This window comes from Hyla sarda, chromosome 11 (genome assembly GCF_029499605.1).
Source record: "Hyla sarda isolate aHylSar1 chromosome 11, aHylSar1.hap1, whole genome shotgun sequence".
NCBI lineage: Eukaryota > Metazoa > Chordata > Amphibia > Anura > Hylidae > Hyla > Hyla sarda.
The window spans coordinates 91,970,763-92,038,845 of record NC_079199.1 but is presented as its reverse complement, the minus strand read 5'-3'; the positions used below and the strand labels follow the sequence as shown (position 1 = coordinate 92,038,845).

Sequence of the window (68,083 nt, the reverse complement as noted above, 5' to 3'; positions counted from 1 at the left end):
TGGGGGGGGGGGGGTTAAACTGTTCTAAAAAGACAAAATAAAATGTTTAGATACCTGGAATTTATAACTGAACACACAGCCATTATTGTCTAAACCTTTGTTGCAAAAGTGAGTACACCACTAAGTGGAAATGTCCAAATCGTCCCAATTCGCCAATTTCCTCCCAGGTATCATGTTACTCATTAGTGTTACAAGGTCTTAGGTGTGAATGGGGAACAGGGGTCTTTAATTTAGCATTATCACCCCTACCCTCTCTAATACTGGACACTAGAAGTTCAGCATGGCACCTCATGGCAAAGAAATCTCTGAGGAACTGAAAAAAGGAATTGTTGCTCTACATAAAAATGGCCAAGGCTATAAGAAGATTGCCAAGACCCTGAAACTTAGTTGCAGCATCGTGGGGAATAGGGATGAGCGATTCGAATCTGACGAATCCAAATTCGTTACTAGTGTTGAGCGGCATAGGCCATATTCGAATTCGCGAATATTCGCGAATATATGGATGAATATTCGTCATATATTCGCGAATATTCGCATATTCGTTATATCCTCGTTTTAATTTCGCATATGCGAAAATACGCGTATGCGAAAATTATCATATGTGAAAATTAGCATATACAAAATTCGTATATGCGAATATTCGCATATGCGAAAATTAGCATATGCAAATTTTCGCATACGCGAATTTTCGCACGCCAGTCTCACACAGTAGTATTAGAGCCTTCTTTACACCACACAAGCTGGAAGCAGAGAGGGGTGATCACTGTGATGTGTACTGTGAAAAAAAAAATAAAAAAAAATACGAATATTCGTAATTACGAATATATAGCGCTATATTCGCGAATTCGCGAATATGCGATATTCGCGAATAATATTGGAATTGCGAATATTCGCGAACAACACTATTCATTACGATGATTCGATGAAACAAATCGCTTCATTAAACTCAATTTAGTGCAGTTCAGGCTCCAGGGCATCTAAAATGGCGGATCCACGTGTGAGGACATGGGGCAAGGAACTCTGGGGAGGTGGGATGACCCTGAATCACATGCAGCCTATCAGCAGACAGCCAGCCCTGTGATGTCACAGCCCTATATAATCTGCAGCCATGTTGCAGCCAGCCATTCCAGCGTTTTATGTCAGAGAGAGCAGTGTGTGTGTTGCACAGAAAAACATCTTCACAGCAGCAATTCACCATAAGTCCAAATCACTACAGAAAAGCACTGACAGGGAAGGGAGAGAGAAAAAGTATACTTTTGGGTGTACTACACAGCGACTCTGTACTGCTGCAGAGGGGTGTACAACAACTCTAAAGCTTATAGGGGCCAGTTAGGCTGAGCACTAAAAGCCATTGTCACCTGCTATTAGTGCAAAATAATACTGTACTGGGCTGTACTACACAGCGACTCTGTGCTGCATAACTAGTGTGTACTACAACTCTAAATCTAACAGGCCAGTAAGGGTGAGCATGAAAAGCCATAGTCACCTGATTTCAGTGCTTAATACAGGTTGCGTAACGTATTGTCCTCTCATCAGTGTAACCTGTGCTTACATAGATGGTGTACATTTTTTTTCCTGTCAAACTAATTTGGGCCTACTTACTGTGAAAGGCCAGCCAAAGCTACACACTTGTTTCTGTAGTCTAATACAGTTTGTAGCGGAGTGTATAGCCCTCCTCTAATAAGTGTAAACTGTACGTACACATACGTTGTGTCCTTTATATATTTTCCTGTTAAACTCATTTGGGCCTAGTTACTGTGAACGGCCAGCCAAAGCTACACACTTGTTTCTGTAGTCTAATATAGTTTTAAGCGTAGTGGAGCGCATAGTCCTCCTCTCATGAGTGTAAACTGTACGTACACCTACGTGGTGTCCTTCATATTTTTCCTGTTAAAATAATTTGGGCCTAGTTACTGTGAAAGGCCAGCCAAAGCGACATACTTGTTTCTGTAGTCTAATACAGTTTTAAGCGTAGTGGAGCGTATTTTCCTTCTCTCATAAGTGTATACTGTACGTACACCTACGTGGTGTATGATTTTGTTCCTGTTAAAGTCATAAGGGCCTAGTTACTCTGAAAGGCTTCATCATCATCAGGAGAAGAGGGTTGCAGATTGCCCATGAGGCAGCAGCTGAGACAGCAGTGTGGTAGCATGGTTGACAGTTAGAATGGTGGCAGAAGTGGGAAGTCTGGAGCCAAATGTCCCCAGGGCAGACCACCTGCTTTGCTCAGCCTACCTTCCCGGGAGCAGTGGGACAGGGGTTCACTGGAGATGGTGGCAGTACCAGTCAATCACTGCGGACTGTTGGGTGAAAATCAGCTACTCGGCCGTGTGGCAGTTTTTCATCAAGCATCCAGAGGATGTTAACCTGGCCCCAAGCAAGATGTGTCGGCAGAAGGTGAAGCGTGGTCAGGGTCCCAATGTTAGCACCACAGCCCTGCGTCAACACATGCAGCGTCCCCATAAAGCGGCCTGGGAGAACCGCGGCTCCGATGCGGTGTCCAGTCTGCTGCATCACCCAGTGGCACGCCGCTCCCTGTTTCGGCCAGCCAAGGATCCACCACCTCAGCCGAAGGGAGCTGTCTGTCATACCCATCTTCTGTTGCACCAGATGATCTTGCTCCTCCTACTTCGAGTCAGTCATTCCACCAGCAATCCATCAGCGAAGCCATGTCCAAGAGACAACAGTATGCATCCACTCATCCAATGGCACAGAAGTTGAATGTGCTCCTGTCCAAGTTGCTGGTGCTGCAGTCCCTCCCTTTTCAAGTTGTGTACTCTGCTCCTTTCAGAGAACTGAGTCTTGTGCCGAGCCGAGGTGGAGAGTCCCAAGTCGTCATTTCTTTGCGAAAAGGGAAGTACCAGCCCTGCACAATTTTGGGGAACAAACAGTGGCCAGTCCTTGAGCCTGTCGGTGTGTACCAAAGTGCATGGCAGTGCCGACGTGTGGAGCTGTAACTACAGTCAGGGACCATACATGTCCTTTACTGCCCACTGGGTGAATGTGGTTCCTGCACAGCAAAAACAGCAACTTGGACAGGTCCCGCCGCTTCAGCCTCCACTGCACGGACAAATCTCAGTGCCCCTTCAGCATACCATGCGTGCAGGGCACGGCGGTGACACGCTGTTCTTCACATGGTTTGCCTTGGCGAAAGGAGTCACACAGAGGAGAAACTGCTAAGAGTCATTCATCAAGAAATCGAATCATGGCTTACTCCACGAAAACTGGAAATGGGAACCATGGTGACCGACATCGTGAAGAACATCTTGTCTTCGCTGCGTCAAGGAAGCCTGAGCCATGAGCCCTGCATGGCACACATGTTAAATCTGGTTGTCAAGCAGTTCCTGAAGTGTTCCCCCCATCTGCAAGACATCTTAACAATGGGAAACAAACTTTGCATGCACTTCAGCCACTCGTGCATCGCAAAGCACACCGTCCTTGAGCTGCAGCGTCAGAACGGTATCCCCCAACATAGTCTGATTTGCGAAATTTCCACATGTTGGAAATTCCACCCTCCGTATGTTGGACCGACTGTACGAACAGAGAAAAGCCATCATCGATTTGTTGATGATCCAAGCGGATAGGGGTAATCTCATGTGTAACTTCAATGTGAATTAAATCATAGGATTCTACGGAGGTCAATTACCACGGATAAGGCGTAGAATAGAGATACAAGTTTACCTTCTGCTGTAATCATGTCCCTAAATGAACCTGAAATAAGCCATATGCTCGAAGTCATAGTGTGAAACTATTGCCAAACATGACACCAGCATTAGTGTTGCTCGCGAATATTCGCAATTCGAATATTATTCGCGAATATCGCATATTCGCGAATTTCGCGAATATAGCGCTATATATTCGTAATTACGAATATTCGTTTTTTTGTTTTTTTTTCACAGTACACATCACAGTGATCAGCCCTCTCTGCTTCCAGCTTGTGTGGTGTAAAGAAGGCTGTAATACTACTGTGTGAGACTGGGGTGCGAAAATTCGCATATGCTAATTTTCGCGTATGCAAATTTTTGCATATGCTAATTTTGTATATGTCAATATTCACATATGTTAATTTTCGCATACGCGAATATTCGCATATGCGAAAATAAAACCAGAATATAACGAATATGCGAATATTCGCGAATATATGACGTATATTCGTCCATATATTCGCGAATATTCACGAATTCGAATATGGCCTATGCCGCTCAACACTAACCAGCATCTGTGATCTCACTGCACAGTTCATGACATTTATTCACACAACTGACACTGAACAAGTAAAATAAAAATGTATACTGCTCCTGTGACCAGAGAAAGGCATTAATAAATATATAAAGCTGGCAGGTGGAGCAGCACTCAGAATCAAGTAGGGGGTGCAGGCTGTGGTTGAACCCTGGTCCTAGGCCCCTCTGGATACAGCAAAGACGAAACACAGCAGCACTCTGGAAGTAATGGTGAATGGTGGCTTTATTATGACCAAAGAACGTACAGCGACTTTTCGGCCACCTCACGTGGCCTTCGCTGTACATTCTTTGGCGATAATAAAGCTACCATTCATCATTACTTCCGGAGTGCTGCTGTGTTTCGTCTTTGCTATATATATATATATATATATATATATATATATATATTTATATATATGAGTCAGATTACGAACTTGCCTGCCAACTCCATATTGGTAACAATGGATGTAGAATCTCTGTATAGTAACATCCCACACAGAGATGGAATTGAGGCCTGCTCACTGTCCCTCTCCTCCCAGACCCACAACCAGAAATACAGCCCTCAGATCATCACCAAACTTATAGAATTCATACCTACAGATGATGGGAACTGCTATGGGGACCAAGATGGCACCACAATATGCCAATCTGTTCATGGCTGACCTTGAAGAGCGATTCCTGAATACCCAAATTCACAAACCCTACAGATACTACAGATACATTGATGATATTTTCATTGTTTGGAGTGAAGGAGAGGATAAACTCAAACAATTTCATGATGCCTTCAACACATTTAATCCATCCATCAAACTCAAAATGGACTTCTCTACAGAAAGTGTAAACTTTCTGGACACCACTGTAACTATAAACAAGGACACAATACAGACATCTGTATACAGAAAACCCACAGACCGATCCAGCTATCTACACAATTCAAGTTCCCATCCGTCGCACACCAAAAAAGGCATCATATACAGCCAAGCCATCAGGTACCACCGCATCTGCTCCAACCCTGATGACAGAGACACACATCTACAAACACTGGCTGAGAAATTTAAACAAAAAGGTTACAAACCAAGGACCATCCATAAGAAAATCCACTCTGCTCTTCAAACACCACGTGAACACCTGCTGCAATACAGAGAGAAACAAACCTCATCACGCATACCACTGGTAACCACATACAATCCCACCCTTGAGGAAATATGCAAAATCATCAAGGACCTGCAGCCAATACTAGCAGAAAATGAGGAGTTAAAGCAAATCTTTCCTGACCCACCCATCTTGGCCTTCAGACAACCACCCAACTTAAAACAAAAGCTGGTCAATAGGAAACTACCCACAGACACATCAGATACAGACAATGGGACCAAACCCTGCACCAAACCGCGCTGTAAACTCTGTCAACACATCTGCACAAATTCTGAGGCCTCCCACAACAACAAGACATACAACATCAAGGGACAATACTCCTGCACCACAGAGAGTGTAGTCTACATGATACAATGCACCAAGTGTGACCTGGGAGGTTACATTGGTGAGACCAGTCAGCCACTCAATAAAAGGATGAACCTCCACAGATCGTTCATCAACAACCATAGAGAAAAGGACTATTGCACCCCAGTTGGACACCATTTCACCCAAACAGGTCACTCCCTACAGGACCTCAAAATCAAGATCCTGAAAGGAAACTTCAAGAACACCCAGGAAAGAAAGACATTTGAAGCCAAAATGATAGTTCTTTATGACTCCAAGAACAGAGGACTTAATGTGGATTTAAGCTTCTTATCCCATTATCAAAATTTCCTATAACCTTTGCTAAACTGTCTTCCCTCTCCCTGCTCTAACACCATTACACCCCTGCTCCCCCTCCCCTGTCTAAGTCTTATCTTCAGTCTATGGTTCTGTAGTAAAATTGTCCTTTCTCCTCTGTCCAGCATAATCACCATTCTCACCTCTTCTCTCCAGCCCCCCCCCATCCTTATCTGTATCTATCGTCCTATAGCTATACAATTATATTTTGTGAGATATAATGTGTGTTTTCCCCTTGTGAGCCCAGAAATGCTTATGACTTGATAAAGGGAGGAATCCTGAAAGCTTGTCTCTACTTGTTAGTCCAATAAAAAAGGTATTACAAGATACTGCAACTACAGATGATTTAGCATTTTGCATCACTGGACTAATACGGCTACTCCTAACTACTCTCTCTCTCTCTCTTTATATATATATATATATATATATATATATATATATAAAGATAAGTTGGCTAGCACTACTGATACCAAAACTACTGCATGGAACTGGCATATAGGTGCACGCACGTCCATGCAGTAGTTTTGGTATCAGTAGTGCTGGCCAACTTATCTTTGTTTGTGTTATACATATGGGGGAGTGGCTCCTGCACCCGTCCCACCTCTATTAGGTGTGTATAAGGTGCTGGACGTCTCAGACCTTGCAATGCCTGTTAAACTGATTTCACAGAGGCATATTCACAGTGTAGGGTCCTTCCCAATGAGGTCACCTTACCGTGGTGGGATGGTCCAAACTATTTGGCCGCCAAATTGTGAGCTAAGTACCTCACTTTTTAATTTTTAATTTTTTGCACTATAGCTGTATAACATTTTATGTTTTATCTGTATCTTTGTGCTAGCAGTGTGCTGCTGTATTCTCCTGTTTATATACTATTACAAGAAATAATTTTAAAATATACTCACAATAAAAAAAAAACTGCAATATTAAGACATAAAAAAAAGTCAACCAACATAAGGTACATTTTCTAATATTTTTCTACCCCATAAATTCACCCCCGATACCCAACCAGTTTAGGGAGCAAAAAAAAAAAACTCTATCCTCATATTATATTGACCATTTACACCATCATTTGGAATAATTATGTAGCCCCTTTTTAAACAGCTGAGTTAAAAAAAAAAAACTCATATTTCTGAATTTTCTCGACCAAATCAATCCAACCACTAATATTTGGCTTCTTATCTTAAAGGCAAATGACCATTTATGGCCATGACTGTATATATTATCTTTAGATATAGATATATATACATAAATATATATTTATAGATAGATAGTATATATAGATGTAGCCAGCAGCACCAGAAAAGGATTAAAAAAAAATCTGGATTCTCTCGACAACTGCTCCACAATTTCCTCCAGTGTCCCTGCTTTTTTATCTTATGCTGCTTTCCTACATGACATCCTGAGCCAGGCGCAGAGGGTCCCACCCAGTGAAGGTAGGCAAGAAATGTATAAAGTATTGCTCTCTTAATCCTGATAGAAGGAACAGACTCACCAGGCTGAGCACAGGATAGGGGATATCATGTCTATTCGCAGGGGACCCCCGCGATCTTGGCTGCGGCACCCCAGTCATCCGCTGCACAGAGCGACCTCCACTCCGTTCCTGATGACTGGCAACTACAGCCGTCGCAACTCCTCCATTCATGTCTATGGGAGGAGGAGTGATGGCGACATGAATGGAGGGGGTGTGGCGTAACATTACGAACAAGGAAGCTCCACCCTTCAATATTCCGGGCCAGAGGGGGCCCCCAGCGGCAGGACCCCTGTAATAAGACATGTTTTCTGGCAGAGTACCCCTTTAAATCATTCTAGGTATATTTTTAATAAGACTATTAACATCTTTTTCCTAATGGGATTCCAGGAAATATCTCGGGGAAGATACTCTAGCGGAAAATGTTTTATTCGATAATCATTAAGTGACACCAACACATTGTAAATCCCAAATGGCTGAATCCCGGTGATGATTGTTACAGTCATTATATATAAGTATTGTAGAATTCCATTCTGCATTATTTCTGCACATCTGTAAGTGACTTCTTACCTGTCACACGTTCCGTTCACCTCAGCCATACACACATTAAGACTTTATTTTTTCATTATATCCAGGTTCATGTTCCGTCACGTTGGATCTCTACCAATATCTTAGGAATGTGAAATAATAACATACAATGTTTTCTTTCATCTCATTTCTTTCATCACGTTCCCACTCTCTCGGGCTTTTACATACATTCCTGGTTAGTATTTGGAAGCATTGTTTCTAATTTTGGGTCATGCGTTTTGGGCCTTTCCCCAAGATTCTTATAATGAGTTGCTGGAATTTTGACACATTTCTTCACCTTTGCCCATGGAGTCTTTGTCAGGGCGGAAGTCCGGCAGGAATGTGTGGGAATTGAGTTCCTGCACTTTTTCCACAGCAGGAACACTGTTCCCATTAAAGAGTCCTGCAGGACCTGCCCTTGAGTTCCAACGCTTTTTTTCCCCAGGACTTGACCCCTGGTCTTTGTGATGGCCTCTGCATTACCTACTTTGTTGTCCTTTGGCTCTTCTGCACATACTTTGTAAGTATGCTTGGGGTCATAGTTCATTAGGAAGATCCACTTGTGTGGTGTCCCAGCACCAAAGGCTGTCCTGTGGGTGGTAGTTTTCCTCGGTCATGCCTGCGGCACAAGTGTTGGGCCCACCGAGAGACTGTCTGCTGTATGCCAAATGTGCAAGCACTTTATTATGTGTTTTATTATGTCTCTCATATACACTGTAAAATGTTGTTTATGTGTGTTTATACCTTTAAGAGCAGAGGAGCAGTTGTAAGCCGTGTGACCCTGCCTGTGTGTACAACAACAATAGCAGTTGGCAAAGAGAAAAAATAAGGGAGGATTGGGTGGTTACAGGCAGAAAACCAAATATGGGGGGCACAATGGCTTCCTCACTTGCACTTAAAGGGGTATTCCGGGCAAAAATATTTTATCCCCTATCCGAAGGATAGGGGATAAGATGTCTGATCACAGGGGGGTCTGCTGCTGAGACCCCCGCAATCTCCCTGTAGCACCCGCATTCTATCCGGGTGCTGAATCTCCAGTTTCGGAAACCTCCAGGTTTCCGGGACTGGGGACGTGATGTCACGCCACGCCCCCTCTATTCATGTCTATAGGAGAGGGCGTGGCGTGACGTGACGTGACATAGAATGCGGGTGCTGCTGGGAGATCGCGGGCGGTCTCAGCAGCGGGTCCCCCGCGATCAGACATCTTATCCCCTATCCTTTGGATAGGGGATAAAATGTTTTTGCCCGGAATACCCCTTTAAGATTTAACTAAATGGATGAAATCTTAAGATGGTTTCCTTATAATTTTCCTTCCTCTCAATGCCATTTATTTTGTGAAGTGCACCAGCCCCTCTTATAGCAAAGCCCCCCATCCATCCCCAACAACCATGATGCTTCCACCCTAAAGTTTCAAGGTTGGCTGATAAGCATCTTCCTCTCTCCTCCATACATAACCATGGGCAGAAGCAAACAGCAACCCAACTTTTTCATGCCAGGTTGGGAGCAGGGGCTTTTTTTCCATGCTAAGGGGCTCATGGCGACAGAAGATGTCTCCTTCTTGAACCGTATGGTGAGTGGTCCTATGGTCCTATTTAGACTTGCGTATGATCAAAATAGACTTTAGGAGGGCCACTGATTTCCTTTTCCCATGATGTCAATAAAAGAGGTTAATAGGCCATAAAACCTGCAACCTCCAATAACCTTACATGATGTTAGTGAGTGTATCAGGAGACTTTAAACCCAGAAATGTTAACCCCGGGGGTTTTCCATTTTTTTTCTCCTTACCTTTAAAAAATCATAACCCTTTAAATTTTGCACCTAAAAATCCATATGATGGCTTATTTTTTTGTGCCACCAATTCTACTTTGTAATGATGTCAGTCAATTTACCCAAAAATCTACGGCGAAACGAAAAAAAAAAAATCATTGTGAGACAAAGTTGAAAAAAACCCCCGCCATTTTGTACCTTTTGGGGGCTTCCGTTTCTACACAGTAAATTTTTTGGTAAAAATGACACCTTTTCTTTATTCTGTTGGTCCAATTTTTATTTACACATTTTTTTTTAAATGGGAAAAGGGGGGGGGGGGTTCAAACTTTTATTAGGGAAGGGGTTAAATGATCTTTATTCACTTTTTTTTTCCACTTTTTTTTGCAGTGTTATAGCTCCCCACACTGATCTTTTACATTGATCAATGATTTCTCATAGGAAACCATTGATCAATGATTCTACCGCTTGACTGCCCATGTCTGAATCTCAGGCAATGAGCAGTCATATGGCGATCGGACACCAGGAGGCAAGGTAAGGGACCCTCCTGCTGTGTCACAGCTGTTCGGGATGCCGCAATTTCGCCGCAAACATCCCGAACAGCCCCCTGAGCTAACCAGCAATGATTTACTTTCACTTTAGATGCGGCGTTCAACTTTGAATGCCGCGTCTAAACGGTTAATAGCGCGCAGCACCGCGATCAGTGCCGCGCGTTATTAGCCACGGGTCCCGGCCTCTTACGACCGCTATGACGACCCGCTATGACGCGTTATAGAATGGGAGCGGACTCATGACGTACCGGTGCGTCATGGGTCCTTAACAGGTTAAAACGGGCACTGTCAGGATCAAAAACTTTTGATATGCTATACATTTTGGCAAAACATTAACCTTTCTAATATACTTCATAAAATGTATCTGCTTTAAAAAACAAAAAACAAAAAAAAACACTAGGGGTCCCCATACCATCCAGAACATCTTGTTCAGCTGTAGCATTACCTTTGTACCAGCTAGAGCACATGCTGGGACAAAGTCCAGTAAGTGAGGGTGTGGCTAGAACTCCTCTGTGCTCACTCCTGTCCTATCAGACTGCAGCATGAACACAGAAATGAGGGGGTTACAGAGCAGCCTGCAGTGATTGGATGAAGAGCAGAGTCAGCAGACTCAGGGAGGAAGTAAATACATGGTGAGTGAGGGCGGGCTCAGTGCTTGCTTTGGACACACCCCTTCATGAGTAGTGGATATCAGAATGAGTGAGCAGCAGAACAGAGGGATTTGCGAGCCAAATACAGAATCTAGACACATTAAAAAAGACATAAAGCATCTGCATGACCTAGTAAGTAACATATAGAAGCATTATTCTTTTCTGTGGTATGACAGATACGCTTTAAGATATTTTAGGGCTCAGTCAATTAGGTTATATTCATTTCTGATCCACTGGAATTGTGATCTAGTGAACTATTAATGAAAGGATCTGTTTGTAAACATTTGCTGGAAAAATTCCTTTTTTTCGGCATGTACAATTTAGATCTCCTGAACAGTTGGCTACAACTATAGTTTGTTAACATGGAATTTTGGGAGCGGAGAAATATGAGTTTTACAGACTTAAACGTGAATGCATTTATGAATATGAATTTATATATATATTGAATATCATATAATGAAAAATGTAAAATGCTCTCTATTTTTCTTTTGTAACCTCTGTGTATATATATATATATATATATATAAAAAAATCCCCAAATAAGCAGCACATCAAGGTAATAGAAGATATGTAGGTAGGGTGCACGCATGCTGGAGCCGCGGTCCACTGGTTCCTTAATAATAGTCGTAGTAATATGCAGCACACCAAAATCCAGTGCAAGGTGCTTTTATTATTCCATGAAGTACAAAGCGACGTTTCGCCGGCCTCACGCCAGCATTGAGAATGCTGGCGTGAGGCCGGCGAAACGTCGCTTTGTACTTCATGGAATAATAAAAGCACCTTGCACTGGATTTTGGTGTGCTGCATATTACTACGACTATATATATATATATATATATATATATATATATATATATATATATGTGTGTGTGTATATATATGAATGATTATATATAATTTTTTTTTTTTTAAGGGGTACTACGCTGAAAACATTTTATTCCCTATCCAAAGGATAGGGGTTTAGATGTTAGATTGCGGGGGTCCCGTTGCTGGGGACCCCCGCGATCTACAGGCTGGCAGTGACGGAACACAGAAGCTTGCAGCTTCCGGGTTTGTGACATCACACCACGCCCCCTCCATGTCTATGGGAAGGGGCGAGACGGCTAGTACATAGACGTCACGCCTCCGCCCATAGACGGCGTTAGGAACAATAGCAAAAAGTTTCCCCTTTAGGTGCAAAAGTTCTCCAGATGGAATCAGGCAGGAGGATAAGTTTAAGTAAATATTTTATTTAAACCAATGACGAATTTCAGGTATACACCCTTCCTCAGATTGGCATGGCCGGAGGAAGCACACTTAGTGGGCGAAATAGGAGCTCGGTCGCATATCACTATCCCCCCACCACCCTCTCCCTTTGTCATATTTATGTGAGTATGCTTCAATAAAGAAGAACATACCAGCTGAAATGGTGAGTTGCCGATTTCTTTCTCTTCTCTTGGAATATCGGTTTAAATAAAATATTTACTTAAACTTATTATCCTGCCTGATTCCATCTGGAGAACTTTTGCACCTAAAGGGGAAACTTGTTGCTACTCTTCCTAACTGGCTCTATTGTGGACGGACGCCAGCCCGAAACCACCAACCCACGGCTTTTGCAACCCCTCCAGGATTTATTGCACCCATTTTATTTGGGCTACATGCGCTTATCATTTGCGCTCCAGGTGAGCACAACACTATTCGTTTATTTTATTTTAATATCTGGGATAATTCACTAAGCGCCTCGTGTGGTCTTTTTTTCTTCTCTTCTCATCCTCCATAGACGTGAAGGGAGGGGTGTGGTGGCTGGCATCGCCAGTCATCCGGCACGGAGCTGAGTTTGCTCCGTGCACCGAATGACAGGGGTGCCACAGCGGAAATCGCGGTGTCCCCAGCAACAGGTCCCCCGTAATCTAATATCTTATTCCCCTGAAGGGGGCGTGGCTCGACATAACGAGGGGGTTTGGCTGTGACATCACGAATAGTGCCACAGGAACTCAGCGTTTGTTTAGAACCCCGGGTGCTGCAGGAAATCGGGGAGGCCCCAGCAGCGGGTCCACTGTGATCAGGCATCTTATCCCTTATACTTTGGATAGGGGATAAGATGTTAAGCAGCAGAGTACCCCGTTAATGACCAAGCCCCATGTAGCGTTTTTTGTGAAAAACTTTTGTGAGTCGAGCTGTACTTTTTATTGGTACCTTTTTTTGCCATACATGCTACCTTTTTATCATTTCTATTCTACTTTTTGGACCAAAATTTGTTTTAGGTTTTGGATTTTTTTTTGTGATACTATAGGGCTGGCTTTATTGGCAAAGGGAAATTAATACATTTTTTTAGACTTTATTTATTGAAAAACATTTTTATTTTTATACTTTTTCCTTTTTATCTGTTAGGCTAGGTTCAGACTATGGAATCTCCGGGCAGAAAATTTCCGCCCGGAGATTCCGAGTGCGGCCAGCGCGGACTGAATCAGTCGGCGCTAGGACCGTGCAGACACTGCAGTCTCCAATAGACTGCAACGTGTTCCGCGAGTATTTCGTCTGAAGAATGAGCAACTCCATTCTTTAGGTAGAAATTTCCAAGTGGATTTTCCGTTCACAAATTCCGCTTCACAAATTCCAAAGTGTGAATTTGTGAACGGAAACCCATTCACTACACTATACATTTTAGCAAGTGGAATTTCTGCCTTCAATTTCAAAGCGGAATTGCAGGCGGAAATCCGTAGTGTGAACCCAGCCTTAGGGTATGTTAACACAGAATTTCTGTGCATGGAATTGCGCTTGGAAATTATGCTGTGTGAACCTTAAAACTGGTGTGAATGGGTCTTCGGCAAACCCATTCACACTACGGAATTTCAGCAGTGGAGAATTCTGCCGCTGAAATAGGTCTGCAGGAAGAATGAAACTGTTCATTCTTTCGATGGAATTATGCGAATGCTGCATTGCTGTCAAAGGTGATGCAGCATTTGCTGGACTCCTGCAGCCACGACCACCATCGGGACCCTGAGGTCACAAAACAGAGTTGTCAATGGCGGACAGGGGTAGCCCCTCCCCCATGAATACTATAAAGGCCGTGGTCAATAGTGACTAGGCATCTATGGGGTTAACACTGCAGCTGGATCCCGACTGCAACCCAAAAAAGGAGACATGCCAGAAATCCAATTGGGGGAACATACCTGTAGATAGGATGTATGTATACTTTCTATAGTGGGAAGGGGTTAAAGGGGTACTCCAGTGGAAAACATTTTATTGTAGGTCTTATAAGTCAACTGGTGCCAGAAAGTTAAACAGATTTGTAAATTACTTCTATTATTTCTAAATTACTTCTATTAGTAAATCTTTACCCTTCCAGTACTTTTTAGCAGCTGTATGCTACCGCGGAAATTCTGTTTTTTTAGATTTTTTTTTTGGCTTGTCCACAGTGCTCTCTACTGACACCTCTGTCCGTGTCAGGAACTGTCTAGAGCAGCATAGGTTTGCTATGGGGATTTTCTCCTGCTCTAGACAGTTCCTGATACGGACATCAGGTGTCAGCAGAGAGCAGTGTGGACAAGACAAAAAAGAAATTTAAAAAGAAAAGAATTTCCTCTGTAGCATACAGCTGCTAAAAAGTGCTGGAAGGGTAAATATTTTTTAGTAGAAGTAATTTACAAATCTAAAAAAATTGGGGTATGTGCAGCTCACAGTATAAATTAATCGAGGCTAAATGGAAAGTATTTACACCAAAAAAATACTAGTACAAAATAATATATGAGGAAAAAGAGGGGGGGTACCAAATGCCTCTAGACTAATACCATAAAATGGTACATGATGATGGAATTACAGAAAAATAATAAATCGGACTGTGCTTCACTTTAAATGATGTACAAATTTAATAAAAAATACAAATAAGACATAAAATAAATAATGCAAATCTAATACATAAATGCCTCCTACCACAGGGCCCTTGTGGGGAGGTATGATATTTGAATACAAAGCATATATTAAAAATTTTTAAAAATATAGCATGTGAATTACGTTCTACCGCTATCCCAATATATTGCAAACCGACATAGTGTACTTTTGTGCGGTACACTCCGTTCTCATGTGATTTAGAACAGTTCACAAAGTGATATAGTTACCAACTCCTAAGGGTGGTTTTGGCTGGACGTCCGAGAGATGGATATATGAGGGCTGTGTCCAGCGCTAGCGTGCGCTTACGGTGACGGGCCCGGATGCCACAGGCCAAAAAGGTCACCAGTCACGGAGTAATTGCAGGCTCGATGGCAGATGTAGTGGAGGCTGTGTCCAGCGCTGGCATGCGCTTGCGGTGACGGGCCCGGTTGCCGCAGGCCGAAGAGAAGTCACCGGTCACGGAGTGGCTCCGGAGATGGAGATATACTCGGAGATAGATGGATCTTGCTCCGGAAACAAGGAAAGGAAAGCCTCGTGGAAGATCTCTCGGCGTCTGGTGGAATGGCGGATGAATTACAGCCAGGTGTAAAATCAGCAGATGATGGAGTTGTGTCGGAGGTAAATGATGGCGGTTTGTGGATTGCGGTAGTCATGCGATAAATATTTCTTTCTCTAGACGCGTTTCAGGGTACTTTATATATGACCCTTTCCTCAGTAGAGATATCTTTAACAGTGAAGCTCAAAGTCCTTTTATACATGTTGCCTGTCTAATTGTTACAGGTGTGTTTCTGTTTAGATCTTCCGCAAATAGCGGAATGGAATGGGAAACATAGGGTTGTTTCATCTTGATAAAGCAGTGTTCACATTTAGAATCAGTATGTATGCGTTCTTATTTAAATATAGTATTATATATATTATAAACATTGGAATGGTACATATAGCATACAGTAAGATGTACAGATAAAGTGTATAATACTAAGATAGAGATATTGACAAAAATGAAAATAAATAAAAATAATAATAATAATAAATGTAAAAATAAAAAATAAAAAATAAATAAATAAATAAAGAATAATAAATGTAAAAATAAGGATGATAATATAAAAAATATAATATAGAAGTAGAAATAAATGAAAATCAAAATAAGATTAGAAATAAAATAGAAAAATACAAAAAATGGGGTAATAAATAAAAGGATATAAAATAAATATAAAATAGGTGCATAAGTAAAATAAAATGCTATAGATTTACATGGAAATAATTAATATACAAGAAGGTTGAAGGATGGCCAGTCACGCAGAACAACCTTCTTGTATATTAATTATTTCCATGTAAATCTATAGCATTTTATTTTACTTATGCACCTATTTTATATTTATTTTATATCCTTTTATTTATTACCCCATTTTTTGTATTTTTCTATTTTATTTCTAATCTTATTTTGATTTTCATTTATTTCTACTTCTATATTATATTTTTTATATTATCATCCTTATTTTTACATTTATTATTCTTTATTTATTTATTTATTTTTTATTTTTTATTTTTACATTTATTATTATTATTATTTTTATTTATTTTCATTTTTGTCAATATCTCTATCTTAGTATTATACACTTTATCTGTACATCTTACTGTATGCTATATGTACCATTCCAATGTTTATAATATATATAATACTATATTTAAATAAGAACGCATACATACTGATTCTAAATGTGAACACTGCTTTATCAAGATGAAACAACCCTATGTTTCCCATTCCATTCCGCTATTTGCGGAAGATCTAAACAGAAACACACCTGTAACAATTAGACATGCAACATGTATAAAAGGACTTTGAGCTTCACTGTTAAAGATATCTCTACTGAGGAAAGGGTCATATATAAAGTACCCTGAAACGCGTCTAGAGAAAGAAATATTTATCGCATGACTACCGCAATCCACAAACCGCCATCATTTACCTCCGACACAACTCCATCATCTGCTGATTTTACACCTGGCTGTAATTCATCCGCCATTCCACCAGACGCCGAGAGATCTTCCACGAGGCTTTCCTTTCCTTGTTTCCGGAGCAAGATCCATCTATCTCCGAGTATATCTCCATCTCCGGAGCCACTCCGTGACCGGTGACTTCTCTTCGGCCTGCGGCAACCGGGCCCGTCACCGCAAGCGCATGCCAGCGCTGGACACAGCCTCCACTACATCTGCCATCGAGCCTGCAATTACTCCGTGACCGGTGACCTTTTTGGCCTGTGGCATCCGGGCCCGTCACCGTAAGCGCACGCTAGCGCTGGACACAGCCCTCATATATCCATCTCTCGGACGTCCAGCCAAAACCACCCTTAGGAGTTGGTAACTATATCACTTTGTGAACTGTTCTAAATCACATGAGAATGGAGTGTACCGCACAAAAGTACACTATGTCGGTTTGCAATATATTGGGATAGCGGTAGAACGTAATTCACATGCTATATTTTTAAAAATTTTTAATATATGCTTTGTATTCAAATATCATACCTCCCCACAAGGGCCCTGTGGTAGGAGGCATTTATGTATTAGATTTGCATTATTTATTTTATGTCTTATTTGTATTTTTTATTAAATTTGTACATCATTTAAAGTGAAGCACAGTCCGATTTATTATTTTTTCTGTAATTCCATCATCATGTACCATTTTATGGTATTAGTCTAGAGGCATTTGGTACCCCCCCTCTTTTTCCTTAATTTACAAATCTGTTTAACTTTCTGGCACCAGTTCATAAAAAATAAATAAAAAAAAGTTTTCCACCGGAGTTCCCCTTTAACCTCTTAAGGACCAATGACGTCCTGTGACGTCATGGAACCCTGGGCCTTAAGGACCAATGACGTCCCAGGACGTCAAGGCATTTTCCGGTCCCTGCCGCTCGCCGGGCAGAGATCAGAACCGGATGCCTGCTGAAATCCTTCAGCAGGCATCCAGGGCAAACGCCGAGGAGGGCCATGTAGGCCCCCCATGTCGGCGATCGCCCTTGCGATTTGCGGCGATACCGGGCTGATCGGGTCTCTGGGACCCGACCGCCCGGTAATTTTGCATGATCCCGGCTGTCACAGACAGCCAGGACCATGCTAACGTAAAGGAGCGAGGTGGCAAGCCTGCCACCTCCTCCGATCCCCTGCGATTCTTCGGTTAGTTAACCGACCAATCGCAGGGGGGGGGGGGTTACTTCCTCCCGCCCTGCCCGGCCCCTGGAAGTCCGGAGAGGATGGGAGGAAGACCGGAGGACACGGCGGGGGACGGGGGAGTGCTGGGGCCCGGCCCAGGTACTTACCTCGTCCCTGAAGACCCGTATCCCGGCGATGAAGACGGCAGCGGCGGCGACAGGTGAGTGGATCTTCAGCCGTGGTCGGGCCCTTTACAGCAATGCACGTCGCCGTAAAGCGACATGCATTGCTGTATTGTGACCCTGTATACTACAACTCCCAGCATGCCCAGACAGCCCTTGGCGTCTGGGCATGCTGGGAGTTGTAGTTTTGCAACATCTGGAGGTCCACAGTTTGGAGACCACTGTGCCCTTCCAGATGTTGCAAAACTACACATCCTCAGCATGCCCTTACTGTCCAGGCATGCTGGGAGTTGTAGTTCTGTAACATCTGGCCCTTCAGATGTTGCAGAACTACAACTCCCAGCATGCCTGGACAGTTTTGGCATACTGGGAGTTGTAGTTTTGCAACATCTGGAAGGGCACAAATTGGGAACCACTGTATTAGTGGTCTGCAAACTGTAGTCCTCCAGATGTTGCAAAACTACAACTCCAAGCATGATGGGTGTTGTAGTTCGGCAACATCTGGCTCTAAAGATGTTGCCGAACTACTACTTCCAGCATGTCTGAGAATGTTTGGGAGTTGTGGTTTTGCAACAACTGGAGGCACATTTGTTGGGAAACATTGTCTGTTTCCTAACTGTGTTTCCCAACCCATATGCCTCCAGCTGTTGCAAAACTATAACTACCAGCATGCACTGATAGACTGTGCATGCTGGGAGTTGTAGTTTTGCAACAGCTGGAGGTTCCCCCCCCCCCTGTGAATGTACAGGGTACATTCACATGGACAGGGGGCTTACAGTGAGTATCAGGCTGCAAGTTTGCAATGCAGCAAATTTTGCCCGGCAGGTCAAACTCGCAGCGGGAAACTCGCTGTAATCCCCCGCCTGTGTGACTGTACCCTAAAAACACTACACTACACTAACACAAAATAAAATAAAAAGTAAAAAACACTACATATACACATACCCCTACATAGCCCCCCTCCCCTCCCCAATAAAAATGAAAAACGTCTGGTACGCCACTGTTTTCAAAATGGAGCCTCCAGCTGTTGCAAAACAACAACTCCCACTATTGCCGGACAGCCGTTGACTGTCCAGGCATGCTGGGAGTTTTGCAACAGCTGGAGGCACCCTGTTTGGGAATCACTGGCGTAGAATACCCCTAAGCAAATTCCTAATTCAGGCCTCAAATGCACATGGCGCTCTCACTTCGGAGCCCTGTCGTATTTCAAGGCAACAGTTTAGGGTCACATATGGGGTATCGCCGTACTCTGGAGAAATTGCCTAACAAATTTTGTGGGGCTTTTTCTCCTTTAACCCCTTATGAAAAGGTGAATTTGAGGTCTACACCAGCATGTTAATGTTGTAAAATAATTTTTTTACACTAACATGCTGGTGTTGCCCTATACTTTTCATTTAGACAAGAGGTAAAAGGGAAAAAAGCCCCCAAAATTTGTAATGTAATTTCTCCCAACTACGGAGATACCCCATATGTGGGCGCAAAGTGCTCTGGGGGCGCACAACAAGGCCCAGAAGGGAGAGTGCACCTTGTACATTTGAGGTGATTTGCACAGGGGTGGCTGATAGTTACAGCGGTTTTGACAAACGCAAAAAAAAAAAAAACGCCACATGTGTCCCCATTTCGGAAACTACACCCCTCACGGAATGTAATGAGGGGTGCAGTGAGAATTTACACCCCACTGGTGTCTGACAGATCTTTGGAACAGTGGGCTGTGCAAATAAAAATTTTTGTACAGCCCACTGTTCCAAAGATCTGACAGACACCAGTGGGTGGTAAATGCTCACTGTACCCCTTGTTACATTCCTCAAGGGGTCTAGTTTCCAAAATGGTATGCCATGTGGGGGTTATTTTGCTGTCCTGGCACCATAGAGGCTTCCTAAATGCGACATGCCCCCCGAGCAAAATTTGCTCTCAAAAAGCCAAATATGACTCCTTCTCTTCTGAGTATTGTAGTTCGCCCGTAGTGCGCTTCAGGTCAACTTATGGGGTACCTCCATACCCAGAAGAGATGGTGTTACAAATTTTGGGGGGTATTTTCTGCTATTAACCCTTGCAAAAAATTTGAAATTTGGGGGGAAAACACACATTTTAGTGAATTTTTTTCTTTTTTTTTACGTATGCAAAAGTTGTGAAACCCCTTTGGGGTATTAAGGCTCACTTTATTCCTTGTTACGTTCCTCAAGGAGTCTAGTTTCCAAAATGGTATGCCATGTGGGTATTTTTTGCTGTCCTGGCACCATAGGGGCTTCCTAAATGCGACATGCCCCCGAGCAAAATTTGCTCTCAAAAAGCCAAATATGACTCCTTCTCTTCTGAGCATTGTAGTTCGCCCATAGTGCACTTCAGGTCAACTTATGGGGTACTGCCATACTCAGAAGAGATGGGGTTACAAATTTTGGGGGGTATTTTCTGCTATTAACCCTTGCATGAATGTGAAATTTGGGGGGAAACACACATTTTAGTGAAATTTTTTTTACATTTTTTTACGTATGCAAAAGTCGTGAAACACCTGTGGGGTATTAAGGCTCACTTTATTCCTTGTTACGTTCCTCAAGGGGTCTAGTTTCCAAAATGGTATGCCATGTGTTTTTTTTTCCTGTTCTGGCACCTTAGGGGCTTCCTAAATGCAACATGCCCCCCAAAAACCATTTCAGAAAAACGTACTCTCCAAAATCCCCTTGTCGCTCCTTCGCTTCTGAGCCCTCTACTGCGCCCGCCGAACAATTTCCATAGACATATGAGGTATGTGCTTACTCGAGAGAAATTGGGCTACAAATATAAGTATACATTTTCTCCTTTTACCCCTTGTAAAAATTCAAAGATTGGGTCTACAAGAACATGCGAGTGTAAAAAATGAAGATTGTGAATTTTCTCCTTCACTTTGCTGCTATTCCTGTGAAACACCTAAAGGGTTAAAATGCTGACTGAATGTCATTTTGAATACTTTGGGGGCTGCAGTTTTTATAATGCAGTCATTTGTGGGGTATTTCTAAGATGAAGACCCTTCAAATCCACTTCAAACCTGAACTGGTCCCTGAAAAATTGTGATTTTGGAAATTTTGTGAAAAATTGGAAAATTGCTGCTGAACTTTGAAGCCCTCTGGTGTCTTCCAAAAGTAAAAACACATAAATTTTATGATGCAAACATAAAGTGGACATATTGTTTATGTGAATTAAAAAAAATGAATTGGAATATCCATTTTCCTTACAAGCAGAGAGCTTCAAAGCTAGAAAAATGCAAAATTTTCAATTTTTTCATCAAATTTTGGATTTTTTCACTAAGAAACGATGCAAGTATCGACAAAATTTTACTAATAACATAAATTAGAATATGTCACGAAAAAAAAATCTCGGAATCAGAATGATAGGTAAAAGCATCCCAGAGTTATTAATGTTTAAAGTGACAGTGGTCAGATGTTCAAAAAACGCTCTGATCCTAAGGTTGAAAATGGCCAGGTCCTTAAGGGGTTAATACTAAACAAAAAATTATGATTGGACGGCCATATAGAAAATATTCTTTATTGCTTAATTTGCTAAATATAGTATATATCGTATTTGCACTTCATTCTTTTTATTTTATCAACATTTTAGTTTTAGGCCTACATACAGTTATAATTACTATATAATTGTTTCTGCATTTTAATTTATATTTCCAGAAGAACAATGTCCGCTTTTAATCGATCCCTAGACACACAATTCATTATCCTAGGCTTCCCTGACCTCCATGGAGTTCACGGCTTGTTTTTCGCCCTTCTGAGTATTATTTATGGCTTCATTCTTAGTGGTAACGTTCTAGTTATCACCCTTATCTGCACTCATCATCACCTCCATGTTCCTCTCTACATTTTTGTTGCAATACTTTCCTTCCTGGAAATCTGGTACACAGGAGTCACTGTGCCGAAGATGTTGTTAAACTTGCTGAATAATAAGACAATTTCATATGTTGGATGTCTTCTCCAAATCTACTTTCTTCATTGTTTGGGTATCACGGAAACTTATCTTCTAACAGCCATGGCCTACGATCGCTACTTGGCCATATGCAACCCATTAAGATACCCATCCATAATGACTTATAGTAACTGTTTTCATTTGGCCGCATGTTGTTGGATTGTAGGTTTGTTTGGGCCGTTGACTCAGATCATCTTGTTGTCTCAGCTTTCCTTTTGTGGTTCGAAGATGATTGAACATATCTTCTGTGACTTCACTCCGCTGATGAACCTGGCATGTTCTGACACATCACTCAACGTCACCGTTGACTTCTCCATCAACTTCTTCCTTTTTTTCTTGGCCTTCATATGCATTATCATGTCCTACATCAAAATAATTTCTGCTGTTTTGAAAATAAAGACATCGGAAGGCTGGAGAAAGGCTTTCTCTACCTGTGGTGCCCACCTCACTGTTGTTCTGCTTTTCTTCGGCAGTGTAGGTTTTATGTATGTCAGATTGAACAGCAATAATTCGGTGAACTATGATCGTGTGATGGCCGTCATCTACTCAGTTTTAACACCAATGTGTAATCCAATCATCTATAGCCTGAGGAATTTTGAGATAAGAGAGATATTGAGGAAGAAGATCATTAAAGGGGTATTCACAAAGGATAGGGGATAAGATGTCTGATCGCAGGGGCCCCAAAGGATAGGGTTGCGGCACTCCAGACATCCGGTGCATGGAGCGAACTTCGCTCCGTGCTGGATGACTGGTGATGCGAGGCGGAGGCTCGTGACACCACGGGCCTCCGGCGCTTAACCCGACACACTAAACAAATGCCGGATACAGCACAGAGATCACGGGGGTCCCCAGCGGTGAGACCCCCCATAATCAAACATATAAGATGTCCCTTTTAAACCATTTTAACTGAAAAAGAAATTAATAATTTTCTAAAAATAACAAAAATATCAAAAAGTGCTCTACAGATGACTCAACCTTCTTGAATCCAGTCCGAAACTTCCTGAGTAGGAGATGCCATCATACTCAATGCCTTCCCATAATCCCCTTTGGCAACATTCAGTGGTCCAGCCGCTCTGATTAAAAGTATTTATACAGCAGTGATCGAATATACATACAATGCAATTCAAACGTTTGGGCACACTTTCCATTTCTTATATATATATATATCATTTTTTTTTAATTTTACATTTTAGATTCATGTTGACAACATGCAAACTATAAAGGAACACATAAAACTAAAGAGTGAACAAAAAGTGTTAAATAAAAATATATTTTAGATTTTTTACACACTCTTTGATTCCCTAAATAAGATTCATGAGGTAGTCATCTAGAATGGTTTTCAGTAAATAGGTCCGGTATGCCTTGTCAAGGGTTCATTTATGGAATTTCTTGCCTTCATGATGTGTTTCAGACCATCAGTTGTGTTGTTCAGAGGTAGGATTGGTCTTTAGTTGCATACAGGGTTTAGCTCTTTTCAACTGTAGTTCTAATCTATATATTATGGTAAAAACCTCTCACGTAAAGAGAGGTGGCAGTCCATCATTACTTTAAAGCATACCTGTCAGACCCCCCCGCAAAAAAACTGTTATCTGTTGCTCAATGCCTCATCCTGATCATGTACATCAAAAATTTGTGTGTCTATGACCTGTATTTCTCTCAGAATTACCTTTTATTTACTTTCTATCATTTGCTCAGTGAGGTTTCTGTCCATACAGAGGCATGAGGCATGTCCCTCTCTTCTCCTCACTGTGACTCCTCCTCCTCCTCCCTCACTCTGCTCTGACTCACAGTTGGCCCTGGACCTGCCTGCATCCCTGTCAATTACTCATGGTGTCCATGACTTGTCAATGACCACTGGACACTGCAGGACTGGTATGTGTCCCAGGAGGCAGGGGGACCCCTACTGGCCAGTTTTTTTTACTGGCTTTTTCAGTATGAAATACTGAAAATATTCTGATGAAAGCAATTGCAAAACATATATTGTTTTTGTATCTTTTATAACATATCAAAAGTTATTGTATCTGACAGTGCCCATTAAAACATGATGGTCAATCTGAAAAATGTCAAGAACTTTAATAGGATCCTCAAGAACAGTCATGAAAACTACCAAACACTATGATGAAACTGGCTCTAATGAGGACTACACCAGGAAAAGAAAACCGTAAGTTGGAGAAGATAAGTTCATCTGAGTAACCAGCCTCAAAAAACGCAAATGGCCAGCACTTCAGATTAGAACCCATTGTAAGGCTATGTTCACATGTCAGAATTTCCATGCGGAATTCCGCATTGGCGTTCCGCACAGAGATTCCACAGCAGCATTCAATGGCATTCATGATTTTACTGGGATTCTGCTGCACAGAGCGCCAAAGAACTACACTTAAAGGGGTACTCCACGGGAAAAAATTTTTTTAAATCAACTGGTGCCAGAAAGTTAAACAGATTTGTAAATCACTTCTATTAAAAAATCTCAATTATTTCAGTATTTATCAGCTGCTGTATGCTCCACAGGAAGTTCTTTTCTTTTCTAATTTCTTTTCTGTCTGAGCACAGTGCTCTCTGCTGACACCTTTGTCCATTTTAGGAACTGTCCAGAGTAGGGGCAAATCCCCATAGAAAACCTATCCTGCTCCTGACAGTCCCTAATATGGACAGAAGTGTCAGCAGAGAGCACTGTGGTCATGCAGAAAGGAAATTAAAAAATAAAAGAACTTCCTGTGGATCATAACAACATCTGATTAGTACTGGAAGGGTTTAGATTTTATAATACAAGTAACTTACAAATCCGTTTAACTTTCTGGCACCAGTTCATAAAAAAAAAAATATATGTTTTCCAGTGGGGTACCCCTAAAAAACCTGTCTATTTGACAGACACTTCTTTACCTACACGTGTTGGTGTCCCCCGTCCCCCCCATCCCCCATCATTTTTGTAATGTAGATGTGTAATGGCAATAAAGTAGTTCTTTATAAAGTAAAATGGCTAGAATTTTGCTCATCTTTAAAGGGGTACTACCGTGGAAAACTTTTTTTTTTTTAATCAACTGGTGCCAGAAAGTTAAACAGATTTATAATTCACTTCTATTAAAAAATATTAATCCTTCCAGTACTTTTTAGGGGCTATATACTACAGAGGAAATGTTTAGCTTTTTGGATTTCTCTTATGTCACGACCACAGTGCTCTCTGATGACCTCTGCTGTTCATTTTAGGAACTGTCCAGAGCAGAAGAAAATCACCATAGCAAACATATGCTGCTCTGGACAGTTCCTAAAATGGACAGCAGAGGTCAGCTGAGAGCACTGTGGTCATGACATCAGAGAAATCCAAAAAGGTAAACATTTCCTCTGTAGTATACAGCCCATAAAAAGTACTGGAAGGATTAAGATTTTTTAATAGAAGTAATTTACAAATCTGTTTAACTTTCTGCCACCAGGTGACAAAAAAAAAAAAAAAAAGTACCCCTTTAACAAGTTGAAATTGTCTCTGATTATGGTACCATTTTTGTTATGAGTAAGTGCTGGGGGGGGGGGGGGGGTTAAACTGTTATAAAAAGATAAAAAGACAAAATAAAATGGTAAGATACCTGGATTTTTATAACTCAACACACAGCCATTATTGTCTAAACCTTGGTTACAAAAGTGAGTACACCACTAAGTGCAAATGTCCAAATCGGCCCAATTCACCATTTTTCCTCCCAGGTATGTTAGTCATTAGTGTTACAAGGTCTTAGGTGTGAATGGGGAACAGGTGCCTTTAACCTCTTCAGGGCATAGGGCGTATGGATACGCCCTGCATACCGAGTCCTTAAGGACCGAGGGCGTATCCATACGCCCGTGGGAAATCCGGTCCCCACCGCTAGCCGTTTGGGGACCGGAGCTGGATGCCTGCTGAAATCATTCAGCAGGCACCCTGGCACATCGCCCAGGGGGGTCCTGAGATCCCCCCATGTCGGCGATCGGAGAAAATCGCATGTCAATTCAGACATGCGATTTTCTCCAATTCCGGGCTAATCGGGTCTCTGGTGACCCGATCACCCGGAAAATAGGGCTGATCGGAGTTGTCAGCAACAGCCCCGATCAGCCTAAAGGATAGGAGTGAGGTTGCAAAGCTGCGATCTACTCCTATCCCCTGGCATTAGTCAGAACGGAGTTCTGACCAATGGCAGCGCAGGAGAGGGGGTTGCCATGGCGAGCCCCCGTTCTGCCCGCCCCTGGATGTCGAGGGGCTCTGTAAAGAAGATGGAGGCCGTACTTGCCGGAGAAGATGCCTGGGGACCTGGGATCTTCGCTGGAGCCTGCAGGATCCTGATCAGGTAGGGAATCGACAGTGGGGGGGGGGGGGGGGGGTTGGAATTGAAAGTGAAAGTAAATCAATCTTTACTGTGGCAACCACTAGGGGGGCCAAACTGCATCTCCCAGCATGCCCAGAGAGCCAAAGGCTGTCAGGGCATGCTGGGAGTTGTAGTTTTGCAACATCTGGAGGGTCACAGTTTGGAGACCACTGTTACAGTGGTGCCCAAACAGTAGCCCTCCAGATGTTGCCAAACTACAACTCTCAGCATGCCTCGACTGCCCAGGCATGCTGGGAGTTGTAGTTCTGTAACATCTGTCCCTTCAGATTTAGCAATTTTCATGACATTTTTGAAAATTGCTGCTCTACTTTGAAGCCCTCTAATTTTTTCAAAAAGCAAAAGTATGCCCATTTTATGATGCCAACATAAAGTGGACATATTGTATTTGTGAAGAAAAATAAAATGTATTTGCAATATCCATTTTCCTTACAATTAGAGAGCTTCAAAGTTAGAAAAATGCAAAATTTTCAAAATTTTCATGAAATTTGGGGATTTTTCACCAAAAAAGGATGCAATTAACGCCGAAAATTTACCACCAAAATAAAGTAGAATATGTCACGAAAAAACAATCTCAGAATCAGAATATTCGGTAAAAGCGTTTTCGCGTTATTAATTTGTAAAGTGACGGTGGTCATAATTGCGAAAAAGGGCTCAGTCCTTAAGGTGAAAAGGGCTGCGTCCTTAAGGGGTTAATTTAGCGTTATCACTCATACCCTCTCTAATACTGGACACTAGAAGTTCAGCATGGCACCTCATGGCAAAGAAATCTCTGAGGATCTGAAAAAAGGAATTGTTGCCCTACATAAAAATGGCCAAGGGTATAAGAAGATTGCCAAGACCCTGAAACTTAGTTGCAGCATCGTGGGCAACAGGGATGAGCGAATCGAATCTGACAATTCCGAATTTGTTACAAATTTCAGGAAAAAATTGAATTCATAACGAATCCGACTATCGCTGCGATTCGATGAAACTAATCGCTTCATTAAACTCTATTTAGTGCGGTCCAGGCTCCTGGCCATCTAAAATGGCGGATCCACGTGTGAGGAACTCTGGGGAGGTGGGATGACCCTGAATCACATGCAGCCTATCAGCAGCCAGCCAGCCCTGTGATGTCACAGCCCTATATAATCTGCAGCCATGTTGCAGCCAGCCATTCCAGCGTTTTATGTCAGAGAGAGAGAGAGAGCGAGAGAGAGAGCAGTGTATGCGTTGCACAGAAAAACAGCTTCACAGCAGCAATTCACCACAAGCCCAAATCACTGCAGAAAAGCACTGATAGGGAAGGGAGAGAGAGAGAGAAAGTACACTTTTGACTGTACTACACAGCAACTCTGTACTGCTGCAGTGGGGTGTACAACAACTCTAAAGCTAATAGGGGCCAGTTAGCCTGAGCACTAAAAGCCATTGTCATCTGCTATTAGTGCATTATAATACTGTACTGAACTGTACTACACAGCGACTCTGTGCTGCAGCACTAGTGTGTACTACAACTCTAAAGCTAACAGGGGCCAGTTAGGGTGAGCACGAAAAGCCATAATCACCTGATTTCAGTGCCTAATACAGGTTGTGTAGTGGAGCGTATTGTCCTCTCATAAGTGTAACCTGTGCATATATAGGTGGTGTACTTTTTTTTTTTTTCAAACTAATTTGGGCCTAGTTACTGTGAAAGGCCAGCCAAAGCTACACACTCGTTTCTGCAGTCTAATACAGTTTTAAGCGTAGTGGAGCGGATAGTCCTCCTCTCTCCTACGTGGTGTCCTTTATATTTTTCCTGTTAAAATAATGTGGGCCTAGTTACTTTGGAAGGCGAGCCAAAGCTACACACTTGTTTTTGTAGCCTTACAGTTTGTAGAAGAGCGTATAGTCCTCCTCTCATAAGTGTAAAATGTACATACACCTACGTGGTGTCCTTTATATTTTTCCTGTTAAACTAATTTGGGCCTAGTAACTGTGAAAGGCCAGACAAAGCTACACACTTGTTTCTATAGTCTAATACAGTTTTAAGCGTAGTGGAGCATATTGTCCTCCTCTCATAAGTGTATACTCTACGTTCACGTACATGGTGTATGATTTTATTCCTGTTAAGATCATATGGGCCTATTTACTCTGAATGGCTTCATCATCATCAGGAGAAGAGGGTTGCAGGTTGCCCGTGAGGCAGCAGCTTAGCCAGCAGGGTGGTAACATGGTTGGCAGTCAGCATGATGGCAGAAGTGGGAAGTCTGGAGCCAAACGCGCCTGGGGTAGACCACCTGCTTTATGGCAGCTTACCTTACCGGGAGGTAGTGGAATCGGGGTTCCTGGAGTCGGCGGCACTAGCAGTCAATCAGTGCGGACTGTTGGGGGAAAATCAGCTATTCAGTTTTTCATCAAGCATCTGGAGGAAGTGTAAGATGTGTCGGCAGAAGGTGAAGCGTGGACAGGGTCCCAATGTTGGCACCACGGCCCTGCATCAACACATGCAGCATCACCATAAAGTGGCCTGGGAGAACCGTGGCTCCGATGCGGTGGTCCAGTTTGCTGCGTCACCCAGTAGCACGCTGCTCCCTGTTTCAGCCAGCCAAGGAGCCGACATGTGGAGCTGTAACTACGGTCAGGGACAATACACCTTTATGGCCCACTTGGTGAATGTGGTTCCTGCACAGCCACAACAGCAACTAGGACAGGTCTCACCGCTTCAGGCCGTTGGTCCTGTGACAGTGTGTGACTCCGCCTCCTCATTCTCCACCGTGTCCTCAGCCTCCACTGCACAGACAAGTCTCAGTGCCCCTCCAGCGTACCATGTGTGCAGGGCTCGGCGGTGTCAAGCTGTTCTTCACATGATTTGCCTTGGCGAATGGAGTCACGCAGGGGAGGAACTGCTAAAAGTCATTCATCAAGAAATCAAATCATGGCTTACTCTACGAAAACTGGAAATGGGAACCATGGTGACCGACAAATGAAAGAACATCCTGTCTGCGCTGCGTCAAGGAAGCCTAAGCCATGCTCCCTGCATGGCACACGTGTTCAATCTGGTTGTCAAGCGGTTCATGAAGTGTTCCCCCATCCTAACAATGGGAAGAAAACTTTGCATGCACTTCAGTAACTCTTACACCGCAAAGCACACCCTCCTTGAGCTGCAACATCAGAACGGCATTCCCCAACATAGTCTGATTTGCGAGGTTTCCACACGTTGGAATTCCACCCTTCATATGTTGGACTGACTATACGAACTGAGAAAAGCCATCACCGATTTCTTGATGATTCAATTGGATAGGTGGCCGCAACTAGCAGAGTTTGCCCTGGAAAAGCTGTCCTGCCCGGCCAGTATTGTACCATCAGAGCAGGTGTTTAGTGTGGCGGGGGCCATAGTAACCCCAAGGAGAACTTGTCTGTCCACCAAAAATGTGGAGAGACTGACCTTTGTGAAGATGAATCAGGCATGGATCAGCCAGGATTTCCACCCACCAATGCCTGATGCATCAGAGTAGATTGACCATGGTGCCACATCAACACTTCACAAATATGGATAGTGCAAAATATATTTAAGGTGCTGCTCCCCAGTTACAGAAATTCCTCACCATCAGACCACAAATAAGTATTGAGGATGTGCATTAGCTAAAACTTAACTTTTCTTAGGATAAAATATATGGACCCAAATTTTTTTTGTATCTAGGAAAAGGAAAGGTGTGCAAAAAAACACAATTTCCCAGGGTTTTTAGGTGGAAATAGGGAGAGGTTCCTGTGTGGGGTAGGCTTTTTTAGAGTAACACTTGTCAAGAAGATAATTAATAGGGCGAGAGTAGGGCCTTACAGGGGAAGTTTTTACCCCCACCAGTTACAATGGACCATACGTTGTTCCCTTCCACCTTTTACAGGTCTTTGCATCACATCATACTTGGTGGTTGGTGTAGGTGACACATGGTGTTTTTTGCACACCTTTCCTTTTGTTTGATCTTAAAAAAAAATTGGGTCCATATATTTTATCCTAAGAATTATATTAAAAGTTAGGTTTTATGTAATGCATATCCTCAATACTTACTTGTGCACAGCAACACTTTGACAAAAAAGACGGTTTTCTTCTGCCTACCTGCCTCAGCTACTATTCTGATCCTACCACCCACCTGATGCTACACATCTGATGCCAAGTTCTCCTTCTTTCACCCACCTTCATCACCGGGTACTGGTATTGCCACCCACCACACCACTCTGTCACCGGGTCACTTTCAGGACTCCTGATGCTGCTGATGCCACCTCCACGCTGTGTCATTCAGCCACTATATGGTCTCCTCATGCTTCCGCCACCTCCAGGCTGTGTCATTCATCCACTATGTGGTCTCCTCAAAATTATTATTTTTTTTTGGTTGTGCCAGTCCTTTTTATGGTAAAATGAGTGATGTAATTACAAAGGACAACCGATTGTGCAAAAAAACAAGCCCTCATACTCCTCTGTTCATGAAAAATATAAAGAGTTTGTTTTAGAAGGCGAGGAGGAAGAAAAAAGAAAGCATAAAAATAAAATCCTTAAGGCCAAAATGGGCTGAGTCCTTAAGGGGTTAAAGACGTTTTTGTTTTAGAATTGATGAAAAGTGACTAGTAAAATTTTTAATTTTGATACATAAAAGACAGATAAGAAGTACCGAATGGAAGGTAACCTTTGTCACTACATACTCATGGCATGAATGACATTTCCAAAACCATCTGCAAAGAAGTTAAGTGCATGTGCTCAGCAGGTTGTCTTTGGGAATAGACATATGGATGCTGCCAGTATTGCTGCAGAGGTTGAAGGGGTTGGGGGTCAGCCTATCTGTGTTTCGACCATATGCTGAACACTACATCAAAGTGGTCTGTATGACTGTGGTCCCAGAATGAACCATACAAATAGTTTGCTGAAGACATGCAGAATAAGGACATGGATTACAGGAACCATGTCCTTTGGTCTGATAAGACCAAGACAAACTAATTTGGTGCAGATGGTGTCAAGCTTGTGTGTTGGTATCCAGGTGAGGCGTACAAAGTGTGTCTTGCCTACAGTCAAGCATGGTTGGAGTGTCATGGTCTGGTGCATGAGTTCTGCTGACACTGGGGAGCTACAGTTCTTTGAGGGAACCATGAATGCCAACATGTATTGTGACATACTGAAGCAGAGCCCCTTCCTTTGGAGACTGGGCCACAGGGCAGTATTCCAACATGATAATGGCCCTAGAAACCCCTAAGAGACCACCACTGCCTTGCTAAAGAAGCTGAGGGTAAAGGTGATGGACTGGCCATGCATGTCTTCAGACCTAAACCCTATTGAGCATCTGTTGGGCATCCCCAAACAAAAGTTGGGGGAGTACAAGGTCTCTAATATCCACTAGCTCTGTAATGTCATGGATAAGTAGTTTTTTCCTGGAATACCCCTTTAAGTCAAGTAGGTAGCCCCCTCTGGTCCGGCCCTGCACCATTTGGGGCACCATTTGGTGCGGGCTTCCGTGTTCATGCCCGCCCCCTCATGACATCATGCCCCCTCAATGAAAGTCTATGGGAAGGGGGCGTGATGGCTGTCACGCCCCCTCCCATAGACTTGCATTGAGGGGTTGGGCGTGAACATGGAAGCCCGCACCCAGCGTTCGGAACTCAATGTTCCGGACGCTGGGGAACAGAGTAACCCTTTAATCTATAGTCAGAAACCTGTTTACTGTATGGGATCTACAGGCCTCAGTTTCTCAGTTTATATCAGGATAAAGTCCCCCATAATAAAACCCCATTGTGATTTGCTGCTTCATCTTTTTGCTTCAATCGTAGATTGTTTGTGGATTCTGTTATTCAACAAACAGTGATTGACACTAAAGTATGTAGAAAAATTACAGATGTGTAATGTAAGTCATTAGACCATGAATATCTATTATTTTTTCCTTGTTTAACGTGATCACATTATAAGACTCCACATTGTCATTACGCATAGCAGAATAATGAATCCACATTGGGTAATTAACACCATAATAATGAAGGTTCTAAATGACATCTTCCCCATGGCCCTGATCACTGGCGCTGTGTTGTTTTACTCGTAGCGTAGTGTTCTTATTAGTCCCCTGGCTACTAATTAAATCATAGGATTCTATGGAGGCCAATTACCACGGATAAGGCGTAGAATAGAGATACAAGTTTACCTTCTGCTGTAATCCTGTCCCTAAATGAACCTGAAATAAGCCATATCCTCAAAGTCATAGTGTGAAACTATTGCCACATATGACACCAGCACAGTTCATGACATATATTCCCACAACTGACACTGAACGAGTAACATAAAAATGTATACTGCTCCTGTGACTAGAGAAAAGCATTAATAAAGGAGAATTATGATATATGTGTATATAATGATAATATATGCACATATTTTACTGTTTTAATCATATATGTAGCACTGACATATTCTGCAGCGCTGTACAAACAGGGCTGGACTAGGACATAAAATCAAACATGGCATTTTTTATTTTTTTTTTAAAGGACAACTGTAGTGCAAGACTTTTATATATTGCTTTGCCCGGGCGGCAAAAATAAACAAAATAAACTTTAACATACCTTCCTACGTTCCCCCATCGGTCCAGTACTGTCCTCACGGTCCAGCGGTGCTATCCTCATTCAACTTCCTGGGGACGGAGATGTCACAGAGCCATCGGCGTATCACCGGCCGCTGCGATGTCCTGCCCCGGCCGGTGATAGGCTGAGAGCACTGTCATGTAAGAAGCCGGCCAGTGCAGTTGTCCTTTAAATTCTTTATTTTTTAAATAAATAGCTGGCAGGTGGAGCAGCACTCAGAATCAAGTAGGGGGGGGGGGTGCAGGCTGTGGTTGGACCCTGGTCCTAGGCTCTGGATACAGCAAAGACGAAACACAGCAGCACTCCGGAAGTAATGGTGAATGGTGGCTTTATTATGACCAAAGAATGTACAGCGACGTTTCGGCCACCTTACGTGGCCTTCGCTGTACATTCTTTGGTGATAATAAAGCCACCATTCACCATTACTCCAGGGGTGCTGCTGTGTTTCGTCTTTGCTATACATATATATATATATATATATATATATATATATATATATATATATGTGCATTTTCTAATATTTATCCACCCCATATATACACCCCCATACCCATCCAGTCCAGGGAGCAAAGGAAAAAAAGAACTCTATCATTATATTGACCATTTACACCATAATTTGGAATAATTATGTAGTCCCTTTTTAAACTGCTGGGCACTAAAAAAAAAACCTCATATTTCTGAATTTTCTCGACCAAATCATTCCAACCACTAATATTTGGCTTCTTATCTGAAAGCCAAATCCGCAGGATGCAGATTTTTGCACTCTTGCCTTGAGCCTGTTATCTCTTACTACTATATGCCCCTAATATGACTTGTTAAAAATGGCATTTTTAAATACACAGGCCTACTGCTGTCCCAAATGGGCACTTAGTTTTGAGCAGTGCCCTAGTCTTTGAATAGAGCTGCAGGGTGCATAGTTGACTGCCACTCCAAACTTAGCTCAGCTGTGGTCTTGTAGATGGGAGAAACATGAGACCAATGTCTTTTTCTGGTGATTGTTTGGGGTCCCAGCCTTCAGACTGCCACTGATCTAGCATGTATTTTCTATCCAATGAATAGGTAATAAGTGATAAAAAGCAGGGGGTCAAAAAGGCTAGAGCTCATACCAAGTTTTTGAATGGGCCCACCTCCTCTTCTATTTTCTACTGATCAGAATCAGTCGCAGTATATATAACTATTGTATCCAGTAACTCAGATGTGGTGTCTTATCTGACTGTAGACATTCTCTTCCCTTTTTTTTATCCTTCCGGCTTAGACCAATATGAAGATTTCCCCAACAGACTGCAGACTTTACTAAGAAATATTTGGCTCCTCACTTCTGCGGTCATTTCCAACCTCTATAGCAACACAACCCCCATTACTGCCCTCCTGCTGTCACCACCAATACTGTGCTTGATGCTGCCCCATGTGCCCCAAATACAATTGTGGTTCTGCCGATCATGGTTACCTTCTCTCTCACATAGGCTGATGCCTATGGACCCCTGTTTTTCATAGACGTGGGTGGTCAACAATATCCCATGTATAAATGTCAACATTTTCAAAACATGCCCATGACATCCCTTCCAAAGGGAAAATAACTAAGCTCTACTTAGATAACCAAGAGACAAAAGTAAGCCTTAAGAGATTTTGCATCCCCACACTTGAGGTAAGAAACCAATCATGAAAAACTGTGAGCACATGGCTAGAAGAGGATGGTCCTAGAGAGGCCCACACAAAGGAGTACAATGAGTAGGTAGTGCTCCAACCAAGATGTCTGGCAGGGCAAGAGTCATATAAACTTTATAAACTGTAGTTGTCTGTCAGCAAACATCTGCTGTAGCCTAGCCCCAGAGTAGTAATCCCTGGTCAGAAATGACCTTGCTGACTGACCCTATGGGAAGGCAGAATTTCCACAAACAGGTGTCAACAACCCGCACCAGAAGAAATGCCATACTTTAAAGGAAAACTGTTAGCTTGCTCCTCCCCTCCCCTCCCCCCCCCCACAATAACCAGTACTGGCTGGTAGTGTGGGCGACGCTGATCAGTTTGATGCCTACCGTGCCCGGATTCGCCCTGCCGTTCCGCCGAAATCTTCGATTTTCTGTATATGCTAATTAGGTTCTAACTGGCACAGGCGGGGTTACTGGCACTCTGACGTTAGCACCGCTCATCCACAGTGCCGCCCAGCCTCTCAATATTACTCCCCTCCTTCCGCCACCGCCGGATGAGCAGCGCTGACGTTAGAGTGCCAGTAACCCTGCCTGTGCCAGTTAGCACCTAATTAGTATATGCAGAAAATCGAAGATTTCGGCCGAATGGTGGGGCGGATCCGGGCATGGTAAGCATCAAACTGATCAGCATCCCCCGCACTACCAGCCAGTACTGCTGGTTAGTGCGGGGGGAGCAAGCTGACAGTTTTCCTTTAATACCCACCTATCCCAAATGCATTGGTGGAATTTATTATTATGTTAGGATTTTTTCTTTGTCTATTTTTGGCACAGTTGTTTGCTGCAGCAATATTTTTTAGTCAAAAGTGTGTGCCTTTTGACATAGAGAAATGTGCTCTACAATAGTCCGTTGTTTGGATTGTTTTGTGCAGTGGTCATGAAATTAAAAAGCCACAAAGCCCTCAAAAGACGCTACCCCACTCAACCCCAACCCACTCCAAGAAAAGTGCCTGTGAAGAGAAATACATTTGGAACACATCCACCAAAATTAAAAAGCCTAAAGCGGTAGGTCAGGTGGCCCTACACCACCTTCTAATTTCAAATGCAAAGGGATCTGTCCACTCATCCTCTGTGTGGCGACCGGCATGCCCCCTCCCATGCTCACTCCAAGCATTCGAACAAAATGTTCTGAACGATGGGGCAGCAGAGTACCCCTTTAAGAATCAAGCACAGACATTGAAATGTCAGCATAGGGACCAGTAATGTTATAAAGAGTACTGTAATACAACTGAGAAAAAGTCCTCAATGTAAAGGGACCCATCAGAGCTAGAAATGCTAGGAATATGTGTTAAAAAAGATTTGGCGTGTATGAACCACACCGAAACTCTAACACCCATATATGAATGTTCCTAAAGGTAACTACAGAAGCCTTTACGGTGTCTATCCATCGAAAGATATGATGAGTGTCAGTTTCTTCAAGGTCATGGGATTTCCATGTCTATTATGTTGTACAGTCACAGTATCTAGCGCCAATAAAAGTGCCTAAAACTTCACTGCTTTCATGTCTTTAATCAGACACCTTTTTGAATCAGAACATCTCCCACCTCCTCTATAAAAGCTTGTCACTGCAGAAGAGAAGTCTGGCCTGCCAAATGAGTGTGAAGAAAGGAGGAAATGGCATCCTCTACTACAGCTTTTCAAAAAGCATCCAACAGGAGGGACTCATTGAGGTGCCAGGACCACTCTCTGGACTCCATTCTGGGCACCATGATAACCAACAAAAAGAGGGAAGTGATCGAACCAGACCGCAGTATCAAGTCCATCAAGTTCAAACTGTTTTGATCTTTGATCTAAAGGAAGACAACCCCCCCCCCCCATCACAGATTGTCCTCTATTAAGTGTAACCTGTGCGTTCATAGCTGGCGTACAATTTTGTTCCTGTCAATCTTAAGGGCCTAGTTACTGTGAAAGGCCAGCCAAAAGTACACACCTGCTGGTGTTGTAGACAAATACTGTTTTAAGTGTAGTGGAGCGTATTGTACTCCCCTCATAAGTGCAAACCACGTACGTACATCTACGTGGTGTACCATTGTGTTCCTGTTAAAGTCTTAAGGGCCTAGTTACTGTGAAAGGCCAGCCAAGAGTACACACCTGTTGGTGTTTTAGACAAATACTGTTTTAAGCAGAGTGGAGCATATTGTAGTCCCCTCATAAGTGCATACCACGTACGTACATCTACGTGTTGTACCATTTTGTTCCTGTTAAAGTCTTAAGGGCCTAGTTACTGTGAAAGGCCAGCCAAATGTACACACCTGCTGGTGTTGTAGACAAATACTGTTTTAAATTTAGTGGAGCGTATTGCACTCCCCTCATAAGTGCATACCACGTACGTACGTCTACATGGTGTACCATTTTGTTCCTGTAAAGTCTTTAGGGCTAAGTTACTGTGAAAGGCCAGCCAAAAGTACACACCTGCAGGTGTTGTAGACAAATACTGTTTTAAGTGTAGTGGAGCGTATTGTACTCCCCTCCTAAGTGCATACCACGTACGTACATCTATGTGGTGGACCATTTTGTTCCTGTTATAGTGCTAATGGCCTAATTACTGTGAAAGGCCAGCCAAAAGTACACGCCTGATGGTGTTGTAGACAAATACTGTTTTAAGCGTAGTGGAACGTATTGTACTCCCCTCATTTACGCACTGATTATGTCAGGCAGATAAGTGCCAGGACAAGCACAGAGGAGTGGCAGAGGCTTTAATTCATCAGGCGCAGGAAGAGGTCGGAACAGACTAGGGGCAAGTGGCAGCAGGAGACGCAGCAAGAGGCCTGAGCTCTTGTTATCAGCTAGCGGCAGTAGCAGTCAATCAGTGCGGACTGTATCGGCAAAAGGTGAAGTGTGGCCAGAGTCCCAATGTTGGCACCACGGCTCTGCCTCAACATATGCAGCATCACCATAAAGCGGTCTGGGAGAAACGTGGCTCCGATGCGGTGGTCCAGCCTGCTGCATCACCCAGTGACACACCGCTCCCTGTTTCAGCCAGCCAAGGCTCCACCACCTCAGCCAAAGGGAGCTGTTTGTCATACCCATCTTCTGTCGCTCCAGATGCTCCTGCTTCTCCTACTTGGAGTCAGTCATTCCGCCAGCAATCCATCAGCGAAGCCATGTCCAAGAGACAACAGTATGCGCCCACTCATCCAACGGCGCAGAAGCTGAATGTGCTCCTGTCCAAGTTGCTGGTGCTGCAGTCCCTCCCTTTTCAAGTGGTGGACTCTGCACCTTTCAGAGAGCCGGTGGGCCAGTCCTTGAGCCTGTCGGTGTGTACCAAAGTGCACGGCAACACCGACACGTGGAGCTGTAACTACAGTCAGTGACAATACATGTCCTTTACGGCCCACTGGGTAAATGTGGTTCCTGAACAACCACAACAGCAACTTAGATAGGTCATGCCGCTTCTGCCTCCACGCTCTCAGGCCATTGGTCCTGTGACAGTGTGTGCGACTCCGCCTCCTTATCCTCCACCGTGTCCTCAGTCTCAGTGCCCCTCCAGCATACCATGTGTGCAGGGCAAGGCGGTGTCATGTTGTTCTTTACATGGTTTGCCTTGGCGAACTGAGTCACACAGGAGAGGAACTGCTAAAAGTCATTCATCAAGAAATCGAATCATGGCTTACTCCACGAAAACTGGAAATGGGAACCATGGTGACCGACAATGGGAAGAACATCTTGTCTGCGCTGCGATAAGGAAGCCTGAGCCATGCGCCCTGTATGGCAAACATGTTCAATCTGGTTGACAAGCGGTTCCTGAAGTTTTCCCCCATCTGCAAGACATCCTAACAATGGGAAGGAAACTTTGCATGCACTTCAGCCACTCATACACCGCAAAGCACACCCTCCTTGACCTGCAGCAACAGAACGGTATCCCCCAACATAGTCTGATTTGCGACGTTTCCACACATTGGAATTCCACCCGCCATATGTTGGACAGAATATACGAACAGAGAAAAGCCATCACCGACTTTTTGATGATCCAAGCGGATAGGGGGACTCCCCTGTGTAACTTCAATGTCAACCAGTGGCAGCTCATACGTGACACCTGCCGTTTGCTCAGGCCCTTTGAGGAAGCCACATTATCAGTTAGTCGCAAGGATTACGGGATGAAAAACATAATTCCACTGCTTAATTTTCTACACCACATGTGGGAAACGATGGCTGGATGGCTGGTCAGGGCACTGGAGATGTGGCGCCTACATCTCATGGCAACATGAGCCCTGTGGGGTCTGAACTGGAAGAGGAGGGGGAGGGGCACAGTGGAGCACAGTTTAGGTTTTGCGAAATGTGCTGTTTTCCTCTGACAGGAGAGGAGGAGCAGGAACAGCCAGAGGAGCTAGAGGGTTATGACGAAGGTGAGACAGAGGACCCAGACACATTGTGGCAGTATGCAGTGGAGATGGAGGCAGGGAGTCACTTGCACAAATGGCATGATGCATGCTTACTTGCTTGCATAGTGACAGCCGAATTGTCACCATTCTGCAGTATGATGACTTCTGGCTCTCCACCTTATTGCACCCTCGCTACCAGCACAAAATTTGGGCCTTTTTTACACCTAGAGGGAGGACAAACTGACCTACTACAGAGACATCCTATGTAGTCAGTTGGACGATACTTATTTGTACCATCGTCCATCCTCTCGCTGGTCTGACTCGGGGGGCCCTTTGCGTTCACCTTCCACTACCATGGCTGCTGGGGAGGGGTGGGGTGGCAGGAGCAGTACCAGCTCCATCAGCAGCAGCCTGAGTCTACAGTCGCTAATGAGTACCTTTCTTCACCCACATAGTGAAGCAACTCATCAGCAGCAGGTAGACCTGGAGCAGGACCTGAACCAGCAGGTGGTGGCATACCTTGACATGACCATGGCAACAACCATTGAAGATCCGCTGGACTTCTGGGCAGCATAACTTGATATGTGGCTGCAAACAGCAGAGTTTGCCCTGGAAAAGCTGTCCTGCCCGGCCAGTAGTGTGCCATCAGAGCATGTGTTTAGTGAGGCAGGGGCCATAGTAACCCCAAGAAGAACTCATCTGTCCACCAAAAATGTGGAGAGACTGACCTTTATGAAGATGAATCAGGCATGGATCAGCCAGGATTTTCACCCACAAATGCCTGATGCATCAGAGTAGATTGACCATGGTGCCACTCCAAAACTTCACAAATATTGATAGTGCTTAACATATGTAAGGTGCTGCTCACCAGTTACAGAAATTCCTCCGCATCAGGCCAAGTATTGAGGATATCCATTAGCTAAAACTTAACTTTTCTTAGGATAAAATATATGGACCCCAATTTTTTTTTATATCTAAGAAAAGGAAAGGTGTGCAAAAACACCATGTGACACATACACCACCAAGCATTAATGTGATGCAAAGACCTCTAAAAGGTGGAAGGGAGCAACATATGGTCCATTGTAACCAGCAGGGGTAAAAACTTCCCCTGTAAGGCCCTATTCTTGCATTATTAATTCCTTTCTTGGCAAGTGTTACTAGCCCTAAAAAGGGCGGCACCACACAGGAACCTCTCCCTGTTTCCACCTATAAACACTGCCATTTCCCAGTTTTTTTTGGGTGGAAAGAGGGAGAGTTTCCTGTGTGGGGCCACCCTTTTTTAGTGTCAATAACACTTGCCAAGAAGGCAATTAATAGGGCGAGAGTAGGGCCTTACAGGGGAAATTTTTACCCCCACCTGCTACAATGGACAATACGTTGTTCCCTTCCACCTTTTCAAGGAAAGTTTTACTCATCTTAAAAAGGGCGTCCTTTTTAAGTGTAAACCCAGCTTAAAACTTGATGCTACAACTGATGACAATATGTTATCAGTTGTTTAGCATCCAACATCCATTATTGCTGAATGCCGGACTGTGGAACGCAGCAAGATACATTCCCCTGCCGGTAACAGTCCGGTGTGTCCAACCATCTGGTGTCCAAACTGAGACCCCGGATGATTGTGAACTGTCCTGGTTCTACCATCAGTTTTCCTCTGGTGCACGCTGAAGCGAAACACTGTCGGACAACTGATATACGTGAAAGGGGCCTTAGAGGGTTACTTTCATTAAAGGAGAACTACGGGATTGAAAAATGTATCCCCTATCCTAACGATAGGGGATAAGTTTTGGATCGCAGGGGGTCCGACCGCTGGTGCCCCCCGCGATCTCCCGTACGGGGCCCTGGCTCTCTGGTTAGAGAAGCCGTGTTGACCACCGCACGAAGCAGCGGCCGACATGCCCCCTCCATACACTGCTATGGGAGAGCCCGAAATTGCCGAAGGCAGCGCTTCGGCTCTCCCATAGCAGTAAATGGAGGGCGCGTGTCAGCCGACGCCTCGTGCGGTGGTCTCCACTTGCTCTCTATGCAGAGAGCCGCGGCCCCGTACGGGAGATCGTGGGTGCCCCAGCGGTCGGACCCCCCGCGATCTGAAACTTATCCCCTTTCCAGCAGTCGGACCCCCCGCGATCTGAAACTTATCCACTTTACTTAGGATAGGGGATAAAATTTTCAATCCCGTAGTTCTCCTTTAAGTTATTCCAACATAGCACCACAAATATTTTACCCACAATAAATGTTAAACTTAAAGAACTATAGTTTTCAGGATCACTTTTTTTACCTCTTTTTGAATATTGGTACCACATTTGCTAAGTGCTAGTCCTGTGGAACAATCTCTGCCATTATAGAATCTTTGAGGAATAAGGGTTTGTCTAGCATGGTACTCAGCTCCTGCAGAACTCTGGAATGGATGCCATCTGGGCCCCATAGATTTGTGTGTTTTCACCCCTTCCCGCCCCAGGATATATACATACATCCATGTTGCTAGCTTGTTAGCGCAACTGGATGTATGCATACGTCCTGAAAATATCCTGCTCAGTGAGATGCGCTGCAGGAGATCGCCGGCGGGACCCGGCTGTCATTCACAGCCATTGTCCTGCTGCAGCTGCCGAGATTGGGATTGCACTGGTCTTGGCAGAATTAACCCCATAGATGCCATGATCAGTCCTGATCACGGAATCTGTGAGGTTGACAGGGGGAGGGGACTTCCCCCTTCTACCAACAGCAATCCTGCGATGCGATCATGGGATCCCGTTGGTTGCCATGGCAGCATACAAATAATATTGACAGAATAAAAATAATATAATTCTTACCATACAGTGAATGCCATAAAAAAAATGATTAAAAACTCCAGAAATTTTACAGTTTTTCCAAATATTTTGGAGTTTTTCACAAAAACTGCTGCATGAATCACCAAGCGTCCTTAAGGGGTTAATGTTAAAAAGGAAGCGCCATACTTTTTGTTTGGTAAACAGTTGAGATTTGCTGGATAATTTACATTATCCCAAGTCGTGCCATCTGGCATTGGCTTTTCCTGTAGAAAAGAAGGTATTCAGTAGATTGGCCTTTTCTTCATCTTCCTCCACTATTACACCAAGATTATTTCTTGGAGGGGGGGCAATAGTTTTTGGTTTTAATTTTCATATTAGTTATGGTGTGGCGGTATTATTTTTCCCTTGTTCCTTATTGGTAACACACAAAACTAGCAGTGTGCCCTTGTGCACATATTTCTTTTTGCTTGGAGGTGCTGACCATTGTACTGGTATTACTGGTAGGGTCTTGGTATACTGGATTTGACCAGTAGCAGTATGGCAAAATTTGGTTCTTGTATGTGTGTGTTTGTTGTTATTTTTCATAGCCTCTAATTGTTGGTAGATGTGGATGCCAACCAAATGTTGGATCTGCCCCATATGCCAAATACTCAAGGTGGGCCCCTGGGCAACAGAGCTCAGCTGAATGCTGTTTCTGTTCTTTTCTGGTATCACCTCTTGGCTCCACTCTATAAGTGGTGCAAGCAGTGTACCGATTCACAAAAATCCTATAAACTTTCTATAAGCTTTTTGTCAATCTGTAAACTGCTTGCACCCAAAGTCTAAGAAATCAGTATATATTTATTTTACAACTACTTTAAAGGGGTAATCCGCTGGAAAACCTTTTTTTTAAATCAACTGGTGCCAGAAATTTAAACAGATATAAAATTAGAATTTCTTTTCTGTCTGACCACAGTGCTCTCTGCTAACACCTCTGTCCATGTCAGGAACTGTCCAGACCAGGAGATGTTTGCTATGGGAATTTGCTTCTACTCTTTAACAGTTCCTAAAATGGACAGAGATGTCAGCAGAGAGCACTGTTGTCAGACAGAAAGGAAATTCAAAAAGAAAAGAACTTCCTCTGTAGCGTACAGCAGCTGATAACTACTGGAAGGATTAAGATTTTTAAATCTGTTGAACTTTCTGGTACCAGTTGATAAAAAAAATTGTTTTCCAACAGAGTACCCCTTTAAGGGTGTATTTCTGCTTTGACTTTCAGGCTTTTTGAAGACCATACCAAGAATGAATTTAGAGAGTGACATTTCCTTCTTTTAATACACTATTCCTGGATAATAAAAATGTGCCAAAAAACCTGGATGTAAATCACAACAGTGATTGGTATGCTTTAAAAATCCCATCACACCCAGTAGTATAACAACATATTCAGACATGGATTGACGTGTTTCTGACCTCACAGCCCTTAGTCACAATCTTTCATTATGACTAAGGGTTGCATGGCCAGAAATGCGTCAGTCATGCATTTGTTCCATTTCTGAATATGTTGTTATTTTGCCAGGTGTAATGGGATTTTAAAAAGCATACCAATAAAGGATTGAACTTTACAGACTTGTGTGCTGGACATACAATTTTTTTGACCAAAAAACCTAAACATGGAAACACACATTTGTATTGTTGTCAAACTTCATAACTGATAAAGATGCATTACACTTGGCTTTATTCAGAGTCAGTGTTAGGAATATTCCCTAGAAAACAATGTTATTTATTTCTAATTAGTTTCCCATTACCGTGTACCCTTGGGAGTCTGAGACTCTACATAAGCTCCTTGGTACGTCAGTACAAACAGATATCGAGATGGCTGAGCAAGAGGAATGCTGTGTATTTCTTTACTGAACTCAGTAGCGGGAAATTCCTACATGATCTTTGATCCATAAGGGAAAAGTATTGACCTTTGGCTTCTTTATTGGTTATTACTTCCATTTATACAATACGGTAAAATTCCTTGAAGGCAGGATCTGATGGGCCACAGAGTCTGATAATCTTCTACCTGCATTCAACACAGAAAAACAATCTAAATTCCATCAAGACTAGAGGGTTTCTCATAAGAACAGCACATTCTTTGCTAACTTTTTATATAAACCTTTTATAGACCACGCAAATAACATTTTATATACTATGTGATGGCAAGCAGTGTACACAATATATATATTTTTAAACTTTTTATTGGATTGTATAGATGTTTGTGGAAATTTTTGTATAGATGTTTAATTTATACTATGAAAGGTAACTTACTTTACATTTCTAGGTTTACATTATAAACCAATAGATCAAGCACTGCCTAAATGTTATGGGTTATCTGCACATTGTACCCACCCAAAAGATATAGAATTGGTAAAAAAAAAACGATAGAAAACCTAAAGTGTCCCCTTAGGGCTATCGGCAGATAACACTGTGTCGATGTACATGGGCTCATCATGTCAGCCAACTTATTGCAGTAAGTACGATTTTGTGGGTACCTAACATTAACTGTGGGTTCCTATTGACTGAACACAGGCAGGGATCTTGAGTCACAACATCTCCACTCCGAGCTTGTTGCCATCTTTGGAACAGACTTTCTACTGGACCAAATAGCTCTTTGAAAGAGCTAGTTATATTTAAAGGGGTACTCCAGTGAAAACCTTTTTTCTTTTATATCAACTGGTGGCAGAAAGTTAAACATATTTGTAAATTACTTCCATTAAAAAATATGAATCCTTCCTGTACTTATTAGCTGCTGAATACTACAGAGGAAATTCTTTTCTTTTTGGAATGCTCTCTGATGACATCACGAGCACAGTTCTCTCTGCTGATGTTATTATAATAATAATAACACTTTATTTATTGTTGTCCTTAGTGGGATTTGAACCCAAGTCCCCAGCACTGCAAGGCAGCAGTGCTAACCACTGAGCCACCATGCTGCCCTTAGCATACATCTGCTATGCATGGTTGCTAAAATGGACAGAGATGTCAGCAGAGAGCACTGTGCTCGTGATGTCATCAGTGTTCCAAAAAGAAAGGAATTTCCTCTGTAGCATTCAGCACCTAATAAGTACTGGAAGGATTAAGATGTTTTAATAGAAGTAATTTACAAATATGTTTAACTTTCTGCCACCAGTTGATTTAAAAGAAAAAAGGTTTTCACTGGAGTACCCCTTTAACAAGAAAGATAACAATTTCCGAAATTCCCGAACTTGTGGGTAAGTCCAGAGGCTTTGATGTCACTGTGGCTGTATGTGTGATATTTAAAGGGGTTCCATAGATGGTATGGTATGGTAAAGGGGCCCGTAGAGGTCGTTTTTTTTTTATAAGTTCTGATTTCTATAAAAAGGAAATGACATTATTTTATTGATCATAGCCTTAGAGTACAGTGGTGTTCTTTATTTAGGTGGGAGATATTAGACTTATGAACATTGAGAAACACTATCCCAAACAGTAATTCTACTATTATTATTTATTTAAAAAAATAAATAAATAATAATAATAATAATAAAAATAGAAATAAAGATATATATATATATATATATATATATATATATATATATATATATATACATATATATATAGTCAGGTAGAGAAAACAGACATGGTCGCACATCTACATTTTGTATTTTGATCTACTTGCTTCTCAGCATAAATTCAAAAACTAACAGGTTGTTAGTATACATTTTGATCAAAAGGCACAAGCCCACTCGCCACGTCAAGGCCACCTATTTAGAGTGGGTCCCTGACATCCCTAGCATAAATTTTATGCTAGGGATTTTAGGGACCCACTCTAAATAGGTGGTCTTGACGTGGCGAGTGGGCTTGTGCCTTTTGATCAAAATGTATACTAACAACCTGTTAGTTTTTGAATTTATGCTGAGAAGCAAGTAGATCAAAATACAAAATGTAGATGTGCTACCATGTCTGTCTTTTCTACTTGAATTCACTATATATATATATATATATATATATATATATATATATATATATATATTATTTTTTCCCAGAATGCAGGCAGGTTGGATTGCTTGGTATTAATTAGAATAACTAATTATGGTAATACAATGCCATTTTAATACTATGTGTATTTGTTTTTGGATCTACTATCATTTTTATGTTTGTAAGCCATTTTTATTTCATCACTATAGCTGAGGGATGCTGACTGTCTATATGGGTGCTCCTTGGGTGCTTTCACCTGAATGCTTCTTGAACATTTGTAGGAAAGAGTTACCTGTTACGTATTGCTGTGTGTAGAAATTGGCGGACTTCAGACATGATGCTCTTCACCAACTAACTTTTGGAATTTTTTGGGGGGGAATTTGACTATACAATAAAGGACTTAATTCAGAGGTAAGAGAAGACAACATATCCATCTTTGCAGGTATTTTTTTTATTAAAGAAATTTTACTTTCATACATTAATAAACACACAAGGCACAGCTTCATTGAGCGGCTTACATAGAATATCCTTATTGATCTTTACAGGTCTCAAAACACTATTTGACGGGATTGACTATGGAAATGTATCTCAAGACTGCTGCTTCTACTATAGTCTCTGGTATGACATTTATATACATTTATTTACATTTTGTAAGTAAGGAATTAGGAAATTCCAAGTTAATAAAAGGGATTGCCCTACATTGGACCCTCACCGTTAAGCTCTGCTAAAGGGAGCTCCATGGCGAAAAGACGGGCGTTGAGCGTAGAAAAAAATTCTACATGTCCAGTATTTTTCTCCACTCATCTTCTGTAAGATATTGGACACCTGAAAAACCCCATTCAAGTGGGAATCCATTGGGACCTGGCAGTGTCTGTTGAGCAAAGGGTCCATTAGGCTCCATTATTTAGTGCTGAATGGACCCTGAATGGGTCGGAGGACAATCATGGTGTAAACGGTGCCTTTGAAGAAATTACCATATTAGCAACAAAATGAATATCTCCTGAATGGCTGTACTGCTTTCGATTCATTAAGAAGCCTTAGAGACAGGACCACCCATAGGGTATATTTTTGTAAGTGAGGCAACCCTGCTCTCAGTTTCACTATATATGACACATTTTTGGTGTAAACTGGGCCAAATTTCAGGTCCAGACACTTTTATTTATCTCCTCTACTGTGTCCATGCATTGCACAGACCAGGGGTGGACTGACAACTCATGGGCCCCCCATGCGTGTTGGCACCAGATAGCTCAACATCATCAACCATCGAGGAAGCTGATACTGTTGGACTTGTCTGTGTCCTCATTGGCTAATGCTGGTACGCCCTAGTCCTGCTCCTGTTATATGAACCGCACTCAGAAGGTGAGCGTGCTTAATACACAGTGGATTCCTGTTGGTATGAACAGCTGGGACCCATAGCTAATGGCAGACATCATTGATCGGGCCAATGTCCAGCATTAACCTTTTAAACGCTTTTATCAAAAAGTCCCATCAAATCAAAATGGTACCAATAAAAACTGCACATCATGGCGCAAAAAATGACCCTCATACAGCCCTATATATGGAAAGAGTTATAGGGGTCAGAAGAGGAAAATGTTATGCCTACTCATTTTCATGCAAAAAGTTCTAACTTATTAAAAGTAGTAAAATAAACAAAATCTATATAAATCAGGTACCATTATAGTCGTATGGATGCACTGAATAATGATAACATGTAATTTTTTACTAAAAAGTGCACTGCGTAAAAACGGAGGCCCGCAAAAGTTGCAAAATGGTACCATAGATTTTGGGGTAAAATGAGTAATGACACTACAAAATTCAATTCAAGCCCTTATATGGGTCTGTAGGTGGAGAATTAATGGAGAAAAGAAACTAAAGTGCAAAAAACTAAATGTCCTTAAAGAAAACGGTCACCCGTTCACCCACACTAAACCTGATACACCGGGTTATAGTGCAGGTGAACAGGAGACCGATGCAGGGTTTCTGACCTATATACTTACCTGCAGTCTGGTGCCCGGTGCCTCTAAAGTTCAGCTTCTTCCAGTACTGAATTGGTGCTGGAGGTGGGCCTGCCAACTGCATTTGAATATTCATGGGCGCTGGTCATGTGAGTGCTCCGGGGGCACAAGCGCTCACGTAACCAGCGACCATGAATATTCAAATCCAGCCAGCGGGCCAGGCTGCAAGTACGTATTTAGGTCAGAAACTCTGCACCGGTCTCCTGTTCACGTGCTCTATAACCTGGTGTATTAGGTTTAGTGTGGGTGAATGGGTGACTGTTTTCCTTTAAATGGGCACTGTCAGATACAAAAACTTTTGATATGTTGTAAGGCAAGTATAACCAATAGGTTTTGCAATTACTTTGATTAGAAAATTTACAGTATTTCATACTGAAAAAGCCAGTCAACAACTGCCCCCCCTGCCTACTTGGACACATCATCACCTATGTCATGGACACACTTCCTTGATTGACAGCTGTGAGCGCAGGGCTCATCTGGAGGAAAAATCCTCCCACTGTCAGCTTGTGTCCCGCTACTGTCAGTAGGGAGTTGTAGTTTTGCTAATGCTAGGGGAGATGTGAGCAGACAGCATACTGAGGGAGGGGGCGGAGACCTGCACAGTGAGGCCACACCTCCTCCCTTTGAGAGGAATTCAGACTAGTGAGCTAAATTAAAAGTGTAATAAAAAAAAAAATAAAGGTGCTGGACACATAAAAATTAGATGTACATGGTCAGGATTAGGTACTGAGTGATATATAAAAAAAAATGTTTTTTCAGTTGGATCTGACGGGTACACTTTAAGGAGTTTAAATACACCAGAAGTGGCACCTCTCTCTAAGAGGAATACTTATGCCTTTGACATGTTGATAGGGTTAAAGGGGTTGGCAAACTTTTAAAGTCTTTACTTAAACCTCTAACCTATCTACACCTGAGTCGCCAAACAGGGTACTTGAGTATCCCTCACATGCATGGGTTAAATATATCAGGGTTTTCCAACCAGTGTGACTCCAGCTATTACAAAACTACAAGTCCCAGCATGCTTGGACAGCCAAAGGCTGTACGGGCATGCTTGGAGTTGTATTTTTGCAACAGCTGGAGGCTCCCTGGTTTGAAGTCCCAGGTGTGTGTATGTCTACAAATGTATATACAGACATGCACACACACACAGATACATACACTCCCCCCCTCTCATATTTAGGACCCTGACGAGGCATTTACAGGGAGATGAAATTCTTCAGTGCCGGCTGCCTCGCACCCCCGTTCAACCTTTGATTCGGGCCGTGCACGGAGGAGATAGGACAGTGAAAGCAGACATCCCCAACGTAGGGCAGCGTCTGTCAGAAACATTTTTTCCTTAAAGGGCCATCCACAGAAGAAGCAGCAGAGTTTAACTTTATCCGTAAGGGACATAGATAGACGGTGCCCTGGCTGGCGGCAGATCCGGGGTCTTGGCTGACCCCAGAACTTGCTTCATTCTCTCAGTGATGGCGCTTCATGTACTCCAAACACTTGATGTTGACTTCCTTCCCACTTATCAGATCATTGCTGAGACTACTAGAATTTTTTCATAGAAATTCATCATCCATAACTGATATGTTTTGTATTTTCAGATTCCAACTACTCAAGAGTCTCCATAAACCGAACATCCCTAGAAGACTTTATCTTGGTTGGCTTCACAGAAGACAAGGAACTTCAAGTTGTCTTATTTTGCATATTCTTTATGTTTTTTCTCTTGAACATCACCGGGAATATCTCCATCCTGTGGTTTGTGACTTTTGATTCCAGTCTCCATACCCCCATGTATTTCTTCTTGGGGAACCTTTCCTTTTATGATATTTCCTTTTCATCTGTTGTAGTGCCAAAAATGCTATATGACTTCTTGTCTCGGCAGAACACCATCACGTTCGGCGGCTGCATTGCTCAGATGCATTTCTTTCATTTCCTGGGAAGCTCTGAAGTTACTTTGCTCACCATTATGTCTTATGATCGTCTGGTGGCCATAAGTAACCCCTTACGGTATTCAGTCATAATGAACAGAAATCTTTGCCTTGGCCTTGTTGTCGGTTCTTATATCATTGGCTTTCTTCATTCTCTTTTGCATACCTTGTTTACAGCAAAGCTTCCATTTTGTGGACCCAACAGAGTCAACCATTTTTTCTGTGATGTTAAACCAGTATTGATATTAGCCTGTTCAGATATTTCCGTCAATCTGAAACTTCTCACCATGGTCACTGGGTATCTGGCAACCACATCCTTCCTTCTCACCCTTTTTCCAAATATTTTGATCAGTAAATTTCTTCTGAAAATACAAACAGTTCAAGGTCGGAAGCGAGCGTTCTCCACCTGTAGTGCCCACCTTATGGTCGTCTCACTTCTCTTTGGGACGGCCATGTTTACATATTTGGGACCCTCTTCTCAAGATATTTTAGATCAGGACAGAGCTGCAGCGGTGCTGTTTACAGTAGTGACGCCTGCTCTAAACCCGGTTATATATACGTTGCGTAACAAAGACATGAAAAAAGCTATGAAGAGGGTCATTCAGAAGTGGCTGAAAATATAAAATAAAGAATTTTATGAGAATTTAATGAGAATTTTATGAGAATTTATGAGAATTTAATTTTATGAGAATTTTATGAGAATTTATGAGAATTTAATGAAAATTTTATGAGAATTTACTACTTAAAGGGGTAGTCCAGTGGAAAGCAAATGTTTTCAAATAAACTGGCTCCAGAAAGGTAAACAGATTTGTAAATGAATTTGATTTAAAAATCTTAACCCTTCCAGTACTTATCAGCTGCTGTACATTTCACAGGAAGTTGTATTTCTTTCTGGAATTCTTTTCAGTCTGACCACAGTGCTCTCTGCTGACACCTCTGTCTGTATCAGGAACCGTCAAGAGAAGGAGAGGTTTTCCATGTGGATTTGCTTCCCGTCAATTGCCGTTACACCCCCTCCCATAGACATGAATGGAGGGGGCATGATGTGATGTCACTAGGGGGCGTGGTATTGACATCATGTCCCCGTCTTGGAGGCAGCACCTGACACAGAATGTCAGGGGCTGCACCGAGATCGCCAGGGTCCCCAGTTACGGGAACCCTGTGTTCATACATATTATCCCCTATCCTATGGATTCGGGATAAGATGTTTAAACCCGGAATACCCCTTTAAGTAGAGGGCAGAGAGGGAGTGAAAGGAACAATGCAGGAACTATTTTGATATTTATCATGTAGGTAAGTTGAAAAAAAAAATCTTTATTTATTTTATTTTTTTATCGATCAGCCATAACATTGAAGCCACCTGTGTATATCACCCCTTATTCTGCCAAAACAGCTCTAACCAACTGAAACATGGATTACATAACACCTCTGAAGAAGTTCTGTTGTATTGGGTACCAAGTTGTAAGCAGATCCATTAAGGGGGGATCTAATGTTATACAAAGAAAAAACATAGCTTCAGAAGTTGTTATTCCTGTTTACCAGTCTCTCTATGCTGTTTTGTCCCAAAAATGTTCTTTCCCTGGTACCCAGGAGACCCTCCACCCCATCAGGAGACGTCAGAAGACCCTCCACCCCATCAGGAGACGTCAGGAGACCCTCCACCCCATCAGGAGACGTCAGGAGACCCTCCACCCCATCAGGAGACGTCAGGAGACCCTCCACCCTATTGCAGAATGTAGATTACTTCTTGATAAGACGCATGGCGTGTGATGCTCACTACTATATTTATGGACATACAAAATACCTTTCTGTCCCTCCAGCAGTTTGAACCTCTATCTACCTCTCCCTGTCAACCAGTGTGATCCCTCTGATACAGCAGCGCCCAAACACAGCCCTAAATAGTTAAAAAGCACTCAGGGAAATTATTATTTTTTTGGCTTATAGAGAGAATCATAGGGTATTATTAGAAAATAATGTGGAGATTCTTGTACTCACCTGTTGTGGTGCCATTGGATGCCGTAGTACACTCCATATTTGGAGGATAAATGACCCTGCACATCAAACTAAAAACACTATACCAACAGTGAAGTTTGGAGGTGGGAACTTAATGGTGTGGGGCGGCTTTTCAGCAAATGGTGCTGACAAACTTTACATAATTAAAGGAAGGATCAATGGGCAAATTTAAAGCGATGAAGATGAAACAAGGGCAAAGATTTCAGCAAGACAATGATTCCGAACACACTGCCAAGGTAACTTTCAAAAATAAAGCTGCTGGAATGGCCCAGACTTATATCCCATTGAATATCTAAGAAAATAACTGAAGATCATGATTCATAGAAGAGGCCTACAGAACCTTCAAGATTTGAAGACTGTTGTTCAGAAGAATTGGCCAAAATCCCATCAGACCAATGCATGCAACTAGTTTCTTAATACAGGAGGAGTCTTGATGCTGTTATTACCAATACAGGCTTTTGTACAAAGTTTTAAATAAATATCGGTAAGGCCCCTTTCACACTACAGGTATCATCCTTTAAAAAAAAACCTCCGTTATTACTCCTGGCAAAAAGTCCTGAAAACGGCCGTCAAAAAATCCCATTCATGTCAATGGGATTTTTTGAACATCCTTTTGCATCCGGCATGTCTGTTTTTACTAATGTCAGTTATTTTTGCTGGCACAAAAGACGGTGCATGCACAAATTTTTGGTTCGGCAAAAAAAGAAATGGTAAAAAAACGGACTTTAAAATTTAACATTGGAACCGGATGTTCAAAAAAAAAAAAAAAAACATCCGTTGTCATCAGTTATTGTCAGGTTTTTTAACATCCAATTTTTGTACTGAGCATGCTCAGTACAGCTTTACAAACAAGAGTTAAAACCCTGATTTAAAAAAAAAGGATGTAACTGGTAATAACGGTTGATAACGGATGAACAACATCGGGTTTTTTAAGAAAAAAAACATTAAAAATAACGGATGATGATCATCAGTTATCATCTGTTATTACCAGTTATTGCATCCGTTTTTTTTTTCATCCGTTATTGTAAAAAACGGCAGTAAAAAAGCAGGTAGTAGTGTGAAAGGAGCCTAAGCATGTTCTATACTTTTTCCCTGTATCATTTTAAATTTTTACATATAACATGATTTCTGAGGTTATTTGTTTTGTGTCTTTGTATGTATGGATTACTTTGGTTGTTACCAACATCTGGTGAAACATTTATGTTAATAGTACCTTTGGAAATATATTTAGTAAGAAAAATGCAGATGTGTTCAATACTTATTTTACCCACAATATATATATATATATATATATATTTTTTTTTTATTATTATTTTTTGTTGTTGTTGTTGTTATGTTGCTAGAGTCATACCTGTCAACATGCATTATTATCCTGCTAAGAAAGGTCACTGTTACTAAGGATGACATGAATGGAATGTATTTGATCTGCAAGAATATGTAGGCAGGAAGCTTCCAATGTAACATCCACATACAAATTCAAATACTACTACTCAAAATTGTATGTGGGACCCAAAAGCGGAGACGGACACGATTTTGACTCCCACTGAAATTCAATATACACTTACAAATGTGCTGAATATTTTCCCCTTTAGACTAATTTTGTGCCATTCAATTGAGAGGGTCCAGAAGGCACACTGTGATATACATGACAGAATCCACATACATTTGCATCAGATATAAGTAAAAACCAAATAAAAAATGAAACATCACATTGGCATCTCTGTGGAGCTTCTGTGGGATGTGTAAGTCCAGTTCATGGAGGTCCCACAGAGCAACTTACAGGGATTAAAGGGCCCCAGCATTCGAAACATTTTGTTCTGAACGCTTGGTGCTGGCTGCAGGGGTCGTGATGTCACGGCCACGCCCCATCAATGCAAGTCTATGGGAGGGGGCATGGCAGCCACCACACCCCCTCCCATAGACTTGCATTGAGGGTGCGTGGTTGAGACATCACCACCCCTGCAGCCCGCACCCAGCATTTGAAACTAAATGTTCTGAATGCTGGGGCAGCGGAGTACCCCTTTAAAGGGTCTGCTGATTCTTTAATGCAAGATACTGCAACCTTCAGAGGTCTTGTGGAGCCCTTGCCTCAATGGGTCAGAGATGTTTTTGTGGTGTGTAATATGAGGTTTTAAAGAGGAATGTCTAGTGATTTGGTCTAGTGAAGTGACCGGGCTGGGCTAAAATATGAAAAGAGGTACACCACCAGCCATTGTCATTTTAATGGTGCCCAGTCTCCACTGCTTACCATTTCCTAGTCTCCCTCCCAACACAAGAAAGTCACTAGTCACTGACCACAGAGGTTACTGCCCACAGCCATTGATTGGCTGAGTAGACATTTCCTTGTGTTGAAACTGAGCAATGGGGGTTGGGCAGCACTGGAACAGCAACGTCGGGGAATCATGGTAGGTGAGTACATATTCCAGCATTGTCATTGATAAAGATGTAAAAAATGCTAAACACCTTAAAAGCGGTTATTCAAAATAGATGAACTAAGCTTCTTTCTTCCAAAAACAATGTCATTCTTGTCCTTTGTGTGTGGTTTTACAACTCAGTTCTATTCACTTGAATTAGACGGGTACTCTGCCCCTAGACATCTTATTCCCTATTGAAAGGATAGGGGATAAAATGTCTGATCACGGGGGTCTCACTGCTGGGACCCCCCCCCCCCCGCGCGATCTCTGCTGCGGCACCATGAAGTCATCAGGTGCACGGAGCGAACTTCACGAGTGACATCACAAGCCTCCCGTGCAGCGGCCGGCGCTCTAAACAAACGCTATCCTTTTGATATCTAGGGGCAGAGTACCCCTTTAAACTGAGGTTTAATACCACGCACTTGTCACAATACAATCACCCGGAGGCTCCGGGGTAATTAAATAAAAAACACAAACTGAGGGAAGAAAAGCCTTCAGATAATACCCCCTATCTAAGATACCACCACTCAAATCTAATTAGTGATTGAACTTTATTTAACTCCGTAGAGTGTGTGACCCAAATAATAACAAACTTGTTTAAAAACACAGTGTGCTGCCGGTATTGTGCTGCTGCACTATTATTATATATAGGAATGCATATAGCTCCCTTTATTCATATGTGGCATGCTCTAGATACATCCATATTTTGACAGCAGTCACAGAGAGAATGCTTCCATAGATAAGCATATGCTTGTGTCTATACGGTTCAGCACACTGCTAATTAAAATAGCATGGTTAGCCTGTCCGACGTTTCGCCGATGGGATCGGCTTTGTCAAGGACAAAGAGGCTAATTAGCCTCTGTGTCCTTGACAAAGCCGATACCATGCTGCAGCCAGACAGGATTATGTTCTGGATGGTATGGGGACCCCTAGTGGTCTTTTTTGTATGCTATGATTTCTATAAAAAGGAGGTTACATTTTTTTCTATAAAGTATGTTAGAAATGTTAATGTTTTGACACATTTAAATATGTTCACTCACCTGTATTCCTGTTTTCCCTGTTTAGCTTTCTCTTATTAACACAGAAAGACATTACATATTTATTTTCATCATTCTCCAGGCGATAGAGATTTGTATTTTGTATAACCAGAAGACAATATCTAATAGGCAAATTAAAGAGTATTTATAGTACACTGCTCAAAAAAATAAAGGGAACACTAAGATAACATATCCTACATCTGAATGAACTAATCGTATGAAATACTTTCATCTTTACATAGTTGAATGTGCTGACAACAACAAGCCACAAAAATTATTAATGGAAATCAAATTTATCAACCCATGGAGGTCTGGATATGGAGTCACACTCAAAATTTAAATGGAAAACCACACTACAGGCTGATCCAACTTTGATGTAATGTCCTTAAAACAATCAAAATGAGGCTCAGTAGTGTGTGTGGCCTCCACGTGCCCGTATGACCTCCCTACAATGCATGGGCATGCTCCTGATGAGGTGGTGGATGGTCTCCTGAGGGATTTCCTCCCAGACCTGGACTAAAGCATCTGCCAAGTCCTGGACAGTCTGTGGTGCAACGTGGTGTTGGTGGATGAATCGGGACATGATGTCCTGGTGAACGGACGGGCCAGTCCATAGCATCAATGCCTTCCTCTTGCAGGAACTGCTGACACACTCCAGCCACATGAGGTCTAGCATTGTCTTGCATTAGGAGGAACCCCGGGCCAACCGCACCAGCATATGGTCTCACAAGGGGTCTGAGGATCTCATCTTGGTACCTAATGGCAGTCAGGCTACCTCTGGCAAGCACATGGAGGGCTGTGCGCCCCCCCCCCCAAAGAAATGCCACCCCACACCATTACTGACCCACCGCCAAACCAGTCATGCTGGAGGATATTGCAGGAAGCAGAATGTTCTCCACGGTGTCTCCAGACTCTGTAACTTCTGTTACATGTGCTCAGAGTGAACCTGCTTTCATCTGTGAAGGGCACAGGGCGCCAGTGGTGAATTTGCCAATCTTGGTGTTCTCTGGCAAATGCTAAATGTCCTGCATGGTGTTGGGCTGTAAGCACAACCCCCACCTGTGGATGTCAGGCTCTCATACCACCCTCATGGAGTCTGTTTCTGACTGTTTGAGTTGACACATGCACATTTGTGGCCTGCTGGAGGTCATTTTGCAGGGCTCTGGCAGAGTTCCTCCTGCTCCTCCTTTCCCAAAGGCGTAGGTAGCGGTCCTGCTGCTGGTTTGTTGCCCTCCTACGGCCTCCTCCCTGTCTCCTGATGTTCTGGCAAGTCTTCTGGTAGTGCTTCCATGCTCTGGACACCACGCTGACAGACACAGCAAACCTTCTTGCCACAACTCGCATTGATGTATCATCCTGGATGAGCTGCACTACCTGAGCCACTGGTGTGGGTTGTAGACTCCGTCTCATACTACCACTGGAGAGAAAGCACCGCCAGCACTCAGAAGTGACCAAAACATCAGCCAGGAAGCATAGGAATTGGTCCGTGGTCACCACCTGTAGAACCACTCCTTTATTGGAGGTGTCTTGCTAATTGCCTATAATTTTCACCTGTTGTCTGTTCCATTTGCACAACAGCATGTGAAATTGATTGTCAATCAGTGTTGCTTCCTTAGTGGACAGTGTGATTTCACAGAAGTGTGATTGACTTGGAGTCACATTGTGGACGGAAACAGAGGGGTGGAGGAGAGGGTTGGGAGACAGTCCATATCACGCAATCAGCGCTTCGTCAGGCCCCTCGAGGGGCCTGATGAAGCACTGATTGCGCAATACGGACCGTCACCAAACCCTCCCCCCACCCCTCTGTTTCCATCTGCTCTCCCATGCATGTTTGTACGCTGTCAAGCTTACATGAAATTAAGAAGATTGCTGAAACCGAATGACCTGGTGGATGCTCCATTCTTTTATTGCTTACTATGGAACATGTATTGGACTGCCTCGTGAGCACCCGGAAGGTCTTATAGAGAAGAGCATGTGGATAGCGAAGTAGCAGTGCGGGGTTGTATCTGTTGAGGATTGTATAAAAACTAAAGCATCATTCTTATACTCAAAAACATATTGTTAACAACCCTCTTCATGGCTTTCTTCATATCTTTGTTCCTTAGTGTATATATTATTGGATTTAAGGCTGGAGTTATAACAGTGAAGAGAACAGCGGCTGCACGGTCTTGATCTAAAGACTCTTGCGTCGACGGTCGTGAATATGTAAAAATTGCCGTTCCGTATAGCAGAAATACAACAGTAAGATGAGCACTACAGGTAGAGAACGCCCGCTTTCGGCCTTCAAGAGTCCGTATCTTTAGGAGAAATTTGATAATAAAAACGTAGGAGAGAAGAGTTAGTAGTAAAGTTGTCGTGGCCAATGTTCCGGTGACTCTTGTGAGAAGCTTCAGATTGAGAGAAGTATCGGCACAGGCCAGTTTAAGCACTGGTTTGATATCACAGAAAAAATGCTTCACCAAATTTGGTTCGCAAAACGGGAGTTTGGCTGCCATCAGTGTATGTAATAGGGAATGGAAATATCCGGTAATCCACGAGCAGAAAGACAAACACCGACAGACTTTAGTATTCATGATTGCAGAATAACGCAATGGGTTTCCAATAGCCACATACCGATCATATGACATGGCGGTTAGGAGCATGACTTCTGTGCTTCCCAAAAAATGGAAGAAATGCATCTGGCAAATGCAGCCAGCAAAAGAGATGGTCTTTTCTAAGGTCAAAAAGTCGCTAAGCATCTTGGGAACAGCCACGGAAGAGAAACAAATATCTAGAAATGACAAATGCCACAAAAAGTAATACATGGGAGTATGGAGGCTTGTGTCTATCACAGTAATGACCATGATGGAAAGGTTGCCTATCAAGTTGATTAGGTAAAACATCGAGAACAATATGAACAGAACAACTTGAAGATTCTCTAGTTCCGTCAAGCCGAGCAAGACGAAGTCAGAGATGTGGGTCTCATTTGCCAAGTCCATTACAGTGTTAATAAGGGATTAAAACAGGGGGGGGGGGAACTCCAGAGAAACTCTTATTGTAAAATGTTTTGTTTTTCATACACAAGTAACAATGATCTGAACTTTACAACATAAACATTACTTCTTCAGCTTCCTTTGGTGGTATCTGTTAAGAATAAAAAAAAAAATAGATGAAGTTTTTGACACTCCATAAGATCATCTTCCAGGAAAAGTTTATAAACATCATCTACTTTTATATGATAAACTTTTATTCAGCAGCTGGTAGTGATAGGGATGACCCTTACGTTTCTAATGACTGATCAATATATTAATACTAATATGCCATTGCTGCTGGAAAAATACATCTGTTACCTACCCCTTAATCCATATACATCAGCTTGCAATATGCTCGTGACTACGATGGAGGCCTTGCCATGACGCCGATACAACTAAGATAAGGAGTAAAAGACAAAATATCTGACGGACAGAGAACTCTGGAATTTCCCAGTAGAGGAACTTCTGCCAAGAAATTAATGAACACTAGATATGCTAATATATACGGACTCAATAATTAAACAACCAATCAAAATGTAACATGCTAATTTTGACGTCATAACTAAACCTCCTTCTTTGTCCAATGTAAAAACTAAATGTACTTCCTGGATTAAACAGAACTCTTTTGGGGATCAGCTGAGTTTCCTGCTAAGAGAGAGTTCATACCAACAACCAGTCTGGTGTATATTTTCTTATGTCGACACTTAGCACTATATAGCAGCACAGTCAATCACATTTGAAAGCCTCAGCTCGAGCCATCCCTGACAATAGATTGAAGGCAGGGATGTGCACACATAGACTTGAAAGGGGGACTGAGCCCCTGCCCTTTTAAAGCACCCGCCCTATGATGCCCTCACTGATTGGGACCTCCATGAAATGATGGGGTCCCATTCAGTTGACATGACTGTCAGAGGTCCCTTATCTCAGGAATTGTGTTGTACTAACATATGTAAGGTTTTTACAAACTTTTTTTTATAATGAGAAGTGCCCTTTTTTCTACTTGAGTCCTTGCTCCCAAAAATGTCTGTGCACGTCCATGAATTCAAGGGGCTCGGTTCTCCGTGAAGAGCTGAATGTGGTCATAGAGTGTAGAATGAAATGTTAAGATATAAAGGGGGTTCAGCCCTGATACTCCAACCTGGGTGCAACAAAGTGTGAATATATACATATAATCCAAAAAGAACAAACACTACACACTATATGGTGGATGCACACCCATAGGGTGTGCATCCACCATATAGTGTGTAGTGTTTGTTCTTTTTGGATTATAGAGTGTAGAATGGGGCTCTGTGGTTGGCAATGTTGTATTGCACGGCTGAGGTCCTAGGTTCAAGTCTCAGCAGTCCTTCCAAATCCCAAGGACAACATCTGCAAGGTGTTTGTATGTTCTCCTTGTGTTTGTGTGGGTTTTCCCTGGGTAATGCGGTTTCCTCCCACACTCCCAAAAAGAGGGGAATTTACATTGTGAGTCCCAATGAGGACAGGGACCCAATTGAGTATATACTGTACAGTGCTGCAGAATATGAATTTAAAGAAATTATTATTATGATAATACAAAGATCTTGGGGCATGCTGGTCAGCGGAGAACCTCAGCCCTTATGTTCTAGAGTTACCACCCTTCATAGCTTTTTACATATTTCTCAGGCAGTCTAAACATTACAATATTATGTTTTAATAGTAGTTTAAAGGGGTACTCCGGTGGAAAACATTTTTTTATTTTTTTAATCAACTGGTGCCAAAAAGTTAAACAGATTTGTAAATGACTTCTCTTAAAAAAAAGCTTTACCCTTCCAGTACTTTTTAGCAGCTGTGTACTACAGAGGAAATTCTTTTCTTTTTGAATTTCTTTTTTGTCTTGTCCACAGTGCTTTCTGCTGACACCTGATCCCCGTATCAGGAACTGTCCAGAGCAGGAGAAAATCCCCATTGCAAACCTATGCTGCTCTGGACAGTTCCTGGAACGGAGAGAGGTGTCTGCAGAGAGCACTGTGGACAAGACAAAAAAGAAATTCAAAAAGAATAGAATTTCCTCTGTAGCATACAGCTGTTAAAAAGTACTGGAAGGGTAAATATTTTTAATAGAAGTAATTTGCAAATCTGTTTAACTTTCTGGCACCAGTTAATTAAAAGAAAAAAAAAATTCCACCGGAGTACCCCTTTAATTCATATTCTTAGGTTTTGTGAAAATTCTTACTGAAAACCTTAAAAAAAGAAAGAAATGCATACTTACTGGGGTTGTCCCGCCATTAGAAGTTATATCTCATATCCTAAGAATGGGGGTTACGTGTCCAATTGTGGGGGTTTGACTGATAGGATTCTCCCCCACAAACTAGAGTATTGCGCCCTAAGTCTTTTTTTAGTCAGTCAGTCAGAACAGCAGTCACAAATGTTTACAATTGCTCCATTCAATTACTATGGGTGCTAGCTGAGTAAAGTACTTGACTTGGCCATCTCTGGCAGCTTCCATAGAGAATGAATGGGGCGGCGATGGACACGTGACTCCACTCCATTCTGGCTTCTGGCGGGAGACTTGGGGCCCCATTTTTTTGATTGTGTGATGTTCCTAGCAGTTGGATCCCTTGGACCCTGTGGCTATCGATAACTTCTATAAAAAATAAAAATAAATAAAAGATTTGAAGCTGTAAATGAAAAAAATAAATAAATAAATAAAACAATTATAAAGCCAAACTGGTGCATTAAAATTGTGTATGGGAACCAAAATCAATAAAAACCAGCCTAAATTGTATTTCATAGGATTTGTATGCGATAACAGAGAATTATACTTGGAAATATAGGATTTTTGTCACATCTTAAATTGTTAGATTACTATACTGGACATCCCACAGAATTCTATAGTGTAATTAGATGTTATAAAGAGTCTAAAGGTTGTAAAAAAAATAAAAAATAAACATAGTAGTCTAAGACCCATTAGATCAGCGTTATTTATTTATTTATTTATTATCTATGCACAAATATGCAATAGCCCCTGCACAGTTGCAAGACATAGTGCTTCTTCAATTTTTGTGAATAATTTTTTGTCTTTTCGCTCAAATGATTAAAAAAAAGTTAAAAAATTAAAAAGCTATTTTAAACAAAAAATATAAAACATTTTGGTTTTGTTTGGGATCATCTAGACCTACAGCAATAAATAATCCCGAAATAAAGAAAAGGTAGAGGATTTTATATGACTTCTGTGAACGTGTCTTCCTACCTTTCCTGATTTTTTATGTCTTTTTATGTTTATATGAAGCTTTGATGATCTTGTGTCAGGTGATTGTGGCCCTTTATGCAGTAAACTGAGAAACTATGACCTGCACACCATTAAATAATGGTAGATGTCTCAAGAGTCTGGGTCTTAGGGACCTTTTACTGGAGCTAAAGGCAAAGTGGGATTTATTACAAAAAGGAATAACAGTATAATTATGTATTATTATTGTATAACCCCTTAAGGACGACGAGTTGTTTCATTTGTACACTTTCGTTTTCATAACACTTTCAATTTTTCACCTACAGACCCATATGAGGGCTTTTTTTTGTGCCACCTATTTTACTTTGTAATAGCATCAATCATTTAACCACAAAATCTATGGTGAAACCAGACTATATATATATATATTTGTGGTCGTGGCCCATGTATAAAAATGTACGTACTTACCAACCCTCCGTCCCGATCTGCTATTCAGCTCGTCCACCTGAAAAACACATCCTGCCACTAAATGCAAATGTCATGACCTAGATTGGTTCTAACTGACCCTATCACTGCTTCTAACAGCGGTTGAATTGTGCCAAAACCGCGAACGAGGGTACGCCTATAGAGGGCATACCCTTATAATAAAGAATAGAGAAGAAGGGTTTTGGGAGGGTGGGCAACGCTGTACAACGAACGCCCCGGCTGCAGAGAGGCCGGGCGTTAAATACCCTTGGCCCCTCCCACAAATACAGCCGATAGGCTTCCCACTTGTGGTCGTGGCCCATGTATAAAAATGTACGTACTTACCAACCCTCCGTCCCGATCTGCTATTCAGCTCGTCCACCTGAAAAACACATCCTGCCACTAAATGCAAATGTCATGACCTAGATTGGTTCTAACTGACCCTATCACTGCTTCTAACAGCGGTTGAATTGTGCCAAAACCGCGAACGAGGGTACGCCTATAGAGGGCAAAAAAGACACAGATAGGTTTATGATGCAAGCAATTAATTTTATTCCTTATAAAACTAACACTCTAAATACATCCGCCATTTCCAGCTGGGGGTTCGGAATGTATGTAGTGAAGGCATTAGAGTTCCATCTACCTAGCTTTTTTAGCACGTGTACTGGTACTCCGTGCCTGGAGGCTGCTGAGGCTGCCCCTATACGGAATGAATGTCCCGAGTAGCAGCGTGGGTCAAGACCCAACAGCCTAACCAATGTGCGCACATGACTGACAAATTGCGAAGTGGTGAGTGGTGCAGAATCAAACGGCAGCAACGGCCTTACCTCTGGTCGATTGTTCATGATGCTTGCCCACTCAGAAAGTACCACTAGCGGACACCAGGGATTGCCAGAGGGATAGTACCGTATCGCAGTAGCCTTCTTGCAAGTTTTGGTACCCCATAATGTCAGCTCTGCATGATCTTGTCTGATACTAAGTTGCGTTTTCTCTACAAATGGAGCTGCTCGTGACGCACAAGTGAACTCCCCAGGCCTCAGAAACCCATAGAGAGCTAAGTATATGCTGACCTTGATGACCTTGCTGTGAAACCATCCGAATGGAGCGGAGTCAAGTAGAGCCGACATGTCCCTAAACATTTGCCCAGTGATAGGCTGCCTTGGACTCACACGCGGGATGCTGCTGGAATTGATCCCCTTCAAAGCGGCCTTGATAACATGTGTGGAGCATATGGAAGGCTCGCCGGGAAACTGTAACGCGTGGTGGTGTTGAATCCCGGATAAATGTAATTTAATGGTGTTGTATGACAAGCCTAAATCAGAGTGGCAAAAGGCCAAGAACTGCAGTATGGTGGAAATGTTGAAGCCCCATGGTAGAGCGTGTCTGTCCAGGAATGAGCTGTACAGCCTGATAGCTGCTGCATAAGCCTTTCTTGTCCTCGGAGCTAGGGAACTTCTCACTAAGGTTTCTGCTAACAAGGTGTAACGCCTTAATCCAGCGTCAGCACCTGATGTGGAGGCACTGGGGTTGCTACTCGGTCTGCACCTGGTGTGACCTGAAAAAGAGATCATAGTTACCCCTGGATAAGGCGTCAGCCGCTGTATTGCAAGTGCCCGCTATGTGACACGCTGTGAAATTGAAATTATGCTGTAGTGCTACCCATACCAGTCTGCGCAAGTAGCTCATGACCTGTAATGACTTGGATCTGCTCTTATTGACTGCCTGTACTGTGGCCAGATTATCACAAAAAAAGGTGACCGTGGAGTTTGACCATAAAGGCCCCCAAACCACTGCCGCAGCCACGATGGGATAAACTTCAAACAACGCGGAGGTGCGACCAAACCCCGGGACCCCCAGAACCTCTGGTGGCCACGGGCCGGCCATCCACCGACCGCCGTGTATTGCTGCAAAACCCAACGTACCCGTGGCATCCGTGTGTACCTTAGGAGAATCGTTCGTGACAGCTGGCAAGAACATGGACACCCCATTCCACTGGCTGATGTGGTTGTGCCACATGTGTAAATCAGCCAGTGCCTCGGGACCCAACCTAACCTGACTACTTGGCTTGGTTGCTGAAGACAGTAGTGCTAACAACCTAGAAACAAAGGATCTACCTTGTGGAATTATCCGCATAGCGAAGGCCAACATACCTAACAAGCTCTGGAGTTCCACCCTTGATGTCACCCTGGTTCTCACAAATTTTTGGATGGTCTCCTTGATCCTGCTTAACTTGTCTGCTGGCAGGCTAGCCTGCATGTTTACCGTGTCTAATATCACGCCGAGGAACATGATAGTGACCGCTGGACCTTCTGTTTTTTTGGGAGACACAGGTACACCAAGGGTGTGGAACAGTGACCTCAATGTGGACAGGCTGTCGGGAACACACCCTGGGGAATCTAATAAGAGGAAATCATCCAGATAATGTATCACGTGTCTGCAACCTGTTACATTGACTAACGCCCAGTGTAACGCTCGTGCCAGCTGTTCGAACAACCAGGGGCTGCTTTTTGAGCCGAACGTTAATTTTGACGCGAAATAGTACATGCCCTGCCATTTTATGCCATACCACTTCCACAACTCTTCAGCCACTGGTAGTAGCTTGAAAGCATCGGTAATGTCCGCCTTCGCTAACCATGTGCCTGGCCCCAACTGGAGAATGATTTGTATGGCCTGGTCTATGGAAGCGTATTTCATAGAAAATTCCTCGGATGGGATCAGAGCGTTTAAACTGGGTACCACAGAGGAATACGGGGCAGATAAATCGTAAATTAGACGTTTTTTATTAGAGAATTTTCCCGTCACCACTCCCACCGGGCTGACCCTCCAAACTTCGAAAGGTGAGGACTGAAAAGGCCCTATTATGTAGCCCTTCGCTAACTCCTGTTGAATCAACTCCGTAACCACCTGGGGCTCTTTCGTGGCTGACGCTAGATTGTCACACTCGAAAGTGGATTGAGGTAACGCCACTAACCCTGTGTGAAAACCCGTCCTGAAACCTGCGAGTAACCATTGTACCCAGTCTTGTTCCGGGTGACTAGCCAACACCCAAGCCAACGCACCAACCTGAACCCCGTCTAGTCAAGACTGCTGAGACCTCTGGGAGCACATGGAGCTAGGATGGGCCCGGAAGCAAAGTAAGCAGACGTGCAACAACCTACAGTTACTGAAATTACAACTCGACAAATTGTAGTTATTGCACACCTGGCTCCTGCCCAGGAATCTCACAGGGCGCCCCAGTTTGTCTACTGCAGACGAGAACTTATGACCAGGAGCAGGTGACGCCATGATACTCCTGCTGGTGCTTGGTTCTGGTTCCTGGCCAATGCTGGAACACCACGGGGCAGTGTGGGAGATGGATTGGCAGATCGTACAGGTGGGTGCCTTCAACCCAGCGAAGTGCTTACAATACAGTTCGGTGTCCACGACACTCCAGTCAGTCTCGTAAGCAAACTGGCTGACCCCTGCCGCTGCCTTTGCCGCAAAGGACTTGTGGTATTCGTAAAAATAGGACCCACCATACTTGTATGCGAACTCAGACAACTTGTATAAGTACAGATCCAGCTCCTCCCTTCTTTCTGGTTTTGCTGTGCAAACCACATCTCTGTATAAGCTGAAAGCAATGACAAATTCAACTATTGTAAGCTTACGATTTAACCTGGCATCCTTACTCTTAAAGACAACTGAGACCTCTCCACACGCCACTGTCTTGGTCTCAGTGACGTCCTGGGTACTGATAAGCAAGGATGCCAAGTTAACGTCCTTGCCATCGAGAATATCTCTGCGAATGGCAGCAGGAATGAAGTGGGATGGTGTGATCTTTGGAGGCGTAGTTCCCCTACCTAAAGGCACTGCCACCGCAGAAGTAGCAGGCGCTGCTGCTGCAACTACCGTAGGAGGGACTGATGCTTGGGATGCACCACCCTTCTCCATTGTGTCCATTCTGGATTGCAGGCTGGACAAGGAAGACATCACGCTGTTCATCATATTGTGTAGTTGTGCCAAAGACGTGGCCACAGTCTGCCCTGATATGTCCTGTTGACTTCCGCTAGCTTCCTCTCCTGACATCATAAGCTTGTACAATTCCGCTTTCCTGGCTGAAGCCGGAAATGGAATTCCCTTCTTGCGGAGTTCCTCCATCAATCTGGGAATTGTCCATGACCTATAAGCAGTACCCACTCCCTGCTCGGAGCTCCTGGCAGGGGTCTCTGGGACGGACAAGGTCTCTTCGATGTCTGATGCGTTTGACATGACGCTACCACCTGTCCGGGCCGTGACGGGTGCCGGGGAAAGATTAACGAGACATGAAAACCACATACGACTATCAACTCCACCTAATACACCCCCTAACTACTGACCTGCAAACAACCAGCGCAAATCGTCTGACCAGGACCTAAAACAACGTTGTATATTAGTATACTACCATGTAACAACTTGACTCAAGTGCCTACCACCTCATTGTGTACCCGAACCGTCCCAACTGCAGTGGTACCCTTGTTTATGCAACCATCACCCCCATCCTATCATGACACCGTGCGCAAGTGCGGATCCGAGCGCTTGGCGTTGGCGCCGGCCCGTATAGAATGTGGTAATGGATGTGTTACACCGTGCCTATGAATCATGCCATGTTCTGACGACCGCGTCGATCGCCACCTTGTAACCCCCTCCTTACAGAAGTGTCAGGAGATAGTCGCGTATATCAATGCAGTCGAGTGTTGCTCTGAAGACGTGTCAGCAGCAACCTGATCATTGTTACCCGCCCCCTGAGTGTGTCAGGATAATGGTAGAACATGTACTTATCGTTAACGTATGGTATACTCTGAAGACGTGTCAGCAGTAACCAATCGTAGGTTGCCCCCCTGAAGACGTGTCAGGAACACGGGCGATCGCCTACTACAAGTGTGCCGTAACGTAAGCTCTGAAGACGTGTCAGCAGCAAACCAGCCGAAGCTACCCCTGAAAATGTGTCAGGGTAATGGGTTAATGTCGACCTGCATGTGATACGTGTGGTATACTCTGAAGACGTGTCAGCAGCAACCAATCGTAGGTTGCCCCCCTGAAGGCGTGTCAGGAACACGGGCGATCGCCTACTATAAGTATGCCGTAAAGTAAGCTCTGAAGACGTGTCAGCAGCAAACCAGCCGAAGCTACCCCTGAAAATGTGTCAGGGTAATGGGTTGATGTCTACCTGCGTACGGTGTGCTCTGAATGACGTGTCAGTAGCAACCAAGTGTCTAAAAGTACGTTGTGAGACCAGTCGTGGTAAGTGTAAAACACCCCTTTTTTTTTTTTTTTTTTTTTTAATCTATATTTTTTTTTTTTTTTTTTACTATATATATTTTTTTTTTTTTTTTTCTGTCTCCAACCCAACAATTTGCCTCGGAGTCTGATCCATACACTGTTTGAGACAGCACTAACGTATGCCCGAAGGATACACGGCCGACGGTCTCCCCCGGAAACACGACGACGGCCTGCTCAGCGGTCCTGCCAAAGCCATGTCCCCGGAGCAACCGCAGCACGTGCACCGCCCGACCCATCCGTGTGCGTCAGAATGGACAACAACCTAGCATCATTATAACCACCTGAACCCCAAATGCTGTTAAACACTCTTAAAACATACCTACCAGTCTAGAATGACGACAGGACTTGTAGCAAGTACTCTTGCACCTGTGAAGTACAAATGACATGACAACCCCTTGCCAATAGATATTACCCCTATAACATTGTGACAACTGCGGCTCAGTGATTTAAACAGCATCTGGTGCAAATGCTGCGTTTGTTTCCAAAAAACCCCGTCGAAACGTCTGTGGTGTAAGCACAACACCCCCGCGGCACTGCCGCGTCCGCCGCCCCCCCCCTCCCCCAGTATTATGGTCAATATTCAATACCCCATTCTAGCAACCATGGATCCCACGAATTCCACCGCATATGTGGATTGACTCTGGTTGGCGGAAGCCCTTGCGGCGGGCTGTGTGCTAGACAGGTGCCGGGACCCGGCGCTTACCCGATCTTCTTGTCAGAGTCTGGAGACGTACACCGCCCGCTCGCCGTGCGCCGCTGTCAGAACCGGAAGTCCCTGGTTGATGACGTCACCTTCCTCCGACGTCCACCAACGCTGTACAACGAACGCCCCGGCTGCAGAGAGGCCGGGCGTTAAATACCCTTGGCCCCTCCCACAAATACAGCCGATAG

General features: G+C 43.1%; 4 protein-coding genes across 4 annotated transcripts; 2 read left to right on the top strand and 2 right to left on the bottom strand.

The window, feature by feature from the left end:
* The first annotated feature begins 21,891 nt into the window (after positions 1–21,891).
* On the top strand, positions 21,892–43,800 carry LOC130294955 (olfactory receptor 6N2-like). The gene is made up of 3 exons (XM_056545111.1): positions 21,892–22,812; positions 42,464–42,531; positions 43,650–43,800. Exons 1-3 carry the CDS (start codon positions 21,892–21,894, stop codon positions 43,798–43,800), a joined length of 1,140 nt encoding a protein of 379 aa, XP_056401086.1.
* A 4,179-nt stretch (positions 43,801–47,979) lies between these two features.
* On the top strand, positions 47,980–50,390 carry LOC130294954 (olfactory receptor 12D2-like). Its single transcript, XM_056545110.1, has 2 exons — positions 47,980–48,016; positions 49,441–50,390. Exons 1-2 carry the CDS (start codon positions 47,980–47,982, stop codon positions 50,388–50,390), a joined length of 987 nt encoding a protein of 328 aa, XP_056401085.1.
* A 6,868-nt stretch (positions 50,391–57,258) lies between these two features.
* Positions 57,259–58,209, bottom strand: LOC130294953 (olfactory receptor 12D1-like). The gene has a single exon (XM_056545109.1). The coding sequence runs from the start codon at positions 58,207–58,209 to the stop codon at positions 57,259–57,261; it is 951 nt and encodes a 316-aa protein (XP_056401084.1).
* A 6,763-nt stretch (positions 58,210–64,972) lies between these two features.
* Positions 64,973–67,104, bottom strand: LOC130294952 (uncharacterized). Its single transcript, XM_056545108.1, has 2 exons — positions 66,250–67,104; positions 64,973–66,153 (listed from the first exon to the last, which is right to left on the bottom strand). Exon 2 carries the CDS (start codon positions 66,140–66,142, stop codon positions 64,973–64,975), a length of 1,170 nt encoding a protein of 389 aa, XP_056401083.1. The 5' UTR covers positions 66,143–66,153; positions 66,250–67,104.
* Between the last annotated feature and the right edge of the window lie 979 nt (positions 67,105–68,083).

Coding starts and splice junctions, on each gene's coding strand:
- LOC130294955 (XM_056545111.1), top strand. CDS start 21,892: ATGTCCGCTTTTAATCGATCCCTAGACACACAATTCATTATCCTAGGC. Junction 22,813..42,463: donor GGAAGAAGATCATTAAAGGG/GTATTCACAAAG, acceptor TATTTTTCATAG/CCTCTAATTGTTGGTAGATG. Junction 42,532..43,649: donor CCATATGCCAAATACTCAAG/GTGGGCCCCTGG, acceptor ATTTCTAATTAG/TTTCCCATTACCGTGTACCC.
- LOC130294954 (XM_056545110.1), top strand. CDS start 47,980: ATGAATATTCAAATCCAGCCAGCGGGCCAGGCTGCAA. Junction 48,017..49,440: donor GCCAGCGGGCCAGGCTGCAA/GTACGTATTTAG, acceptor TTGTATTTTCAG/ATTCCAACTACTCAAGAGTC.
- LOC130294953 (XM_056545109.1), bottom strand. CDS start 58,209: ATGGACTTGGCAAATGAGACCCACATCTCTGACTTCGTCTTGCTCGGC.
- LOC130294952 (XM_056545108.1), bottom strand. CDS start 66,142: ATGTCAAACGCATCAGACATCGAAGAGACCTTGTCCGTCCCAGAGACC.